The sequence below is a fragment of the Pseudophryne corroboree genome, chromosome 10, assembly GCF_028390025.1.
Source record: "Pseudophryne corroboree isolate aPseCor3 chromosome 10, aPseCor3.hap2, whole genome shotgun sequence".
NCBI classification, from domain to species: Eukaryota; Metazoa; Chordata; class Amphibia; order Anura; family Myobatrachidae; genus Pseudophryne; species Pseudophryne corroboree.
The window spans coordinates 20,041,747-20,113,835 of NC_086453.1; positions in this window are offsets into that span (position 1 = coordinate 20,041,747).

Sequence of the window (72,089 nt, forward strand, 5' to 3'; positions counted from 1 at the left end):
AGGCACACCTGGGAGATATGTTGCAGGATTTAATGCACTGCATCTCCTTATGGTGATGTTTACGGGGGCCATTAGTGCCAATTCCCATCTTGTAAACCACGCTGATGAGACGTGCCTGGTTTGGGCAGAATTTAACAAGGCTGACACTGCATGTGGTGTATGAATTGTGAGGTTGTGACCTAGCACGACGTCTTCGCTTTTCGTTACTAGCAATGCTATCGCAGCAACGCTTCGCAAGCATGTGGGGAGGGATCGCGCTACCGTGTCTAGCTGAGCGCTGTAATATGCTACTGGCCTGCTGGCATCACCGTGCTTTTGGGTTAGTACGCCTGCCGCGCAACCAGCACTTTCTGTTCCGTATAGTTCAAAGGGTTTCCCATAGTCCGGCATACCTAATGCTGGTGCCTGCATTAGGCACTGTTTAAGTCTCTCAAATGCTGCCTCAGACTCGTCTGTATGCGAAATCCGATCAGGTTTGTTTGAGGAGACCATCTCCTGCAAAGGTAACGCTAAAATGGAAAACCCTGGGATCCAATTACGGCAATACCCACACATTCCTAAAAATGTTCTGATCTGTTGCTGGGTTTGTGGCAGAGTCATGTCTCTAATTGCTTGAATTCTAGCAGCGGTCAGGTGTCTCAGTCCTTGTGTTAAACAGTGTCCCAAATATTTTACCTTAGTTTGGCATAATTGCAACTTGTCTTTGGAAACCTTGTGTCCTGTGTCTGAAAGATGAAACAGGAGCTGTTTCGTATCCTTCAGGGATGCCTCCAATGAATCAGAACACAGTAGTAGATCGTCCACGTACTGTATTAATACTGATCCACTCACTGGTTGGAAAGACTGTAAACAATCATGCAAAGCCTGAGAAAATATACTTGGGCTATCTATGAATCCTTGTGGTAATCGAGTCCATGTGTATTGGACTCCTCTGTATGTAAATGCAAACAAATATTGACTGTCAGGGTGCAGAGGTACCGAAAAGAAAGCGGAGCAGAGGTCAATAACAGTGAAAAATTTCGCAGTGGGAGGGATTTGCATTAGGATGACAGCTGGATTTGGCACTATGGGGAACTGACTCTCAACTATTTTGTTAATCCCCCTTAGATCCTGCACTAGCCTGTAACCCCTCCCCCCACTCTTTTTCACAGGGAAGATGGGACTATTAGCAGTGCTGGACGTTCTTACCAGAATGCCCTGTTGTAGCAAGCGCTCTATTACGGGATAAACTCCTAACTCCACCTCTGGCTTCAGAGGGTACTGTGGGATTTTTGGAGCTATCCTACCATCTTTTACTTGTACAACAACCGGAGCTACGTTTGCCATTAATCCAGTGTCCTGTCCATCTTTAGTCCAAAGTGACTCTGGTATCTGAGATGTCATTTCTTCTACTTGGGAGGGAGTCCTATTTGTCATAATGGTATGTCTAACATGTCTCGCACTTCCTGAGCGTGATTCTCAGGTATGTCCAAGAATACACCTTCAGGAGTACAATAAATGACGCACCCCATTTTACACAGTAAGTCTCTACCCAGGAGATTGGTCGGTGCCGATGCAGCCAGCAAAAAGGAATGCTTGGTATGTAACGGCCCTACTGTAATCTCGGCTGGTTTGCTAACAGGGTAGTGCTGGACTACTCCCGTTACCCCTATGGCTGGAATTGTCTTACCAGTGGTTCTCATGCCCACTGTCGAATTTATCACTGATTTGGCCGCCCCTGTGTCTACAAGAAAGTTTAATGATTTACCAGCTACATTGATTGCAATTTCTGGTTCACTTCCAAGGCTTGCAATCAATTTTACTGGCTGCAGATTACAGGTATGGCCACACCCCTATTGGGTATGGTGACCTACCTGAATTCCGCTGGCGGCAACTACCTGTGAAGGGGTTAAATGGGAACTCCCAGAGGCCTGCCAATCTCTGTTTGGGGGGTATCTTTTTGTTTCCCCTGCATGTGGCTCATAACTCCGTTTCTGCGGACCCTGCTCCCAATGTCGTGTGTCGTGTCGTTGTCTAGGGGGTTGATAAGATTTTTGTACATTTCTCGATCTACAGTCTCGTGCAAAGTGTCCCTGTTTGTGACAAAAATAACATGTTACCACATTTGACTTACCCACAGGGTTTGGTGATGTTAACACAGGCTGTTTTGTGGTCAGGGCCTGTATACTTACTGCCATTAACTTATCACTTTGTTGTTCCCTGTGTCTGGTGATGTTCCTATCGTGATCAATAGCAGCCTCTCTCAAAGTAGCCACAGACAGACCTCGCCAACATGGTTGTGTAGTCTGTACCCTAGTCTTTAATGATTCTTTTAAACCATCCATCAGTACCGATACTGCTACTTCTCGATGGTTTATGTTTGTTTTAATGTCCTCTATGCCTGTGTATTTTGCCATTTCTGATAATGCTCTGTGAAAATACTCTGCAGCTGTCTCTGACTCCTTCTGTTTAATGGAGAATATCTTGTTCCATCTGACTACCGCTGGGAAATACTCTTTTAACTGTAAGCTTATTCTTTTTACATTATCTTTGTTGTACACATCTGTAAGAGGTACATCCTGATCTAATCCGCAATCAGCTAAAAATTGAGTTGCGTCAACATTGGAGGGTAAACATGCTCCCAGCAATATCTGCCAGTCTTTATTGTTGGGCTCTACAGTGTTACCTAAGTCTCTGATGTATTTTTGACTGGCAACTAAGTCTTTTCTAGGGTCAGGGAATTCAGACACTATGGTCCTTAATTCCATTCTGGAAAATGGGCTATACATGGCAATGTTCCTCACAGGGGTGACTCCTGATGTGTCAGTTTTCCCATTTGGAACAGCTATTACCCTAACAGGATTAACTCTAACAACATCACTCTGTGTGGGTTCTACAGCCTGTGGTGAAATGGCTTCAGCATAGTGTATGGTGCCGTACTTACCTGTAGATACGACCTCACCTATCCCTCCGCTAGGGGCCCTTGTTACTAATCTCGTGGGCGGAGCTGTGCCTACTGTGGTCTCTGCTATGGTGGCTGCTAGAGAGAGCGCTGAAATTGTTGCCGATTCGTCTTCTTGATCACACTCCTGAGGAAAGTTCAAAACAGGGTACAACTTGCACGGGTTAATGCTTGCATTGGTTAATTGGTTAACATTATCTTTAACATTTACACAGTTGCTAAGTGTTTGTGTGTTACACCTTAGTGCGTCATTCTCCGCAACCAATTTCTCTCCTGATATGTATGGTGGCAGTGGGGCCGTGGCTATCAGTTTTCTGATTGAGCCAGATCCCACCGCCTGAGCCAATCCTCTCTGTATGTCACCCTCCTGTTGCCACAACTGCAAATAATCATAATGCTTGATTCGTCTCTTTGCTGATTTAATGAGACATATCCTTCTCCTTAAATTCGTTAACACTTCTGTGCTGAAGCTACCTACTCTTGGGAATTTCTCCCCGTCATGTACTGTCATTCTCTCCCATTCATCACATAAAGCTTCTGTGTGACTTCCGTATTTCTCACACATTACATACCTTGCCGACCCAATTGGTCGGTTCACTGAATCAACCCGAACCGAGGTTGATCGCCCCCTACCTGAACAAGTGGCCCCCATAGTTCGAAAGTGTTGCTTTATCCAGCCAACCCTTACGCAAACCAAATGTCCAAAATAGGCTGACGGTGGCGGTTTACCGAGTACCCCACTCACTCGCCCACGCCGACCAATACGACCTGATCACACCGATATGGTGCTGGCGTACTCGACCTAGGGCCCCTGCGACCTGAACCTCTATTTACTGGAACCTGTGAGGGTGATCCGAAGAACACTTACTCTTTCCAGTAACTATTGGTTGCTGGATAGTTCCTGAGTGAGCAGCGAACTTCCCTTAAAATAAAAAAAATTACACAAATCACGTTAGAATGTACAAATAGCGTTTATGACCTTCGTACACAAATAGTACCGGTCAGGTTTACTAATGTACACAATTACGTGCGGTACAATCGTTCAGCACATAAGCAACTAATCTTATGTACGGAGCGACCAGTGGAATCGAAAATTGCGGCTGCGAATTCCTTCAGCCAGAGCTTGTATGGCCTATATGGGTGTTGCACAAACCCTTTTAGGTGTTGTGCCTGTGGACTGTATAGCGGACTTCCTTGTCTGCTGTACCTGAACCTGTTGGTCTGCTATGACCTCCTGGTCTGTTACAGTATGACCTCCTGGTCTGCTACACTCTAATGCTCAAATTGTATGTTTTAACCAGGGATGCCTCCCTAGCCACCATGTACGTCACTTACACGCATGTACCTCACGAGAACTCAACTTTTCTTGTGGTTCAACCTGTAAAATTGTATACACCACACTCACTCACCACATGTACACTTTTGTTTCTATTTCTATTTCTGCGCAGAAATTTCTCTTTAGACCAGATGTGTTACAAATTAGGAGAAGGATCTATTAATTTAAATTTCGAATTTAAAAAAAAAATAGATTTGCGCGATTTATCGCCTGGCGTTATTTACCGCGTGGCGCTACTTATCGCGTTGAGAGGAGAGAAAAAAAAAACTTGTGATTTGAGTTACGTGGGCGTACCCGTACGCTCCGTTGCGTAATATACGCTGCGTGCGTCGGCCCTTGGATTGCGTACGCAAGTCTCAGTCTTTTGTTAGAGACACGTGTACGCAAAGCAAAGATCCACCGTAACACAATTTATACGTTTATCAACTATAGAACTGGCAAACAGGAGAGTGACATACGAAAATACACCAATGAAAAGGAAATGCAGATATATATGTGTGCGTGCGTGTGTACGCAAGACAGAAAAATAAACAGTTTTAAAAAGACACTATTGTTTTGTTCTTACCTCCGGTTCCCGGATTCCTTCAGCACCCTTTACTAAGAGAAGCAGACGCTTATCCAAACAGCACTACGAGGAATATGATCTCCCGCCCTTTGCTGCTGGATAATGTCTGCTGAAATTACCTAGTGCAGATATGTGAAGGACAGGACGAGCCCGCAATTGATAAAGCTAAATATTTATCGTATATAATACCCTTTATGAGGTCTAAGAACACTGTACGCTAACTACGTATGAAGTACCGCAAGGGTACGCACGTTGCGTAACGATCGCTTAGCCGTGGTCGAGACGCTCAAGCGTTACGTTCGCTCACGGCCAAGAGATCACTGGCAGGCACGCTATTGGCTGCCGACTACCGTAATGATTCGCTATAACGATGCGACCGCTCGAGACCACGAGGAGATCACCAGCGGCGCATACGCTCACAATGTAAAACCTTTATATCTAAACCATAAACAGTGTATTATGCAGTAAACCCTTTGTGTAGTGATATGGTGTAAATGCAACACAGTATAACCTTACTAGCTTAAAAGCAGTTTGAGCGTCACCGACGCTCTGAGAATACTTAACTCTATAAGAAATACACAGATACCTAGGCTTAGGGTCCAACGCCTAATATATATATATTTTGAATGATATACTTGCAAAAGAATTAATACAAATACAAATCATACACTACAATATAACATAGACTAACTAACCAGGTAACTATACAGTAAATACAATACAATTAAGTTTAAGAGAAAATGAGAGAAAGAGAAGAGAGAGAAAGATATGGCCCATAATAACAAGAGAGAAACAGTATGATTACGGAGAAAAACTTACGCACAAAGGAAACGATCGCATGCGCCTCTGGACATCCAGCTCCCGATTTTCAGCAATGATAACCGTTGAAGAGTGAGAGCTGGATGTGATCGGCCTTTCTATTTATGCCCCACACACAATGCAATTCAATGGTCCCTACAATCTCATTGTTCATTGGACACAGGAATTCGGCTTCGCATTATAACAAAAGGTCATAGGTTGATTCATACAGGTGGGCTGTGACTATTTCCAACAGCTCAGGTGGGAGGGAAACTGGGTTTCCCGCCGCATGGGTAATAAAGTGCAAATAAAGTAAATGTTCATAAACTTCTTATGTCCATAACTATTCGCACGAGCGATTGATCTGCTTCAAACCAACACCGGAATATTTCTAATTAAATATTCTTCCGATGGATACTAAACACCACTGTATTACTCCTGTCTGACCCTTCGTATCAAACAAAGAGGGATTTCTCTGTTCATGAACATTCTATATTAACCAAACTTTCAGAATCTATCAAAGGGACCATGATCTAAAAAATACATTATATAGTGAAAATATGGAATGATTGAGTCGCACGCTACGATCACATAAACTCTACCGTAAATACGCATACCGTGCGCCTGTGGGTGCCCGCGACTGTGAGTATGCGCACGTACGGGAGAGCGTACGCATGCGCAGCACGGACCTGTGTGAGGTGCAAATATGGTAGTGTGCATAGAGATATTTTTCTGACTTTGACATATCAGATGAGGCCACGCCCACTGTAATGAGACCACGCCCATTTTAATCAGGCCACACAGCCTTGTCGGGAGCGCGCGCGCCTTAGGCGCGCGCTTGCTTTTTTTCTGGCTATATGGGGGGGGGCACGGAATTTTTTTTTATAGCAATGGGGGGGGGGGGGGGGGGGGGCGCATTTTGAAATCTCGCACTGGGAGCCAAATTGTCTAGAAACGGCCCTGACGATCGCCCAAGATACATTGTATGCAAAAGGGCAGCAGCCGATGTATCTTGGGCGATCCTGCCCCCTGGGAGGCTGCCGGGGTAATCGCCTGCGACATGTCAGACGGACATGTCGCAAAAGTGTATGGGGCCCTTAAGGAGGCACTGGCTAGTACCATAGCCATATTTACACACAATATATAAGCCAAAGGGTACATGTGGGAATTATATACAGGTGCAGCAGTATATACATGTGGGCATTATACACAGATGCAGCAGTATATACATGTGGGCATTATACACAGGTGCAGCAGTATATACATGTGGGCATTATACACAGGTGCAGCAGTATATCATGTGGGAATTATACACAGTTGCAGCGGCATATACATGTGGGAATTATACACAGGTGCAGCAGTATATACATGTGGGCATTATACACAGGTGCAGCAGTATATCATGTGGGAATTATACACAGTTGCAGCGGTATATACATGTGGGAATTATACACAGGTGCAGCAGTATATACATGTGGGCATTATACACAGGTGCAGCAGTATATACATGTGGGCATTATACACAAGTGCAGCCAGAGCCGGCCTTAGGCATAGGCAAACTAGGCAACTGCCTAGGGCATTTGGTATGCTTAGGGGCACCAGCAGCTTCTGCTGATTAAAATGATATGCGGCATGCCTATATTCTGTGTGTATTCCTGGAAATCACTGTAATGTAGCATTTCGTATGCAGATACAGCCGCAGTCGCACACAGAATATAGGCATGCTGTATATCATTTTAATCAGCAGAAGCTGCTTGTGTATCCTAGCCACATAGCAATGCAAATAAGATGCATTTTCATAAACAAAAGGCACCCGACGTTAGCAGAGCTGCCAGCTGACTCATGCCAGGCATCTCCTGCAGAACTAGCGGCGGTGCTAGGGGGCACCAGCCAAAATCTTGCCTAGGGCATCATATTAGTTAGGGCCGGCTCTGAGTGCAGCAGTATATACATGTGGGCATTATACACAGATGCAGCAGTATACATGTGTGCATTACACACAAGTGCAGCAGTATATACATGAGGGCATTACACACAGGTGCAGCAATATATACATATGGGCATTATACACAGGTTCAGCAGTATATACATGTACGCATTATACACAGCTGCAGCAATATATACATGTGGGCATTATACACAGGTGCAGCAGTATATACATGTGGACATTATACATAGGTGCAGCAGTATACACATGTGGGCATTATACACAGGTGCAGCAGTATATACATGTGGGCATTATACACAGGTGCAGCAGTATATACATGTACACATTATACACAGGTGCGGCAATATATACATGTGGGCAATATACACAGGTGTCGCAGTATACACTACAGATGAGCGGGTTCAGTTCCCTGAGAACCGAACTCCCCGAACTTCAGTACCCGAGCCCGGATCCGAGTGAGTCTCGGGTTTTCCTGCCTGACTCGGAAACCTGTACGAGGCAAAACATCATCCCGATGTCGGATTCTCTCGGGGTTTGGATTCCATATAATGAGCCGCGTGTCGCCGCTATTTTCATCTCCGGCATTGGAGAGTGTAGAAAGAGGATGTGTCTAAGTCCTCAGTGTCCTGCATCAATTCAGTGGTGGGGTGTTGTGCTGCATCAGTCCAGTCACAGTGGTGGTGTCCTCTGCTGCCATATGTCCAGTGCTGCTGTATAGGGTGCTCTGTTGTGCTGCATCAGTCCAGTCTCAGTGGTGGTGTCCTCTGCTGCCATATGTCCAGTGCTGCTGTATAAGTCCAGTCCATTGCAGTGGTGCTTTGTTATCCTGCATCAGTCCAGTGGTGATGTCCCTGTGCTGCTGTATATGTCCAATGGTACTGCCGTATATGTCCAGTGATACTGCCAAATATGACCAGTGATACTGCCGTATATGTACTACCGTATAATTCCAGTGGTACTGGCGTATAATTCCAACGGTACTGGTGTATAAATCCAGTCCAGTGACACTGCCGTATATGTCCAGTGGTACTGCCGTATAATTCCAGTGATACTGCCGTATATGTCTAGTGGTCATGCCGTATAAATCCAGTGGTACTGGCGTATAAATACTGTCCAGTGATACTGCCATATATGCCCAGTGGTACTGCCATATAATTCCAGTGGTACTACCGTATAATTCCAGTGATACTGCCATATAATTCCAATGTTTCTGGCGTATCAGTCCAGTGATACTGCCGTATAAATCCAGTCCAGTGATACTGCCATACAAGTCCAGAGGTACTGCCGTATAATTCCCGTGATACTGCCGTATAATCCCATTGATCCTGCCATATAATTCCATTGGTACTGGCGTATAAGTCCAGTGATACTGCCATATAAATCCAGTCCAGTGGTACTGCCATATAAATCCAGTGGTACTGCCATATAAATCCAGTGGTACCACTGTATAAGTCCAGTGGTTCTGACATATAAATCCAGTCCAGTGATTCTGCCGTATAAGTCCAGTGGTACTGCCGTGTAATTTCAGTGATTCTGCCATATAATTCCTGTGATTCTGCCATATAAATCCAGTGGTACTGCCGTATAAGTCCAGTCTAGTGGTGCTGCCATATAAGTTCAGTAGTGCTGTCCTGTGCTGTATATTATTTACTCCAAATAAAGGGGTTATTAATATTTAATCCAAATAATTTTCACAGGGTTTGCCCTGTGTGGTGTAGAGGTACGCTCTCCTGTACCGCATATTGGCCCTCATTCCGAGTTGATCGGTCGGTATTTTTCATCGCATCGCAATGAAAATCCGCTTAGTACGCATGCGCAATATTCGCACTGCGACTGCGCCAAGTAATTTAACAATGAAGATAGTATTTTTACTCACGGCTTTTTCATCGCTCCGGCGATCGTAATGTGATTGACAGGAAATGGGTGTTACTGGGCGGAAACACGGCGTTTTATGGGCGTGTGGATGAAAACGCTACAGTTTCCGGAAAAAACGCAGGAGTGGCTGGAGAAACGGAGGAGTGTCTGGGCGAACGCTGGGTGTGTTTGTGACGTCAAACCAGGAACGACAAGCACTGAACTGATCGCACAGGCAGAGTAAGGTTGAAGTTACTCAGAAACTGCAAAGTAGTTTGTAATCGCAATATTGCGAATACACCGGTCGCAATTTTAAGAAGCTAAGATACACTCCCAGTAGGCGTAGGCTTAGCGTGTGTAACTCTGCTAAATTCGCCTTGCGACCGATCAACTCGGAATGAGGGCCATTGTTATATAACTCCAGAAAAATAATGGAGAACAAAAATTTGGAGGATAAAATAGGTAAAGATAAAGAACCACTTCCTCCTAGTGCTGAAGCTGCTGCCACTAGTCATGACATAGACCAGGGGTGGGGAATCTCCGGCCCGCGGGCCGTATAAGGCCCGCGAAGACGTTTGGTCCGGCCCACCAGCTTGTGTCAGTGAGACACGCTGCCACTCAGTCCGGCGGCAGCGTGTCTCAGCTGTCAGAACAGGGAGGAGAGCGCGGCTGTCGGGTGGGAGCGGCGGCGTGTATGACTTGAAACCAGCCGCCGGTTCGTGAGCCAATCAGAGCTCGTGGACCGGTAGCCAATCAGAAGCCACGGCTGCCGGTCCGCGAGCTCTGATTGGCTCTCGAACCGGCGGCTGGTTTCAAGTCCTACATGCCGCCGCCGCCCAACATAGCCTCGCTCTCCTCCGTGTCCCGCCGAAAGCAGCACGGTAAGCAGCACAGAGGGGAGGGGGGACAGGGCAGGGCATCTGTATATGTGAGGGGCATTTGTATACCAGGCACTGTGGGGGCATCTGTATACCTGGCACTGTGAGGGGCATTTGTATACCTGGCACTGTGGGGACATCTGTATACCTGGCACTGTGAGGGGCATTTGTATACCTGGCACTGTGGGGGCATCTGTATACCTGGCACTGTGAGGGGCATTTGTATACCTGGCACTGTGGGGACATCTGTATACCTGGCACTGTGGGGACATCTGTATACCTGGCACTGTGAGGGGCATTTGTATACCTGGCACTGTGGGGGCATCTGTTTACCTGGCACTGTGGGGGCAATTGTGGATCTGGCACCGCACTATTGGGGGCATATGTGTATCACGTCCCATTTTAACTGGCCACACCCATTTTTTGGTGTGCACGCCTCCGGCGCGCACACACAATACCTCTAAGGGGCAGACCTACTGGGGGGCAGGGTAATTTTTTAAGTTGAGAATTTTTGTATGGCCCCCGAAGGATTTTATAAATATTTAAATGGCCCTCGGTAGAAAAAAGGTTCCCCACCCCTGACATAGACGATGAAATGCCATCAATGTCGTCTGCCAAGGTTGATGCCCAGTGTGATAGTAGAGGGCATGTAAGATCCAAAAAGCCAAAGTTCAGTAAAAAAACAAAAACAAAAATTTAAATGGTCTGAGGAGAAACGTAAACTTGCCAATATGCCATTTACGATACGGAGTGGCAAGGAATGGCTAAAGCTCTGGCCTATGTTCATGACTAGTGGTTCAGCTTCACATGACGATGGAAGCCCTCATCCTCCCGCTAGAAAATTGATAAGAGTTTAGCTGGCAAAAGCACAGCAAAGAACTGTTCATTCTAAGATGGTATCACAAATCCCCAAGGAGAGTCCTGGCAAGACTGAGGAGTCCTCTCCTAACCGGGATTCCTCCAGAGGATCCTTGAGTGGTACGCCTACTGCTGCTGTTGCTGCCGCTGCTGTTGTTGCTGTTGAGAGTCGATCGTCATCCCAGAGGGGAAGTCGGAAGACCACTTGTACTACTTCAACTAAGCAATTGATTGTCCAAAAGTCCTTTGTGAGGAAGATGAAATATCACAGCAGTCATCCTGTTGCAAAGCGGAAAACTGAGGCCTTGACAGCTATGCTGGTGTTAGACGTGTGTCCGGTATCCACCATTAGTGCAGTGGGACTTAGAGAATTGTTTGAGGTAGTGTGTCCTCAGTACCAATTTCCATCTAGGTTCCACTTCACTAGGCAGGTGATACAGAGAATGTACAGAGACGTCAGAAAAAGTGTCCTCAGTATCCTAAAAAATGCAGTTGTACCCAAAGTCCACTTAACCACGGACATGTGGACAAGTGGAACAGGGCAGACTAAGGACTATATGACTGTGACAGCCCACTGGAAAGATGTATTGCCTCCTGCAGCAACAACAACAGTTGCAGCATCTCGCAAACGCCAACTCGTTTTTAGGCAGGCTACGCTATGTATCATCGCTTTCCATATGAGGCACACCACTGACAACATCTTCCGGAAACTGAGGGACATCATCGCACAATGGCTTACCCCAAATAGACCCTCCTGGGGATTTGTGATATCGGACAACGTCACCAATATTGTGTGTGCATTACATCGGGGCAAATTCCAGCACGTCCCATGTTTTGCACATGCAATTAATTTGGTGGTGCAGAATTTATTGAAAAATTACAGGGGCATGTAGGAGATGCTGTCGGTGGGCGGAAAAATTGCGGGCCACTTTCGACATTCAGCCACCGCGTACCAAAGACTGGAGCACCATCAAACACACCTGAACCTGCCCTGCCATCACCTGAAGCAAGAGGTGGTACCGAGGTGGAATTCAACACTATATGATTCAGAGGATGGAGGAGCAGCAAAAGGCCATTCAAGCCTATATATCCACCTACGATATAGGCAAAGGAGGGGTAATGCACCTGAGTCAAGCGCAGTGGAGAATGATTTCCATCTTGTGCAAGGTTCTCCAACCCTTCGAACTTGCCACACGTGAAGTCAGTTCAGACACTGCCAGCTTGAGTCAGGTCATTCCCCTCATCAGGCTTTTGCAGAAGCGGCTGGAGAAATTGAAGGAGGAGCTAAGACGGAGCGATTCCGCAAAGTATGTGGGACTTGTGGATGGAGCCCTTCATTTGGTTTGCCAGGATTCAAGGGTGGTCAATCTGTTGAAATCATAGCACTACATTTTGGCCACTGTTCTCGATCCTAGGTTTAAAGCCTACGTTGTTTCTCTCTTTCCGGCAGACACAAGTCTGCAGAGGTTCAAAGACCTGCTGGTGAGAAAATTGTCAACTCAAGTGGAACGTGACCCGTCAACAGCTCCTCCTTCAATTTCTCCCGCAACTGGGGATGCGAGGAAAAGGATAAGATTTCCTAGCCCACCCGCTGGCGTTGAGTCAGGAGCGAGTAATGACATCTGGTCCAGACTGAAGGACCTGCAAACAATTACTGACATGTCTACTGTCACTGCATATGATTTAGTAACCATTGAAAGAATGGTGGAGGATTATATAAGTGACAGCATCCAAGTAGGCACGTCAGACAGTCCGTACGTATACTGGCAGGAAAAAGAGGCAATTTGGAGGCCCTTGCACTAACTGGCTTTATTTTACCTAAGTTGGCCCTGCTCCAGTGTGTACTCCGAAAGAGTGTTTAGTGCAGCCGCTCACCTTGTCAGCAATCGGTGTACAAGGTTACTTCCACAAAATGTGGAGAAGATGATGTTCATCAAAATGAATTATAAATTACTCCGTGAAGACCTTTACCAGAAATTGCCTTCAGAAAGTACACAGGGACCTGAGATGGTGGATTCCAGTGGGGACGAATTAATACTCTGTGAGGAGGAGGATGTACACACTGAAAGGGGTGAGAAATTAGAGGATGAGGAGGAGGTGGACATCTTGCCTCTGTAGAGCCAGTTTGTGCAAGGAGAGATTGATTGCTTCTTTTTTTGGTGGGGGCCCAAACAAACCAGTCATTTCAGTCACAGTCGTGTGGCAGACCCTGTCGTTGAAATGATTGGTTTGTTAAAGTGTGCATGTCCTGTTTATACAATATAATGGTGGGTGGAAGGGCCCAAGGACAATTCCATCTTGCACCTCTTTTTCTTCTTTGCATCATGTGCTGTTTGGGGACTAGTTTTTTAAAGTGCCATCCTGTCTGACACTGCCGTACAACTCCAGGGGTACTGCCGTATAAGTCCAGGGGTACTGCCGTATAAGTCCAGGGGTACTGCCGTATAAGTCCAGGGGTACTGCCGTATAAGTCCAGTCCAGTAGTGCTGTCTTGTGCTTCATCCGTCCAGTGGTGGTGTCCTGTGCTGCATCAGTCTAGTAACAGTGGTGATGTCCTGTGCTGCCATAAGTCCAGTGGTGCTGTATAAGCCAGTGGTAGTGTCCTGTGCTGTATATTATTTACTCCAAATAAGAGCGTTATATACATTACTTATATTATTTTCCAAATAATTTTTACAGGGTTTGCCCTGTGTGGTGTAGGGGTAAACTTGCCTGTGCTGCAATTATAATAGCTCCAAATAAAAGGGTTATTATTATCCAAATTAATTTTACGGGCTCTGCCTTGTGTGTGTATGGTTTAGGGGTATGCTTTCCTGTGCCACTAATATTGTGCGTGTTTTACATCTGGGCAAATTCCAACATGTCCCATGTTGTTTGTGCCGCATACTGGTGTCACTTAGCTTAGTCATACAGCCAAGGCCGGCTCTACCTTTAGGCAGATTTAGGCATCTCCCTAGGGGCGCCGGCTCCTGGGGGGCGCCACTAAATTCATCTAGCAAAAAACTGAAGGATGACTCTGTGTGCGGCCTCCCCCTTACTCTGCGCTGGCTGCTGCTGCGGGTCTAATTAGGTGCAGCCATCACCATGAGGCTGTACCACAGAGTGCCTAAGCGCTTCCTCCGTGCTAACAAGTGTAACATCATGTCATATGAAGGCATATAGGAGGTGGATGTAACTATGGCTCCCCATGGTGTGCCCCCACGGCCGCTCCTCATAGTCCTGATGCAGGCCCCTGGATCCCAACTCTTCAGCAGCAAGCGGCACCTGACTACATGTCTGCACCTGCAGCGTCGCTGTAATGCTGCTGCCGCCTGTAAGATGAGCCGTACCAATTATGAGGGAAAACAACGAAACAACTATTAGGTAAGTAACCCATGGGGGTTTCTGCAGGACCACAGACAGTACACACCTTACATCCTGGTGGGTGGTTTGCTCTTGTAAACAGCATAATAGGGAAACACAGGCACTGTGGTATTATACAGTACATATGGAGGAGTGGGGGTCAGTAATGAACTTACAGATGGGGGGATGGAACACAATAAGGAGCATAAAAATATATGTATATATGTATATAATGCTGTATGTATGTATACACATACAATTAAATATCCCACCAGACCCCATATACAGATGCAATGTATACAAGATAGATAGATAGATAGATAGATTATTCCAGCACTCAGCAAAAAAAAAAAAAATTAAGTTGGCCTCAGTGTCCTATACAATTGTCAACATGCCAGCTAGCATGTATACATAGGCAGAAAGAACGGTCATCACTCAAGGATTTGAAAGTAAAAGTACTGTATACTTTTTCACTTTAAGGGGTATATGCAATTGCGGGCGAATCGCGGCAAATGATCGCCGTTTTTTTAATTCGACACAATTCGACAGGTGAATTCCGGCAGGTGGCTGCCGGAATGCACCATATTCAATAAAAAACGGATTCGACATTCCCGCGGGCGAAAAACGGCCGATTTGCCGGATTTTGCCGCAAATTTAAAAAAAACGGGAAAAAACGGGAAAAAAACCGGAAAAAAATGGCATGGGGTCCCCCCTCCAAAGCATAACCAGCTTCGGGTTCTTCAAGCTGGTCCTGGTTCTAAAAATGCGGGGGGAAAATTGACAGGGGATCCCCCGTATTTTTAAAACCAGCACCGGGCTCTGCGCCTGGTGCTGGTGCAAAAAATACGGGGGACAAAAAGAGTAGGGGACAGATAATGCCACAGCCGGGGGTCACTTTTATACAGTGCCCTGCGGCCGTGGCAGTAAATATCCAACTAGTCACCCCTGGCCGGGGTACCCTGGGGGAGTGGGGACCCCTTCAATCAAGGGGTCCCCCCCCCAGCCACCCAAGGGCCAGGGGTGAAGCCCGAGGCTGTCCCCCCCATCCAAGGGCTGCGGATGGGAGGCTGATAGCCTTGAGAAAAATGTCAGAATATTGTTTTTTCCAGTAGTACTACAAGTCCCAGCAAGCCTCCCCCGCAAGCTGGTACTTGCAGAACCACAAGTACCAGCATGCGGGAGAAAAACGGGCCCGCTGGTACCTGTAGTACTACTGGAAAAAAAATACCCAAATAAAAACAGGACACACACACCGTGACAAGTACAACTTTATTACATACTGCCGACACACACATACTTACCTATGTTTAAACGTCGACTGCCACAGTCTCCGACGATCCGAGGGTACCTGTGAAAAAATTATACTCACCTTCCAGCGTCCAGAGATAAATCCACGTCCAGAGTATAATCCAGGTACTTGGCAAAATAAAAAACCGCAAAAACCCGTGCCAGCGGACTGAAAGGGGTCCCACATTGACACATGAGACCCCTTTCCCTGAATGTGCCGGGACCCCACGTGACTCCTGTCACTGAGGTCCCTTCAGCCAATCAGCGAGTGCAACGTCCTTGCACTCTGCTGATTGGCTCTGCGCGTCTGAGCTCAGACAGCGCATCGCAAAGCCTCTCCATTATATTCAATGGTGGGAACTTTGCGGTTAGCGGTGGGGTCACCCGCCGGTCAGCGGCTGACCGCGGGTAACCCCCCCGCTGACGGCAAAGTTCCCACCATTGAATATAATGGCGAGAGCTGTGCGATGCGCTGTCACAGCACAGACAATCAGGTGAGCGCCACGTAGTAGCGCTTCCTGATTGGCTGAAGGGACCTCAGTGACAGGAGTCACATGGGGTCCCGGCACATTCGGGGAAAGGGGTCTCATGTGTCAATGTGGGACCCCTTTCAGTCCGCTGGCACAGGTTTTTGCGTTTTTTTATTTTGCCAAGTACCTGGATTATACTCTGGACGTGGATTTATCTCTGGACGCTGGAAGGTGAGTATAATTTTTTCACAGGTACCCTCGGATCGTCGGAGACTGTGGCAGTCGGCGTGTCAACATAGGTAAGTATGTGTGTGTCGGCAGTATGTAATAAAGTTGTACTTGTCACGGTGTGTGTGTCCTGTTTTTAATTGGGTATTTTTCCCCAGTAGTACTACAGGTACCAGCGGGCCCGTTTTTCTCCCGCATGCTGGTACTTGTGGTTCTCCAAGTACCAGCTTGCGGGGGAGGCTTGCTGGGACTTGTAGTACTACTGGAAAAAACAATATTCTGACATTTTTCTCAAGCTATCAGCCTCCCATCCGCAGCCCTTGGATGGGGGGGACAGCCTCGGGCTTCACCCCTGGCCCTTGGGTGGCTGGGGGGGACCCCTTTATTGAAGGGGTCCCCACTCCCCTAGGGTACCCCGGCCAGGGGTGACTAGTTGGATATTTACTGCCACGGCCGCAGGGCACTGTATAAAAGTGACCCCCGGCTGTGGCATTATCTGTCCAGCTAGTGGAGCCCGATGCTGGTGTAAAAAAATGGGGGACCCCTACTCTTTTTGTCCCCGTATTTTTTGCACCAGCACCAGGCGCAGAGCCCGGTGCTGGTTTTAAAAATACGGGGGATCCCCTGTCAAATGTTTCCCCGCATTTTTAGAACCAGGACCAGCTCGAAGAGCCTGAGGCTGGTTATGCTTTGGAGGGGGGACCCCACGCCATTTTTTTCCTTGATTTTACCGTTGCAGCTATAAAAAAAAAAAATATGTTTAAAAATATATAAATAATACTTGTGCCTCCAAAAAAGACAAACCAAGTACCTAATCCCTTGTAATATAAATAGATATGCTATTACCAAAAAAAAAAAAACACCAAAAAAAACATGTTTTAATTTTTTTTTATTGGTTTCACCTAGTGATGAGCACCGGAAATTTTTCGGGTTTTGTGTTTTGGTTTTGGGTTCGGTTCCGCGGCCGTGTTTTGGGTTCGAACGCGTTTTGGCAAAACCTCACCGAATTTTTTTTGTCGGATTCGGGTGTGTTTTGGATTCGGGTGTTTTTTTTCAAAAAACCCTAAAAAACAGCTTAAATCATAGAATTTGGGGGTCATTTTGATCCCAAAGTATTATTAACCTCAATAACCATAATTTCCACTCATTTTCAGTCTATTCTGAACACCTCACACCTCACAATATTATTTTTAGTCCTAAAATTTGCACCGAGGTCGCTGGATGGCTAAGCTAAGCGACCCAAGTGGCCGACACAAACACCTGGCCCATCTAGGAGTGGCACTGCAGTGTCACGCAGGATGGCCCTTCCAAGAAACACTCCCCAAACAGCACATGACGCAAAGAAAAAAAGAGGCGCAATGAGGTAGCTGTGTGAGTAAGCTAAGCGACCCTAGTGGCCGACACAAACACATGGCCCATCTAGGAGTGGCACTGCAGTGTCACGCAGGATGGCCCTTCCAAAAAACACTCCTTAAACAGCACATGACGCAAAGAAAAAAAGAGGCGCAATGAGGTAGCTGTGTGAGTAAGCTAAGCGACCCTAGTGGCCGACACAAACACCTGGCCCATCTAGGAGTGGCACTGCAGTGTCACGCAGGATGGCCCTTCCAAAAAACACTCCCCAAACAGCAGCACATGACGCAAAGAAGAAAAAAAAGAGGCGCAATGAGGTAGCTGTGTGAGTAAGCTAAGCGTCCCTAGTGGCCGACACAAACACCTGGCACATCTAGGAGTGGCACTGCAGTGTCACGCAGGATGGCCCTTCCAAAAAACACTCCCCAAACAGCACATGACGCAAAGAAAAAAAGAGGCGCAATGAGGTAGCTGTGTGAGTAAGCTAAGCGACCCTAGTGGCCGACACAAACACCTGGCCCATCTAGGAGTGGCACTGCAGTGTCACGCAGGATGGCCCTTCCAAAAAACACCCCCCAAACAGCACATGACGCAAAGAAAAATGAAAGAAAAAAGAGGTGCAAGATGGAATTGTCCTTGGGCCCTCCCACCCACCCTTATGTTGTATAAACAGGACATGCACACTTTAACCAACCCATCATTTCAGTGACAGGGTCTGCCACACAACTGTGACTGAAATGACGGGTTGGTTTGGACCCCCACCAAAAAAGAAGCAATTAATCTCTCCTTGCACAAACTGGCTCTACAGAGGCAAGATGTCCACCTCATCATCATCCTCCGATATATCACCGTGTACATCCCCCTCCTCACAGATTATCAATTCGTCCCCACTGGAATCCACCATCTCAGCTCCCTGTGTACTTTGTGGAGGCAATTGCTGCTGGTCAATGTCTCCACGGAGGAATTGATTATAATTCATTTTAATGAACATCATCTTCTCCACATTTTCTGGATGTAACCTCGTACGCCGATTGCTGACAAGGTGAGCGGCGGCACTAAACACTCTTTCGGAGTACACACTTGTGGGAGGGCAACTTAGGTAGAATAAAGCCAGTTTGTGCAAGGGCCTCCAAATTGCCTCTTTTTCCTGCCAGTATAAGTACGGACTGTCTGACGTGCCTACTTGGATGCGGTCACTCATATAATCCTCCACCATTCTTTCAATGGGGAGAGAATCATATGCAGTGACAGTAGACGACATGTCCGTAATCGTTGTCAGGTCCTTCAGTCCGGACCAGATGTCAGCATCAGCAGTCGCTCCAGACTGCCCTGCATCACCGCCAGCGGGTGGGCTCGGAATTCTGAGCCTTTTCCTCGCACCCCCAGTTGCGGGAGAATGTGAAGGAGGAGATGTTGACAGGTCACGTTCCGCTTGACTTGACAATTTTGTCACCAGCAGTTCTTTGAACCCCAGCAGACTTGTGTCTGCCGGAAAGAGAGATCCAAGGTAGGTTTTAAATCTAGGATCGAGCACGGTGGCCAAAATGTAGTGCTCTGATTTCAACAGATTGACCACCCGTGAATCCTTGTTAAGCGAATTAAGGGCTCCATCCACAAGTCCCACATGCCTAGCGGAATCGCTCTGTGTTAGCTCCTCCTTCAATGTCTCCAGCCGCTTCTGCAAAAGCCTGATGAGGGGAATGACCTGACTCAGGCTGGCAGTGTCTGAACTGACTTCACGTGTGGCAAGTTCAAAAGGTTGCAGAACCTTGCACAACGTTGAAATCATTCTCCACTGCGCTTGAGACAGGTGCATTCCACCTCCTATATCGTGCTCAGTTGTATAGGCTTGAATGGCCTTTTGCTGCTCCTCCAACCTCTGAAGCATATAGAGGGTTGAATTCCACCTCGTTACCACTTCTTGCTTCAGATGATGGCAGGGCAGGTTCAGGCGTTTTTGGTGGTGCTCCAGTCTTCTGTACGTGGTGCCTGTACGCCGAAAGTGTCCCGCAATTCTTCTGGCCACCGACAGCATCTCTTGCACGCCCCTCTCGTTTTTTAAATAATTCTGCACCACCAAATTCAAGGTATGTGCAAAACATGGGACGTGCTGGAATTTGCCCATATTTAAGGCACACACAATATTGCTGGCGTTGTCCGATGCCACAAATCCACAGTAGAGTCCAATTGGGGTAAGCCATTCTGCGATGATCTTCCTCAGTTGCCGTAAGAGGTTTTTAGCTGTGTGCGTATTCTGGAAAGCGGTGATACAAAGCGTAGCCTGCCTAGGAAAGAGTTGTCGTTTGCGAGATGCTGCTACTGGTGCCGCCGCTGCTGTTCTTGCGGCGGGAGTCCATACATCTACCCAGTGGGCTGTCACAGTCATATAGTCCTGAGCCTGCCCTGCTCCACTTGTCCACATGTCCGTGGTTAAGTGGACATTGGGTACAACTGCATTTTTTAGGACACTGGTGAGTCTTTTTCTGAGGTCTGTGTACATTTTCGGTATCGCCTGCCTAGAGAAATGGAACCTAGATGGTATTTGGTACCGGGGACACAGTACCTCCAACAAGTCTCTAGTTGCCTCTGCAGTAATGATGGATACCGGAACCACGTTTCTCACCGCCCAGGATGCCAAGGCCTCAGTTATCCGCTTTGCAGCAGGATGACTGCTGTGATATTTCATCTTCCTCGCAAAGGACTGTTGGACAGTCAATTGCTTGGTGGAAATAGTAAAAGTGGTCTTACGAGTACGACTTCCCCTCTGGGATGACCATCGACTCCCAGCAGCAACAACAGCAGCGCCAGCAGCAGTAGGCGTTACACGCAAGGATGCATCGGAGGAATCCCAGGCAGGAGAGGACTCGTCAGAATTGCCAGTGACATGGCCTGCAGGACTATTGGCATTCCTGGGGAAGGAGGAAATTGACACTGAGGGAGTTGGTGGGGTGGTTTGCGTGAGCTTGGTTACAAGAGGAAGGGATTTACTGGTCAGTGGACTGCTTCCGCTGTCGCCCAAAGTTTTTGAACTTGTCACTGTCTTATGATGAATGCGCTGCAGGTGACGTATAAGGGAGGATGTTCCGAGGTGGTTAACGTCCTTACCCCTACTTATTACAGCTTGACAAAGGCAACACACGGCTTGACAAATGTTGTCCGCATTTCTGTTGAAATACTCCCACACCGAAGAGCTGATTTTTTTGGTATTTTCACCAGGCATGTCAATGGCCCTATTCCTCCCACGGACAACAGGTGTCTCCCCGGGTGCCTGACTTAAACAAACCACCTCACCATCAGAATCCTCCTGGTCAATTTCCTCCCCAGCGCCAGCAACACCCATATCCTCCTCATCCTGGTGTACTTCAACACTGACATCTTCAATCTGACTATCAGGAACTGGACTGCGGGTGCTCCTTCCAGCACTTGCAGGGGGCGTGCAAATGGTGGAAGGCGCATGCTCTTCACGTCCAGTGTTGGGAAGGTCAGGCATCGCAAACGACACAATTGGACTCTCCTTGTGGATTTGTGATTTCGAAGAACGCACAGTTCTTTGCTGTGCTTTTGCCAGCTTGAGTCTTTTCATTTTTCTAGCGAGAGGCTGAGTGCTTCCATCCTCATGTGAAGCTGAACCACTAGCCATGAACATAGGCCAGGGCCTCAGCCGTTCCTTGTCCCTCCGTGTGGTAAATGGCATATTGGCAAGTTTACGCTTCTCCTCCGACAATTTTATTTTAGGTTTTGGAGTCCTTTTTTTACTGATATTTGGTGTTTTGGATTTTACATGCTCTGTACTATGACATTGGGCATCGGCCTTGGCAGACGACGTTGCTGGCATTTCATCGTCTCGGCCATGACTAGTGGCAGCAGCTTCAGCACGAGGTGGAAGTCGATCTTGATCTTTCCCTATTTTTGGAACCTCAACATTTTTGTTCTCCATATTTTAATAGGCACAACTAAAAGGCACCTCAGGTAAACAATGGAGATGGATGGATACTAGTATACTTATATATCACTACTGCAGCCGGACAGGTATATATTATAATGACGGACCTGCTGGACACTGTCAGCACTGCAGACTCCTAAAGTAAGCTACTAGTATCAAGAAGATAGAAAAAAAAAAACACCACAGGTAGGTGGTATACAATTATGGATGGACGAGCGACTGCCGACACAGAGGTAGCTACAGTCGTGGACTACCGTACTGCGTCTGCTGCTAATATAGACTGGATGATAATGATATAAAAAATATATATATATCACTACTGCAGCCGGACAGGTATATATTATATAATGACGGACCTGCTGGACACTGTCAGCAGCACTGCAGACTCCTAAAGTAAGCTACTAGTATCAAGAAGATAGAAAAAAAAAAAACACCACAGGTAGGTGTATACAATTATGGATGGACGAGCGACTGCCGACACAGAGGTAGCTACAGCCGTGGACTACCGTGCTGCGTCTGCTGCTAATATAGACTGGATGATAATGATTTAAAAAATATATATATATCACTACTGCAGCCGGACAGGTATATATTATATAATGACGGACCTGCTGGACACTGTCAGCAGAATGCGTTTATAGAATAAAAACACCACACGACGAGTGTTTAACTTTTTTAGGCAGACAATCACAATATACTGGTGGTCAGACAGTGGTCACTGGTCAGTCACACTGGCAGTGGCACTCTGGCAGCAAAAGTGTGCACTGTTAAATATGTACTCCTGCTATAACTGCTCCCCAGTCTCCCCCACAATTAAGCTGTGTGAGCACTGAGCACTCAGCACAGTCAGATATACATAGATGATGCAGCACACTGAGGCTGAGCACAGATATGGTATACTGTTACTGTGTCACTGTGTATCGTTTTTTTTCAGGCAGAGAACGGATTATATTAAATAATAATATAATAAAAAAACTGCACTGGTGGTCACTGGTCAGTCACTACTAGTAAACTCTGCACTCTCTGAGTACTCCTAAGCTCCAGTAAATCAAGTGTCTCACTCTCTCTCTTCTAATCTAAATGGAGAGGACGCCAGCCACGTCCTCTCCCTATGAATCTCAATGCATGTGTGAAAATGGCGGCGACGCACGGCTCCTTATATAGAATCCGAGTCTCGCGATAGAATCCGAGCCTCGCGAGAATCCGACAGCGGGATGATGACGTTCGGGCGCGCTCGGGTTAGCCGAGCAAGGCGGGAAGATCCGAGTCTGCCTCGGATCCGTGTAAAAAGGCTGAAGTTCGGGGGGGTTCGGATTCCGAGGAACCGAACCCGCTCATCACTAGTTTCACCCTCCAAAGTGTGGCGGATTGAAAATGACGAATTTACTGTCTAAAAGCACTGTTGTCGAATTTCCAAACTTTAATTGAATACACTTTGGTCGAATTGCAGCACTTGTATCATTGCAGAAAAGTCGAATTTGACAAAAGCCGAATTTCAAAAAGTCGAATTTTGAAAGTCCGTTTTTTTGACGGAAAGCACTGAATTGCATTGACGATTTTTTTTTTTGGCGAAAAATTCCCGAAATTCGACAATTTCGGGAATTCGACCGCAATTGCATATACCCCTAAAAGTCCATGAGTGTTGTTTCTTTTGTCTGCATATCTCCTATATATTTGGCTACATCTGTGACTCTGTGCCTGGCCGTAACGCTGGATGGAGTCACAGCGGTGGGCGGAGTCAGCAAGTCTCTGCTCCTGCTGCCTGTCCATTTCTCTCTCTCCCCTCCCCCCACCCATCAGCAGCTCTGACTCCCCGGCCGCGGCGCCGGGCCAACAACAACGGCTGATGCCGCCCCCGGCATACACATCAGGAGGGACGGGTGGCGCAGGAGAAGGCTTTCATAGCCCTCCCTGCCCCGCGTACACAGACCCGCCGCCTCCTCCGCACACATCCAGCTGTCCGCTCTCCTGCTGTGACAGGAGGCGAGTGCTGCAGTGACGTCATCTCCTGTCACAGAGAAGAGCTGGCACACACACTCCAGTCTCCGGGGGCTGCCAGCATCTACAGGCAAGCTGGCAACACCACCGGAGCGAGAGAAAACATACCTGCGAGGCCACGCCCCTTTCACGGCAGGCCACGCCCCTTTTCGGACGCGGAGGTGAGAGATGTGTGTAACAGTAATACTGACCCGGTGACGCCTCTGGACACTACTGTTTACCAGCCTGCAGCAGCCGCCCACAGCCTCAACGGTGAGTCCCTCCGGCCATCCTACCCACTGATTCTATGTCTGGTCCCCACTTTACATATGGCTCCTCTTCTGGTGCCCTCCCCCTCCACTACTTTCCCCCCTCTCTTCATCAGCTTCCTCACTGGGGACCCTCCCTGCCGCCCCGCGTCTCTCTATCCCCTCCCTACCGCCCCGCGTCTTTCTATCCCCTCCCTACCGCCCCGCGTCTCTATATCCCCTCCCTACCGCTCCGCATCTCTCTATCCCCTCCCAGCCGCCCCGCGTCTCTCTATCCCCTCCCTACCGCCCCGCGTCTCTCTATCCCCTCCCAGCCGCCCCGCCTCTCTGTATCCCCTCCCTACCGCCCCGCCTCTCTCTATCCCCTCCCAGCCGCCCCGCCTCTCTGTATCCCCTCCCTACCGCCCCGCCTCTCTCTATCCCCTCCCAGCCGCCCCGCCTCTCTGTATCTACCTGCTGCCCCGCGTCTCTGTGTCCCCTCCCTAACACCCTGCATCTCTGTATCCCCTCCCTACCGCCCCACGTCTCTCTATCCCCTCCCTACCGCCCCACGTCTCTGTATCCCCTCCCTACCGCCCCGCGTCTCTGTATCTCCTCCCTACCGCCCGCGTCTGTCTGTATCCCCTCCTCCCTACGCCTCTGTATCCCCACCCTACCACCCCGCGTCTCTCTAACCTCTCCCTACCGCCCGCGTCTCTCTATCCCCTCCCTACCGCCCACGTCTCTCTATCCCCTCCCTGCCACCCTGCATCTCTCTATCCCCTCCCTACCGCCCCGCGTCTCTCTATCCCCTCCCTATCGCCCTGCGTCTCTCTATCCCCTCCCTACCGCCCTGCGTCTCTCTATCCCCTCCCTACCGCCCGCATCTCTCTATCCCCTCCCAGCTGCCCCGCCTCTCTGTATCTACCTGCTGCCCCACGTCTCTGTATCCCCTCCCTAACACCCTGCATCTCTGTATCCCCTCCCTACCGCCCCACGTCTCTCTATCCCCTCCCTACCGCCCCACGTCTCTGTATCCCCTCCCTACCGCCCCGCGTCTCTGTATCTCCTCCCTACCGCCCGCGTCTGTCTGTATCCCCTCCTCCCTACGCCTCTGTATCCCCACCCTACCACCCCGCGTCTCTCTAACCTCTCCCTACCGCCCGCGTCTCTCTATCCCCTCCCTACCGCCCACGTCTCTCTATCCCGTCCCTGCCACCCTGGATCTCTCTATCCCCTCCCTACCGCCCCGCGTCTCTCTATCCCCTCCCTACCGCCCCGCGTCTCTCTATCCCCTCCCTACCGCCCTGCGTCTCTCTATCCCCTCCCTACCGCCCGCATCTCTCTATCCCCTCCCAGCCGCCCCGCCTCTCTGTATCTACCTGCTGCCCCGCATCTCTGTATCCCCTCCCTAACACCCTGCATCTCTGTATCCCCTCCCTACCGCCCCACGTCTCTCTATCCCCTCCCTACCGCCCCACATCTCTGAATCCCCTCCCTACCGCCCCGCGTCTCTGTATCTCCTCCCTACCGCCCGCGTCTGTCTGTATCCCCTCCTCCCTATGCCTCTGTATCCCCACCCTACCACCCCGCGTCTCTCTAACCTCTCCCTACCGCCCGCGTCTCTCTATCCCCTCCCTACCGCCCACGTCTCTCTATCCCCTCCCTGCCACCCTGCATCTCTCTATCCCCTCCCTACCGCCCCGCGCCTCTCTATCCCCTTCCTACCGACTGCGTCTCTCTATCCCCTCCCTACCGCCCTGCGTCTCTCTATCCCCTCCCTACCGCCCGCATCTCTCTATCCCCTCCCAGCCGCCCCGCCTCTCTGTATCTACCTGCTGCCCCGCGTCTCTGTATCCCCTCCCTAACACCCTGCATCTCTGTATCCCCTCCCTACCGCCCCACGTCTCTCTATCCCCTCCCTACCGCCCCACGTCTCTGTATCCCCTCCCTACCGCCCCGCGTCTCTGTATCTCCTCCCTACCGCCCGCGTCTGTCTGTATCCCCTCCTCCCTACGCCTCTGTATCCCCACCCTACCACCCCGCGTCTCTCTAACCTCTCCCTACCGCCCGCGTCTCTCTATCCCCTCCCTACCGCCCACGTCTCTCTATCCCCTCCCTGCCACCCTGCATCTCTCTATCCCCTCCCTACCGCCCCGCGCCTCTCTATCCCCTCCCTACCGCCCTGCGTCTCTCTATCCCCTCCCTACCGCCCTGCGTCTCTCTATCCCCTCCCTACCGCCCGCATCTCTCTATCCCCTCCCAGCCGCCCCGCCTCTCTGTATCTACCTGCTGCCCCGCGTCTCTGTATCCCCTCCCTAACACCCTGCATCTCTGTATCCCCTCCCTACCGCCCCACGTCTCTCTATCCCCTCCCTACCGCCCCGCATATCTGTATCTCCTCCCTACCGCCCGCGTCTGTCTGTATCCCCTCCTCCCTACGCCTCTGTATCCCCTCCCTAACACCCTGCATCTCTGTATCCCCTCCCTACCACCCCGCGTCTCTCTAACCCCTCCCTACCGCCCGCGTCTCTCTATCTCCTCCCTACTGCCCACGTCTCTCTATCCCCTCCCTGCCACCCTGCATCTCTCTATCCCCTCCTTACCGCCCCGCGTCTCTCTATCCCCTCCCTACCGCCCTGCGTCTCTCTATCCCCTCCCTACCGCCCTGCGTCTCTCTATCCCCTCCCTACCGCCCGCATCTCTCTATCCCCTCCATACCGCCCACGTCTCTCTATCCCCTCCCTGCCACCCTGCGTCTCTATCCCCTCCCTACCGCCCTGCGTCTCTCTATCCCCTCCCTACCGCCCTGCGTCTCTTTATCCCTTCCCTACCGCCCGCGTCTCTATATCCCCTCCCAGCCTCCCCGCCTCTCTGTGTCCTCTACCTGCTGCCCCGCGTCTCTGTATCCCCTCCCCAACACCCTAATACCCTGCATCTCTGTATTCCCTCCCTACCGCCCCGCGTCTCTCTATCCCCTCCCTACCGCCCTGCGTCTCTCTATCCCCTCCCTACCATCCCACGTCTCTGTATCCCCTCCTCCCTACGCCTCTGTATCCCCACCCTACCACCCCGCTTCTCTCTATCTCCTCCCTACCTCCCTGCATCTCTCTATCCCCTTCCTACCGCCCTGCGTCTCTCTATCCCCTCCCTACCGTCCCACATCTCTGTATCCCCTCCTCCCTACGCCTCTGTATCCCCACCCTACCACCCCGCTTCTCTCTATCCCCTCCCTACTGCCCTGCGTCTCTCTATCCCCTCCCTACCACCCTGCGTCTCTCTATCCCCTCCCTGCCGCCCTGTGTCTCTCTATCCCCTCCCTGCCGCCCTGCGTCTCTCTATCCCCTCCCTACCGCCCTGCGTCTGTGTGCCCTCCCTACTGCCCTGTATCTCTGTATCCCCTCCCTACCGCTCTGCGTCTCTGTATCCCCTCCCTACCGCCCTGCGTCTCTGTATCCCCTCCCTACCGCTCTGCGTCTCTGTATCCCCTCCCTACCGCCCTGTGTCTCTGTATCCCCTTTCTACCGCTCTGCGTCTCTCTTTCCCCTCCCTACCGCCCCGTGTCTCTGTATCCCCTCCCTACCGCTCTGCGTCTCTGTATCCCCTCCCTACCACTCTGCGTCTCTGTATCACCTCCCTACCGCTCTGCGTTTCTGTATTCCCTCCCTACGGCCCTGCGTTTCTGTATCCCCTCCCTACCGCCCCACGTCTCTGTATCCCCTCCCTACCGCCCTGTATCCCATACACGGTCCATACCACTGGCTCCTTGATACCTCCCTGACAAACCCTCACCAGGAGTACAGGAGCCATAACCCCCTGCGGTGCCCCCCATAGTTACCGGTATATCGGTGATGCTCCGCTCTGCCGCCTCCTCCCTATCCCTCACACAGCAAGCGCAGGGCGCAAGCCCAGCACGGGCACATGACCGCGCTGTCCATGACATTGGCCCTGGTACCAGCTCCAGCCATCGCCCCCTCCTCCTACTGCACCTGAGGGGGGCGCGCACATAGCGCATGCAGAGGGGACTGGTGCACCTGCGGCCGCGTGGAGACCTTGCGTGCGCAACATGTCCGTGTTGCTACACCTGAAGGATGGTACGGTGTAGAGAGAGGACACAGCTGCCCCTGCTCCGCATTGTACCAGCACTTCCCTCTGTGTCTAATGACACCATTTACCTCTTCATTCGGGTATGTCTATATCACATACATCCTTATCCGTGTCCTATATATTGTTACAAATAAAATGACATAGGTATAGGTCCCGCACCCCCTCCCCCCACACCTGCATCCACCTCCCCATCCACTCGCAGCATCTACATACTCCCTGCCTCATCCGCGGCCCCCCCCGCACCCGCTACATTCTGTACTTCGTGCTCTGCAGGCACTGTTCACGCCGTCGCAAGGGGCTACGCTCCCTTCACCATTGGAAGCACTTTCGTCGTGCAATATTTAACCACTAACAAACCTAGGAATGCAGGTAATACTCATACATATATTGAACCGCAGCAAGGCGTGCAGGGGTTAAGGGGGCATAGCCCCTTTCGACGGTGTGAAGAGCGCCCGTAGGGCGCGATGAAGCACCTAGTGTATAATAATTCAATATACCCTAGTCCACCTAGTGGCCACCTGCATCTTCCCTGGGGGGAGGGGGGGAGGGGGGTTACAGGATAGGGGGCACTAGGCTGGAAATTTGCCTAGGGTGCATAGAGACCTTGCACCGGCCCTGCATACAGCTACCTCATTGCACCTCTTTTTCTTCTTTGCATGATGTGCTGTTTGGGGCCTAGCTTTTTTAAGTGCCATCCTTTCTGCAACTGAAGTGCCACTCCTAGATGGGCCAGGTGTTTGTGCCGCACACTTGTGTCGCTTAGCTTAGTCATACAGCCACCTCGGTGCAACCTTTTGGCCTAAAAACAATATTGTGAGGTATGAGGTGTTCAGATTAGACTGGAAATGAGTGGAAATTAATGTTATTGAGGTTAATAATACCGTAGGATCAAAATTACCCCCAAATTCTGTGATTTTAGCTGTTTTATGTTTTTTCAAACATCATCCAGATCCAAAACCAAAACACAAAAAGTGCCCGCCGAAAATCTCTAGTATACACATGTGGGCATTATACACAGGTGCAGCAGTATACACATGTGGACATTATACACAGGTGCAGCAGTATATACATGTTCGCATTATACACAGGTGCGGCAATATATACATGTGGACATTATACACAGTTGTAGCAGTATACACATGTGGGTATTATACACAGGTGCAGTGGTATATATATATCTGTGGGCATGTACTTCTGAAAATTTGGTGAGTGTTGTTGTTCAGAGGAGTGTGGACAAGGTAGGCAGGGGGCGGGGCACTGCCTCACCTGCCATAGCCTTTTTACTCCAGAGTATTGACTATAAAAATGATTAAAATAATACAAAGGAGATATTTCTAATATGGTCTTTGTATTTTTCATATACTTTATATAGTCAATACTCTGGTGTATACATTAGTATCACAGGAAAGGCTCTGCCTTCCTCACCGCACGTCACTGAATATGTATACACGCACAATGTTAGTTAATTCATTTCACAACAGTTTTATTCAGTAATGTTTCAAACCCTCAGGTCCTTTCTCAAACCATGGTATTAAAATATTGCTGAATATTGCTAATAGCCAGTCGTGTTTAAGCAAATAATATGTATGGCATGCCTGCCTCTTTTTCTACATTAACTCTTAATATTTTAGGCCTTTTTCAGGTTTGTTAGCAAACCAAAAAAAACACACTAATGGGCAAAATCATGTGCACTGCAGGTTGGGCAGATGTAACATGTGCAGAGAGATTTAGATTTGGGTGGAGTGTATTCAAACTGAAATCTAAATTGCAGTGTAAAAATAAAGCAGCCAGTATTTACTCTGCACAGAAACAATATAACCCACCCACATCTAATTCTCTGTGCACATGTTATATCTGCCCCACCTGCAGTGCAACAAGGTTTTGCCCAATTGCTAACTTTTTTGGTTTGCTAACAACTCTGAATAACCCCCTTAGGCCGCCATACATCTACCACTGGTTCCCTGACACAACCAGAATCACAATCGGTTGCTCAGATCAGTTGATATCAGTGTTTGGTGATCCATTGGGAAATAACGTAGTGATGAGCGGATTCGGTTTTACTCGGTTTTACTCGGTTCTCAAAACGGCATCTTATTGGCTCACGGATGTCACGTGTTTTGGATAGCCAATAAGATGCCGTTTTGAGAACCGAGTAAAACCGAGTAAAACCGAGTAAAACCGAGTAAAACCGAACCTCGCTCATCACTAGAAATAAGGGAAATTCTTTATGTAAAAAATTTGCCAATCTCAACTGTTTTCAGTCGGGGAATCAAGATTTTTAAACTTTTTGAAGATTTCCTGACCCTGGAATCTGGGGAGCGGGAAATTGCACCAATTCTAGCAGATGTTTGGGGCCTTTAGACTCTTTAATATTTGCCACACTATGATACTAATTTTAGACTTTAGAGCCCCCTTGTCTTAAATGCCCTGGGCCCTCCAAAGCCTTAATCCAGCTCTGTTGAAGAGGAGGAGGAAGAAGAGGAGGCTCCTGCACCTTCACCTTTCCACGCCTGATGGGTGCCCAAGCGCACAAGACCCCTTCATCCTGGAAGAAGGCCATGCTGAGGTCAATCCAGGATGCAGTGAACGTGGTTAGCTCCTGTCGGTGGGACCTCTCTAATGTGAAGAATAGGTTTGGAGACATTAAGAGGGTCCTGAAAGGTAAGATGGCGGAGGAGTGCTGTATGGGTCACAGGTCATGGGCAGGATGTCCAGCACCGGGCCACTACACAGCGTTTGTGGAGGAAATGCAGCAAATTATCCCTCTGGAGGTGCTTCCCGTTGTACATGAACACGAACCATCCAGCGTCTCCACCTCATCCTGGTAAACACAATAAAGTCCCCCTGTAACTGTAACAACCTAAATGAGTGTTACATGTTAATTTTGTAACCTCGTTATGGACAAAATTATATGTTACACATAATTTATTATTCATTTTAAAACATAATTTATAATTTATTAAACTATCCCCATAGTTTTTGAAAAATAAAAGTGGACCTTGTTGTTTAAATATTTTTTTTGAAAGTTTAGTAAAAATGCATTTAAAAGTACATATAGTATAAATGTTTCTTTTCTAAAATATGTGGCACTCTCCCAGAAGAGGTGAAACGTTTGTGTATGTAAATCCTGTAAATGTATGTTTAGTAACGTATGACTGTGTGAGATACTGAGTATTATGGGTCATATGGTAATATGTGCGGACTACAACCCAACAATCAGTATTTGTGTTACCAAGGCCATTATCACATTATGGGCAGTATCCAATTAGCCGTAAAATTGCAGCAATTGTTTTTTTTAGAGATGTGCGGCTGGCACTTTTCGTGTTTTGGTTTTGGTTCTAATTCCACTTTCGTGTTTTGGTTTTGGCTTGGTTTTGCCAAAACCACCCTTTCGTGTTTTGGTTTTGGATCTGGATGATTTTTAAATAAAACATAAAAACAGCTAAAATCACAGAATTTGGGGGTAATTTTGCTCCTACTGTATTATTAACCTCAATAACATTCATTTTCACTCATTTCCAGTCTATTCTGAACACCTCATACCTCACAATATTGTTTTTAGGCCTAAAAGTTGCACCGAGGTGGCTGTATGACTAAGCTAAGCGACATAAGTGTGCGGCACAAAACACCTGGCCCATCTAGGAGTGGCACTTCAGTTGCAGACAAGATGGCACTATTCAAAAACTAGTCCCCAAACAGCACATGATGCAAAGAAGAAAAAGAGGTGCAATGAGGTAGCTGGATGGCCAAGCTAAGCGACACAAGTGTGCGGCACAAACACCTGCCCTGGCCCATCTAGGAGTGGCACTGCAGTTACAGACAGTATGGCACTTAAAAAAACTAGTCCCCAAAGAGCACATGATGCAAAGAAGAAAAAGAGGTGCAAGATGGAATTGTCCTTGGGCCCTCCCACCCACCCTTATGTTGTATAAACAGGACATGCACACTTTAACAAACCAATCATTTCAGCCACAGGGTCTGCCACATGACTGTGGCTGAAATGACTGGTTTGTTTGGGCCCCCACCAAGAAAGAAGCAATCAATCTCTCCTTGCACAAACTGGCTCTACAGAGGCAAGATGTCGACATCATCCTCATCCTCCGATTCCTCACCCCTTTCACTGTGTGCATCCTCCTCCTCACAGAGTACTAATTCGTCCCCGCTGGAATCCACCATCACAGGTTCCTGTGTACTTTCTGGAGGCATTTGCTGGTAAAGGTCTTCCCGGAGGTATTTATAATTCATTTTGATGAACATCATCTTCTCCACATTTAGTGGAAGTAACCTCCTATGCCGATTGCTGACAAGGTCACCATCTGCACTAAACACTCTTTCAGAGTACACACTAGAGGGGGTGCAACTTAGGTAAAATAAAGCCAGTTAGTGCAATGGCCTCCAAATTGCCTCTTTTTCCTGCCAGTATACACACGAACTGTCTGACATGCCTACTTGGATGCTGTCACTCATATAATCCTCCACCATTCTTTCAATGGTGACAGAATCATATGCAGTGACAGTAGACATGTCAGTAATCGTTGGCAGGTCCTTCAGTCCGGACCAGATGTCAGCTTTTGCTACTGACTGCCCTGCATCACCGCCAGTGGGTGGGCTAGGAAATCTTATCCTTTTCCTTGCAGCCCCAGTGGCGGGAGAAATTGAAGGAGGAGCTGTTGACGGGTCATGTTCCGCTTGAGTTAACAATTTACTAACCAGCAGGTCTTTGTACCTCTGCACACTTGTGTCTGCTGGAAAGAGAAATACAACATAGGCTTTAAACCTAGGATCGAGTACGGTTGCCAAAATGTAGTGCTCTGATTTCAAGAGATTGACCACCCTTGAATCTTGGCAAAGCGAATGAAGGGCTCCATCCACAAGTCAAACATACTTTGCGGAATTGCTCCATCTTAGCTCCTCCTTCAATTTCTCCAGCTGCTTCTGCAAAAGCCTGATGAGGGGAATGACCTGACTCAAGCTGGCAGTGTCTGAACTGGAAAAAGAAATAAGTACTGGCGCCGGCTGAAATTCAAAGATATATGAGACAACTGAATCAATAAGTAAAATATGAATGATTATTTTTAATAAACTTTCATGAAGGAGATATCCTACTCCTCAAGAGTAAAAACAATTGCTAAAGCACAATAAGAATTTAAAATGCCACAAGTACCCCTCCAAACACAATGTCCACAGTCCCTGGCTAGGACAAAAAATCCACAGTTGCCCACAAGTTCATTAGGTTGGAAGTGTAATTTACCAGCCGTATTTCCGGATAGTATCCCCTAGGTCTCCTGTGCAGATGGAGACCCAATGGCAGATGGGGGCAAGTCCGAGTCTGTGAAGAACTTGTGTAGGAATTTGATCCAGTGGAGGCTGTCAGGTCCAGATATCACCAGGGTGTGGATGAGGGTTCTGGTACTTGTGGTTCTGCAGGAAAATACCAACGCGTTTCGCTGGTCTAATGGGTGCCAGCTTCCTAGTCGTCTTGAGGAAGTCTCCGTTGCTAGGAGACGAAATGCGTTGACGCCCCTTTCTACGAGTTTAGTTCAGTGGACATCTGCTACTCCACAGACAGGCTCCCTACCATCTCGGTCTCGGCACTCCGTCCTTTGTCCACACTGCAGCCAATTGATCTTCAGGAATCATACCTCTGTTGTGAGGTAAAGGTACTTCAGCTATTTACGGCACCTTTACATCTAGATACCGCCGCGGCTAGCCGGACACGAACGGATCTCCGCCGTGAGACCACTACAGCACCAGCCATCAGCAGCTTTGCCGTTCCATACTGCTACCGCCAGCTAAATAGATCACGTTCTTTGCTGGGAAGTTCCTAATATGTTACCATCTTATGGTCAATTGACGGCTGCTCCGACGGAGGTTCTAACACTTCAGCAAGTCTGCTTTTCAACTATTACTGAGGCATCAACCAAAATCTCTATATCCACCTCGTGCAATTGCATACAGGACCCTGTAGTAAATTCCAGGAACCAGCACGGGGGTAATTATTATTGTTTGTTTTGCCTCTAATAATTTTATATCAGTTATTGTGGAGCCTTCTGTGGACATTTCATATGATATCACACTGGGACGCCAGTGTTAGAATCAATTGACACTCCCTGTAGAGAGCTTCTCTCTCAAGATATCTACTTTGCACCTTAGATACATTGTACGCTGTTTTAAACAGCACGTTTACAAATATAGATACAGTGTTTCTGTTTATATATGCAAGAGGTAGAAACCTCTGACTTTTTAAACTGTTACATATATTTATTGTCTGTCTCATGTGTCCTTGTGTTATTAAGTGTCTGATAAAATATTTTCTTTTCAAAAAGTCAGGCTTCATTGAGTCAATTATTTTCCTTGCTAGACTGCATTAAATTGATCAATTAATTAATTTTAAGTGATTTCTGGAGCGCAGAGCATTTTTCTTTATTTGTTCCTCAGGAGCATATGTTCAGTGTCCAGCTAGTATACTATTTATACCCTTGTAATCAAATAACAATGGGGAACATCTGTTGATCCCACTATCACTGATTGATAAGCATTTCATAAATCAGAGAACAGATAACAGTAGAAGGCAATCTATTATGGGATACATATTAAATTCATTTTTGATTGTAAAAACGAGTCTTACATAAAGATAAAAATTATATAAACACAATCAAAACCTTGTGTCACGTGGTCGTCTCCGACCACATGATCCCGGTGCACCAATGAAAGCAGTGTATCACATCCTCCCGCCCGGTGATCACGTGCCCGGCCCCGACCCCGTGACCCCTAAGTTTTATACAGTTAATTGAGTACAAATCGCATCTGTGCGCCCAACTAGGCAAGTAATTTTTGATTCCTCTCCCTGTTCCCCCCTTTTTTTCATACTTAGTTAGAGTTGCAATCGGGCTGCACCCCCACACAGTTAGATCTAATATCAGATCCAGAATTTCTTCAATGGGGTTCAAATGTTGGATAAGATCCAATTAGTTTATTGATCACTAAGTGTGCAGATACATCTTCTTTCTCTGTACAGTGACACAGAACTGCAAGATACAGCAATGGCCTACTGTACACAACTATATACTGTTGGGTCACCAAAATGCTGCACTGTAATACTATATATATACTGCTCACAAAAATGCCGCACAGATATGAAATGGATACTTGCAGTGACACAGAGCGGCAAGATACAGCAATGGCCTACTGTACTGTACTACTATAATTATTATATAGATGACAGATATAAAGTTACATTGTGGGGGAATCCAGTATACGTTCCGTCACCAGGTACCAGTGAATGACCACATTATTTATATAGGTGACAGATATAAAGTTACATTGTGGGGGAATCCAGTATACGTTCTGTCACCAGGTACCAGTGAATGACCACATCATGTATATAGGTGACAGATATAAAGTTACATTGTGAGGGAATCCAGTATACGTTCTGTCACCAGGTACCAGTGAATGGCCACATCATGTATATAGGTGACAGACATAAAGTTACATTGTGGGGGAATCCAGTATATGTTCTGTCACCAGGTACCAGTGAATGACCACATCATAGAAACATAGAAACATAGAATTTGACGGCAGATAAGAACCACTTGGCCCATCTAGTCTGCCCCTTTTTTATTTTATCCTTTAGGCAATCTCAACCCTTTTTTAACCTTAATTCTTTGTAAGGATATTCATATGCCTATCCCAAGCATGTTTAATTTCTCTACAGTCTTAGCCTCTACCACCTCTGATGGGAGGCTATTCCACTTATCCACTACCCTTTCTGTGAAGTAATTTTTCCTTAAATTTCCCCTGAACCTCCCCCCCTCCAGTCTCAATGTATGCCCTCGAGTTCTAATACTTCTTTTCCTTTGAAGAATGTGTTATGATACCAGTACGTCTGACCAGAGGTGATCTTATGACGGAGGTCAGAGTACTGGAATGGAATGCTGGTTACGGGAGCAGGAAAGCCTAGTAACCCCTGGCGCCCTAACTCCGTTGTCTCGCCCGTGTTATCAGAAATCCCCTGCGAGACTATGGTTGCTTGAGCCCATGGCAGCCGCGTTTGAAGGGCGGATTATGTCTGCCCAACTCCGATGCCCCCTCAGGTCTTAATGGGAGACAAAGGGAAATCCGAGACAGGGTGATAACAAGGGGCCCTCTGACTAAGCAACCAGGCCAGGGGCTACAAGCTAACTAACTTAAACCAGAAGTATGTGCGGACAAACCGCCAGGGAAAAGGACAACCAAAAATCCACGAATCCGTTACTCCTATCCAGCACCGCTGGATACCAGAGTGGATTTGTGGGAGCAGAATCCTCCGCAAAAGCTCCGAAACACAATATAACCAAATAATAAATAGTAAGCGGTCAAGCCGCAACACACGGCTACGCCGCGACTCACGAACACCACAGGATGTTAAAGGTGCTCGGTCAGGACTCCAGGAAAAGATGACAACTTCCGAGTATTGGACCACTGAGGACAGGAACGACCGGATAGACAGGACTGGAAAACTCTCTGCAACAGACACAGCAAACAGGAAGCTATTACCGGCGTCTGTGAGAAGTCCAGAGAGTGCTTTTAACTGGGAGCTCTCCAATCAGGAGCCAGACAGGGTAATTAACAATCATGCCGTGCAGCTGCATGCTGCACGGCCAGGATACCAATGAGGTGATTAATCTAGACCCAGCAACGGGGAACGCGGTCCGACAGTGGCGTCCCCGTTGCTAGGGTCTGAGCGGCTCCGTGCGCCCGGCGTCTAGCGTTGCTAGGGAGCCGGCGGCTGTCCGCATGCGGCGTCCCTAGTTGCTAGGCGCCGGGCCGCACTGACGGGCGGACCCTCGGCGCCTAACAGTACCCCCCCCTTGAGGAGGGGTCAAGGAACCCCTAAGGCCAGGTTTCTGAGGAAATTCTCGAAAAAATGCCTTTTTGAGCCTCGGGGCATGGAGATCCTCATCCAGGACCCAAGACCTTTCTTCTGGACCATAACCTCTCCAATGTACCAAAAAATAAAGCCGACCCCGGGACAACTTGGAATCGAGAACCTTCTCCACCAAGAACTCCTGCTGACCCTGTACATCTATTGGTGATTTCCCCTGAGAGATCTTCCGAGGAAATCTACTGGAAGAAACGTATGGTTTCAACAGGGAGCAATGGAAAGTATTTCCGATCCGGAGAGTTCTTGGTAAACGTAACCGGAAAGCAACTGGATTGATTTTTTTTATAATATGAAATGGTCCAATAAATTTAGGGCCCAATCTGGCTGAGGTTTGTCGAAGTCTAATGTTGCGAGTCGACAACCACACCCTATCTCCAACTTTAAAAGTGCACGGCCGCCGGAGCCTGTCAGAAATTTTTTTCTCCCGAAATGCCGCTTTTCTGAGAGCAAGGTGCACTTTTCTCCAAATGAGTCTGAGATGAGCGGTCAAGGTCAGTGAGGAGACAGAGGAATGTTGAAAAAAGGAATTAGCTCTGGGGTGAAAACCAAAAACTGTAAAAAATGGAGACACATTGGTGGAGGAATGACAGGCATTGTTGTAAGCAAACTCCGCCAACGGAAGAAACTCGGACCAGTCATTTTGGAGTTTGGCCGAGTACAAACGCAAATATTGTTTTAATGATTGATTAACTCGCTCAGTCTGCCCGTTGGATTGGGGATGGTAGCCAGACGTTAAAGACAATTTCATCTTTAAAGAGGCACAAAAAGACTTCCAAAATTGTGCAATGAATTGTGGACCCCGATCAGAAACAATATCAGTGGGTAACCCATGGAGTCTGAAAACATGGCGGAGGAACAAAACTGCCAATCCCTGGGCAGATGGCAATCGGGGAAGAGCAATGAAATGGGCCATCTTGCTAAAACGGTCAACTACCACCCATATGACTCGGCATCCGGCTGACAGAGGGAGGTCCACCACAAAATCCATGGAAATATGAGACCATGGCCTGAGAGGAACATTCAAGGGCATAAGTTGACCGATAGGCAAGGAACGGGGAACTTTATGCTGTGCACAGACCTGACACGAAAAAACAAACTCCTTAATGTCTTTGGAAAGACCAGGCCACCATACTGAGCGGGAGACTAATTCCAAAGTCTTAGCGATCCCCGGATGCCCGGCAACTTTGCTATCATGAAACTCCGTCAAAACAGTTGCTCTCAAAAACTCAGGGACATAAAGACGACCAGCAGGAGTATTTCCAGGAGCTTGATGTTGAAGCTGCTTTAACTGGGTAAATAAATCTTGTGTGAGGCCTGCCCGAATGACTGAAGACGGAAGTATGGGAGTAACAGGACTGTTATCATGAACTGGAAGAAAACTGCGTGACAGGGCATCCGCCTTGGCATTCTTGGAACCTGGCCTGAAGGTGATAATAAACTTGAAACGAGTAAAAAATAAAGCCCAACGAGCTTGCCGGGCATTCAGCCGTTTAGCTGATTCAATGTACTGAAGGTTTTTGTGATCAGTCAAAACTGAAATGGTATGTGTTGCTCCCTCAAGCCAATGCCTCCACTCCTCGAAAGCCCATTTAATAGCCAGTAATTCCCGGTTACCAACATCGTAGTTGGATTCAGCAGATGAGAATTTCCTGGACATAAAGGCACAAGGATGTAATTCTAGAGAATCCGGATCCTTCTGAGATAGGATAGCCCCTACTCCAACCTCCGAGGCATCAACCTCAACAATGAAAGGCAATTCTGGGTTGGGATGTCTGAGGACCGGGGCTGAGACAAAGGCTTGTTTCAAGGCCTGAAAAGATAACTCAGCTTCACGTGACCAGTTGGTTGGATCCGCTCCCTTCTTAGTCAGTGCCACAATGGGAGCAACTAGGTCGGAGAAAGAGTGAATAAATCTTCTATAATAATTCGCAAACCCTAAAAAGCGCTGAATTGCTTTTAAGTTGGTGGGTTGCGCCCAACTAAGGATGGCTTGGAGCTTCTTCGGTTCCATACAGAATCCCCGAGGGGAAATAATGTACCCTAAAAAGGATACCTCCGTGACATGAAATTCACACTTCTCCAGCTTGGCATATAGGTGATTTTCACGTAATTTTTTTAGAACCTGACGCACCTGGGTAACGTGTTGTTCAATAGAGTCAGAATATATTAAGATATCGTCTAAATAGACTACTACGAATCTTCCAAGAAAATCACGGAGCACATCGTTAATGAGATCCTGGAAAACTGCCGGAGCGTTAGACAGGCCGAATGGCATAACCAGATACTCATAGTGACCCGACTGAGTACTGAATGCCGTTTTCCACTCATCCCCTGACTTGATTCGGATGAGGTTATATGCTCCTCTCAGGTCAATCTTAGAAAAAATCACAGCCGAACGTAGCTGATCAAAGAGGACAGAAATCAGCGGCAAAGGGTAAGTATTTTTTACTGAGATTTTATTCAAGGCTCTAAAGTCAATGCAAGGTCTGAGTGATCCATCCTTCTTCTCCACAAAGAAGAAGCCTGCACTTAAAGGGGATTTAGACGGCCTGATAAATCCTTTCCCTAGGCTTTCTTTAACATATTCATTCATGGCCACAGTTTCTGGTCCGGACAATGCATATAACCTTCCCTTAGGCAAAGTGGCACCAGGAATTAGCTCAATAGCACAATCATAAGGCCGATGGGGAGGCAGAATGTCCGCATTGCCCTTGGAAAATACATCAACAAAATCCTGGTATTCCACAGGAATGGGTGCGGGAATGACAGCAGCTATTCTGATGGGAAGCGTAATACATTCCTTATTACAGATGGTACCCCACTGTGAGATCTCCCCCGACTGCCAATCAATGATGGGATTATGAAAGGCCAGCCAAGGGTGACCCAGAACCACTGGAACTGCTGGGCAATGGGTAAGGAAAAATTCTATTTTTTCGGAATGAAGAGCTCCTACCGAAAATAGTACAGGAGGTGTACAGAGAGAAATAACCCCATTGGACAAGGGACTCCCATCTAAACCATGCATGGTGATACACCTACCCAAGGCTAACTGAGGAATACCTAAGGCCTTGGCCCACGTTAAGTCCATAAAGTTCCCTGCAGCTCCACTGTCAACAAAAGCCGACACCGAGGAACAGAGGCTGCCAAAGGAAACTTTAGCTGGGACTAACAGTGAATTATTTGAGGAGATAAGCTGCAGACCAAAGTGAACCCCCTCACAATTCACTTGGTCGAGGCGTTTCCCGACTTGTTCGGACAATTACGGGCAAAATGTCCCTTACTCCCACAGTACAAACAAAGACCAGAATTTTGCCTTCTGGTTCTTTCTTCAGGAGACAGCTTGGAGAGACCTATCTGCATGGGCTCCTCTATGTCCACAGGAATGGAAAAAACACCAGGAGTAGACCCGACAGATGCTCCTTTTTCAGCCCTCCGCTCTCTGAGACGACGATCAATCTTAATAGAAAGCTCCATGAGTTTATCAAGAGTCTCAGGAGCGGGATACTGAAGGAGACTGTCTTTTATAGACTCAGATAAGCCGAGGCGAAACTGACTGCGCAGGGCTGGGTCATTCCATCCACAGTCGTTCGACCAACGGCGAAACTCCGTACAATAAATCTCTGCGGGATTCTTACCCTGTCTGAGAGCACGCAAATGACTCTCGGCGGATGCCTCTCTATCAGGGTCATCATACAATAGCCCTAAAGACCCCAGAAAGGCGTCTACAGACAACAATGCCGGATCGTCAGTTCTTAAACCAAAAGCCCAGGTCTGAGGATCCCCCTGAAGTAAAGAAATAATAATTCCGACCCGCTGAGATTCCGTACCTGAGGAGACTGGTCTTAAACGAAAATAAAGTTTACAAGACTCTTTAAAATTAAAAAACTGCTTTCTATCCCCAGAAAAACGGTCAGGCAAATGCATTTTTGGTTCAGGAACGACCCTCGGGGAAGTCCGTAACAGATCTTCCTGTGACCTCACCCGAAGGGATAGATCCTGAACCATCTGAGTAAGTTCTTGAATCTGACTAACTAGAAGCTGGCCAGGATTTGGCCCTACACCAGTGGGATTCATGAGGCCGACAAATCTTCCAAACTGAAATAAGGGAAAAAATCAAACCCTGTTTAATTTTAAATTTTAGTCTGGCCGGTAATAATGTTATGATACCAGTACGTCTGACCAGAGGTGATCTTATGACGGAGGTCAGAGTACTGGAATGGAATGCTGGTTACGGGAGCAGGAAAGCCTAGTAACCCCTGGCGCCCTAACTCCGTTGTCTCGCCCGTGTTATCAGAAATCCCCTGCGAGACTATGGTTGCTTGAGCCCATGGCAGCCGCGTTTGAAGGGCGGATTATGTCTGCCCAACTCCGATGCCCCCTCAGGTCTTAATGGGAGACAAAGGGAAATCCGAGACAGGGTGATAACAAGGGGCCCTCTGACTAAGCAACCAGGCCAGGGGCTACAAGCTAACTAACTTAAACCAGAAGTATGTGCGGACAAACCGCCAGGGAAAAGGACAACCAAAAATCCACGAATCCGTTACTCCTATCCAGCACCGCTGGATACCAGAGTGGATTTGTGGGAGCGGAATCCTCTGCAAAAGCTCCGAAACACAATATAACCAAATAATAAATAGTAAGCGGTCAAGCCGCAACACACGGCTACGCCGCGACTCACGAACACCACAGGATGTTAAAGGTGCTCGGTCAGGACTCCAGGAAAAAATGACAACTTCCGAGTATTGGACCACTGAGGACAGGAACGACCGGATAGACAGGACTGGAAAACTCTCTGCAACAGACACAGCAAACAGGAAGCTATTACCGGCGTCTGTGAGAAGTCCAGAGAGTGCTTTTAACTGGGAGCTCTCCAATCAGGAGCCAGACAGGGTAATTAACAATCATGCCGTGCAGCTGCATGCTGCACGGCCAGGATACCAATGAGGTGATTAATCTAGACCCAGCAACGGGGAACGCGGTCCGACAGTGGCGTCCCCGTTGCTAGGGTCTGAGCGGCTCCGTGCGCCCGGCGTCTAGCGTTGCTAGGGAGCCGGCGGCTGTCCGCATGCGGCGTCCCTAGTTGCTAGGCGCCGGGCCGCACTGACGGGCGGACCCTCGGCGCCTAACAGAATGTTTCCCTCCTGAACTTTGTTAAGACCCTTGATATATTTGAAAGTTTCTATCATGTCCCCCCTTTCCCTTCTCTCCTCCAAACTATACATGTTAAGATCTTTTAGTCTTTCCGGGTAAGTTTTGTGATGTAGGCCATGCACCATTTTAGTTGCCCTTCTTTGTACACTCTCTAATGTATTTATATCCTTCTGGAGATAGGGTCTCCAGAACTGGACACAGTATTCCAGATGGGGCCGTACCAATGACCTATACAGTGGCATTATCACTTCTTTTTTCCTGCAACTGATTCCTCTCCCTATGCAACCAAGCATCTGACTAGCCTTTCTCATTGCTTTGTTGCATTGCTTTCCTACCTTCAAGTCACTTGAAATAGTGACTCCTAAATCTCTTTCCTCCTCAGTAGTTTCCATTATAGTACCCTTGATACTATACTTAGCCTTTGGGTTTTTGAGACCCAAGTGCATGATTTTGCATTTTTTAGCATTAAACTGTAGTTGCCACGTTCTTGACCATTTCTCAAGCCTACCTAGGTCATTAATCATTTGTTTGACCCCTCCCGGTGTGTCTACCCTGTTGCATATCTTTGTATCATCTGCAAAAAGGCATATCTTCCCTTCAATACCATCTGCAATGTCACCAACAAAGATATTAAAGAGAACTGGACCAAGTACAGATCCCTGGGGTACTCCACTGGTAACATTTCCCTCCATAGATTGCACTCCATTAACTACGACTGTCTGTTTCCTATCCTGCAACCAGGTTCTTATCCATTTAACTGATTTATAATCCACCCCCAGGCTTTCAAGTTTATTTAGCAGTCTGCGATGTGGGACAGTGTCAAATGCCTTACTAAAGTATAGATATGCTACATATACAGCTCCCCCTTGATCTATTATTTTCATCACAGAGTCAAAAAAGTCAATAAGATTTGTTTGGCATGATCTCCCACCAGTAAATCCATGCTGTTTTGGATCCTGTAAGTTGTTTGATTTAAGTATATAGGTGACAGATATAAAGTTACATTGTGGGGGAATCCAGTATACGTTCTGTCACCAGGTACCAGTGAATGACCACATCATGTATATATGTGACAGATATAAAGTTACATTGTGGAGGAATCCAGTATACGTTCTGTCACCAGGTACCAGTGAATGACCACATCATGTATATAGGTGACAGATATAAAGTTACATTGTGGGGGAATCCAGTATACGTTCTGTCACCAGGTACCAGTGAATGACCACATCATGTATATAGGTGACAGATATAAAGTTACATTGTGGGGGAATCCAGTATACGTTCTGTCACCAGGTACCAGTGAATGACCACATCATGTATATAGATGACTAGAGATGAGCGGGTTCGGTTTCTCTGAATCCGAACCCGCCCGAACTTCATGGTTTTTTTCACGGGTCCGAGCAGACTCGGATCCTCCCGCCTTGCTCGGTTAACCCGAGCGCGCCCGAACGTCATCATGACGCTGTCGGATTCTCGCGAGACTCGGATTCTATATAAGGAGCCGCGCGTCGCCGCCATTTTCACACGTGCATTGAGATTGATAGTGAGAGGACGTGGCTGGCGTCCTCTCCATTTAGATTATAAGAGAGAGAGATTTACTGGAGCTTAGGACTAGGAGGAGTACTGTAGAAGTGTAGAGAGTGCAGAGAGTTTACTAGTGAGTGACCACCAGACAGTGCAGTTTATTTAATATATCCGTTCTCTGCCTGAAAAAAGCGATACACACAGTGACTCAGTCACATACCATATCTGTGTGCACTGCTCAGGCTCAGCCCAGTGTGCTGCATCATCTATATATATTATATATCTGTCTGACTGCTCAGCTCACACAGCTTATAATTGTGGGGGAGACTGGGGAGCACTGCAGTGCCAGTTATAGGTTATAGCAGGAGCCAGGAGTACATAATATTATATAGTGAGTGACCACCAGACAGTGCAGTTTATTTAATATATCCGTTCTCTGCCTGAAAAAAGCGATACACACAGTGACTCAGTCACATACCATATCTGTGTGCACTGCTCAGGCTCAGCCCAGTGTGCTGCATCATCTATATATATTATATATCTGTCTGACTGCTCAGCTCACACAGCTTATAATTGTGGGGGAGACTGGGGAGCACTGCAGTGCCAGTTATAGGTTATAGCAGGAGCCAGGAGTACATAATATTATATTAAAATTAAACAGTGCACACTTTTGCTGCAGGAGTGCCACTGCCAGTGTGACTGACCAGTGACCTGACCACACTGACCACCAGTATAGTTAGTAGTATACTTATATTGTGATTGCCTGAAAAAGTTAAACACTCGTCGTGTGACTTCACTTGTGTGTTGTTGTTTTTTTAATTCTATAAAAATAAAACTCATTCTGCTGACAGACAGTGTCCAGCAGGTCCGTCATTATATAATATATAATATATACCTGTCCGGCTGCAGTAGTGATATATATATATTTTTTATATCATTTATCATCCAGTCGCAGCAGACACAGTACGGTAGTTCACGGCTGTGGCTACCTCTGTGTCTGCACTCGGCAGGCAGTCCGTCCATAATTGTATACCACCTAACCGTGGTTTTTTTTTCTTCTTTATACATACATACTACTACGACATCTCTTTATCAACCAGTCTATATTAGCAGCAGACACAGTACAGTACGGTAGTTCACGGCTGTGGCTACCTCTGTGTCTGCACTCGGCAGGCAGTCCGTCCATAATTGTATACCACCTAACCTTTTTCTTTGCATCATGTGCTGATTGGGGAGGGTTTTTTGGAAGGGACATCCTGCGTGACACTGCAGTGCCACTCCTAAATGGGCCCGGTGTTTGTGTCGGCCACTAGGGTCGCTAATCTTACTCACACAGTCAGCTACCTCATTGCGCCTCTTTTTTTCTTTGCGTCATGTGCTGTTTGGGGAGGGTTTTTTGGAAGGGACATCCTGCGTGACACTGCAGTGCCACTCCTAGATGGGCCCGGTGTTTGTGTCGGCCACTAGGGTCGCTAATCTTACTCACACAGCTACCTCATTGCGCCTCTTTTTTTCTTTGCGTCATGTGCTGTTTGGGGAGGGTTTTTTGGAAGGGACATCCTGCGTGACACTGCAGTGCCACTCCTAGATGGGCCCGGTGTTTGTGTCGGCCACTAGGGTCGCTAATCTTACTCACACAGTCAGCTACCTCATTGCGCCTCTTTTTTTCTTTGCGTCATGTGCTGTTTGGGGAGGGTTTTTTGGAAGGGACATCCTGCGTGACACTGCAGTGCCACTCCTAGATGGGCCCGGTGTTTGTGTCGGCCACTAGGGTCGCTAATCTTACTCACACAGCTACCTCATTGCGCCTCTTTTTTTCTTTGCGTCATGTGCTGTTTGGGGAGGGTTTTTTGGAAGGGACATCCTGCGTGACACTGCAGTGCCACTCCTAGATGGGCCCGGTGTTTGTGTCGGCCACTAGGGTCGCTAATCTTACTCACACAGCTACCTCATTGCGCCTCTTTTTTTCTTTGCGTCATGTGCTGTTTGGGGAGGGTTTTTTGGAAGGGCCATCCTGCGTGACACTGCAGTGCCACTCCTAGATGGGCCCGGTGTTTGTGTCGGCCACTAGGGTCGCTAATCTTACTCACACAGCTACCTCATTGCGCCTCTTTTTTTCTTTGCGTCATGTGCTGTTTGGGGAGGGTTTTTTGGAAGGGACATCCTGCGTGACACTGCAGTGCCACTCCTAGATGGGCCCGGTGTTTGTGTCGGCCACTAGGGTCGCTTATCTTACTCACACAGCGACCTCGGTGCAAATTTTAGGACTAAAAATAATATTGTGAGGTGTGAGGTATTCAGAATAGACTGAAAATGAGTGTAAATTATGGTTTTTGAGGTTAATAATACTTTGGGATCAAAATGACCCCCAAATTCTATGATTTAAGCTGTTTTTTAGTGTTTTTTGAAAAAAACACCCGAATCCAAAACACACCCGAATCCGACAAAAAAAATTCGGTGAGGTTTTGCCAAAACGCGTTCGAACCCAAAACACGGCCGCGGAACCGAACCCAAAACCAAAACACAAAACCCGAAAAATTTCAGGCGCTCATCTCTATAGATGACAGATATAAAGTTACATTGTGGAGGTATCCAGTATACGTTCTGTCACCAGGTACCAGTGAATGACCACATCATGTATATAGGTGACAGATATAAAGTTACATTGTGGGGGAATCCAGTATACGTTCTGTCACCAGGTACCAGTGAATGACCACATCATGTATATAGGTGACAGATATAAAGTTACATTGTCGTGGAATCCAGTATACGTTCTGTCACCAGGTACAAGTGAATGACCACATCATGTATATAGATGACAGATATAACGTTACATTGTGGGGGAATCCAGTATACGTTCTGTCACCAGGTACCAGTGAATGGCCACATCATCTCTAATGTATACATACATTTTGTTCGCCTGCACCACCCGGTTCCGGTCCTCAGTCAATCTGGCTAGATGACCTTTAGAGAATGTGTCTGACCGGTCAACGAGGCTTGGCTTTTACAATAGTCCAAAGTGTGAAACAAAGGAAACTGTAATCTCTTCACCTATAGGTCAAAGGACTGGTCATTTACAGTACATGAGGGGTCATAGGTGGGTTTGAATAGGTGGGCGATGCCTGGCCGAATATCAAGAGTACAGTAAATACAGTGTGATATTAATATTCTGTCCCTGCGCATATCTATGCGCAGGAGTGTGCTACATTCTGCAAACTGCCATCGGAATATTGCCCTTGAAATACTGTACAGCTGGATACCAAACACCACCTCCTAACCTAATTCTGTCCCCTCATATCCTGTAAAGTTGAATCCCTCTGTTGTTAAACCTCTGAAGCAAATGTAACTTGCTGGTGTGGTGCGTGGCTATGTGTAAATTATGCACTATGTGGATTAAATATCAGATATGACTTTATGGCTTTTCCATGCGAATGTGTATGCTACCGTATTACTCATACCACACGCTAATACGCAGGACTTCATGAGCCAATATACGTAAAGTGCGAGCATGCGCACGTACGGCAGGACAAGCACGTGCACGGAGGCCACTCTGTGTGGTGTTTGCACGTGATGCGTGTGGGTCTAATATTTTCGACTTCGACAACAGGATAGCACCCCTTTATTATTACACCACACAGAACAGTGCCCCTTTATTTTCACAGCACCCCTGTATTTTTACAGCATACAAGACAGGACCAGTGTTCCTTTATCTCGGAGATCTCGGAGATCTTAACCTGCTCATCTCTATACAGAATGCACCTGTCAGCTATCATGCTTTTATTTACACGTGCATTGTAGGTGGCCCAAATTAGTGGTGAACAGTTGCAGCTCAAGTGGTGAGGCTTTTGGTCAGTTCAAATTTCAAATAGGGAGCCACACCGACTGCCACCAACTGCCATTTCAAACTGACTCACTGGCAGTTGGTGTGCCTCCACTAATTGAATTTTGAACTGAACTGCAGCCCCGCCTTTGAAGCCGCCCGTGGTAGGGAAAGTATTGTTCATTACAAGTATATTTATTTTTCCTTTTTGCAGGTCCATCTCATATGCTGTCAGGCTCCCCTCATCACCAGCACATCAGGTCCTGACAATTTTATTGCCGGTGACATATTTATCAGGGAATAAGGAGGGTACCACATACCGTGTATGTAGACTCTTTGTAGGAGTAAACAAAAATTGTAATTTCTTTTTTAAAGTTACAAATATATTTTTTAAATGTTCATTTATTGTACATGTGCTTTACATATGTAGTTTTACTTGTTTTCCCACATTGACACATACAATATACACCTTTATTAATTGTATTCTATATATGTACTTTTTTTGTCTGGACGTGCGAAGTCCTTCTCATGTTTTTATCCTATAATATTAAAAGCTACATTTTATCTTAGTTATTGGGTGGATTACTGTCCCAACTAAGAGTGTACCTTTCCCTATTCTCTGAACTTTTAAAAAATATATAGCATTCCATAATTTACTGTATATCAATCCATCAAGTTAATTAATTTGACATTATCAGATTATTTATAATAGTCAGTCTTACTCATTACCCTTTGTGTCAGCCTATTTGGCTTATATAATATTACATATTATAACAGATCCAAAAGGAAAGTCAGCTGATAGTACTTGTTTACGCATACACCAATATTTGAGGAGTTGTGTCATCTGCAATTTCCAACATGAGATCAAATATTCCTTACTTAAGCTCAAAGAGTTTTGCATTTAAGTAAAGAATAGTTGATCTCATGTTGGGAATTGTAGGTAATAAAACTTTGTACCCGTCCTCGGTATACCATTCAGCTTCCACAGTTTCACCATTGGAAGCGTATGGAACTGTGGAGTCTCAGGGTTGAGCCTGACTGCCAAATGGTCAGGCGCTAGGGCCTCGTTTAACCCCATAAAGGCTAGAATGCTCCACGGTCCGACGTTCTGCTAATATAACCAGAATCCTCCAGAGCATGTTCAGGCAGACTTTTTCGTGACGGTTTTCAAAAATTTGTCGCACTGATTGAAAGAAACAATTTAGCTTACTGTGTTTTTTTGTTTAGATCTGTGACGGACTTCTCTTTTCCGAATAATTTCTGCTGAACTGTTTTACTTCACGGTGAGCAAGTCTTTATCCCACAGAAATATCATTAACTAAAAAAAAATAAAAAAAAAATTCTAACATGATTAACTGTAGAGACAGTTTAGCCAAATATGGGTTTGCCGTTAGAGATGAGAAAAACATTTGGAGAGGTGGTTACGCATCTATAATGAGTTCAGGGTGTGTGGTGTCGTGAGTATACTTACCTTGATCCGTGCGGCGGGTCATTCTTCCTTCACAGGCCCTCTTCCCAGTGCCATCTTCAGTAAGATGGCGCCGCCCAGTAAACAACGTCCCCCTGTGGAGATATATTTATTTTTTGTAGGTAATGTGACCACACTCCCTGATTAGGTCATGGCCCCTACAGTGCCAGGTCCCATGGCTGCTCTCTACAGCCCTGAAAGTGTGCCTGCAACACCTATGTTGCCTCAAGAACAAGGACCAAATGACCAACTTTGTTCCACAGTTCCATCGTTCCTCCGATGGATTATGGTTTATGCGCCTGCACAATGAGGCACTGTGAACCCCTCAGCCAGGGGAAGATCCAGGGGGGAGTGCTCTGTATGTTTGATAGCTTCCCCACTATGCAGGCAGAGCAGCCTCCCTGGCAGGGCTGTTTCTAGGCAATTTGGCTCCCAGTGTGAGCAGTAAAAAAAGTGCCTCCCCCATAGACAATCAAAAATTCACCCCCCACATAGACATAAAAAAAAACCAATGAGGGGGGCGTGGCCTTGCGAAAATGGGTGTTACCTCGCAGGAAAAGACTACCATACACCCCAGTTTTTGACCCTGCAACAACAGACATAAAAAAAGACATTCCACCAATATTAAGCCCCACACAGTAATGCCCCTTGCATCATATTATGCTACTTGCCCCATATTAAATCACACACCGCAATGCCCGTGATACATTATGCCCTTCAGTAAAGCTTCTAATTACTTTTAAATTACCTGCTCGTTGCCAGGGGTTTCATGCTCTGGGTGTCATGCTCGTTGCCAGGGGTTTCATGCTCTGGGTGTCATGCTCGTTGCCAGGGGTTTCATGCTCTGGGTGTCATGCTCGTTGCCACGGGTTTCATGCTCTGGGTGTCATGGTCATTGCCAAGGGTAATGCTTGTTGCCAGGGGTGTGTATTCGCTTCCGTCCATAGTACTCCTCAACCGCATCATTCCATGAAACTCCACCTCCCGAGCGGAGTACTATGGAATGGAGGAGGAGGAGCAGGATAGAAGAGCCAGTAGGTGCTGCAGCTGGCGCCATGTGCGGTCGCATGGCTCTCACCCGCCGCTAGAAACAGCACACTGCTCCCTGGATATCCATGGGCTGGGAAAAGAGGCAGCTACTGTATGGCTGGCTGTCAGGAGAGAAGAAGGGGGCATGGACCTAGGCCCTGTTGTTCCCTTCCAACATGCCCAGGTAAGGAGTGTAATATGGCTGATCGGCGGTCAGCATACCGACGCCGGGATCCCGGCGGGGAGGGTCGAGTGAAGCAAGCCCCTTGTGGGCTTGCTGTGCTCAACACGCTCAGGGCTCGGTGGTGACCTGCGGTCGCCACGGGTTCTATTCCCACTCTATGGGTGTCGTGGACACGCACAAGTGGATATAGTCCCTATTGGTCGGCATGCCAACCATTGGGATAATGAGGGGGGCGGTGCGGTGTGGACCCTGAATACCACCCTATGGACACAAATCTGATGGTTTTCATACAAATCCAACGGTTTGGGGACTGACCTCAAATTCTGCAACTATACATATACAGTACTGTACGGCACTTATGCTGTAGCAGGCTCTTAATCACTCTGTGCTGACTCCGCTTCCTAAGCACATGACGGTGGTCATTCCGAGTTGTTCGCTCATTGCCGTTTTTCGCAACGGAGCGATTAGGTGGAAAATGCACATGCGCGTGGTATGCAGCGCACATGTGTTCAGTAATTCAACACAAAACTTTGGAGATTTGCACAAGCTCGAGCGACGTTTTTTCTTTGCTCGAGTGATCGTAGTGTGATTGACAGGAAGTGGGTGTTTCTGAGCGGAAACTGGCCGTTTTCAGGGAGTGTGCTAAAAAACGCAGGCGTGCCTGGAGAAACGGGGGGAGTGGATGGCTGAACGCATGGCGTGTTTGTGACGTCAAACCAAGAACTAAACGGACTGAGCTGATCGCAATCTGCGAGCAGGTCTGGAGCTACTCAGAAACTGCAAAGAATTATTTATTAGCAGTTCTGCTAATCTTTCGTTCGCTATTCTGCTATGCTAAGACACACTCCCAGAGGGCGGCGGCCTAGCGTGTGCAATGCTGCTAAAAGCAGCTAGCGAGCGAACAACTCGGAATGACCACTGACGTCAGCTCCAGGGAAGTGGTGTAGAGAGCAGGAACTTTTTCAGAGGTGTGGCCTAACAGAGGGAGGTGCGATTTTACCCCCTTATACCAATGGCTGTAAAAAAGGATTTTCAGTACAGATTTGGAGGGGCATTATCTTGGCTTTTAGCCAGGGGCAAGTCCAGAGGGGGCACGATCAGTGTGATTGCTCCCTCTATACCCTCCCATATAAGCAGAATTTTTGAGTTCGGCCCACGGGCGCATGCGTAGCGCCCATCCTGCGCAAGCGCCCGCACTTTCTGCAGGCGCCCCGCAGAAAATGCGAGGTGGTCGCGCGCGCGGGGGGCATGATCGCAGCACATGCATGATGTCACACGCAGCCACCGCGTTCGAGAACATTTCGGCGGGTCTCCTGCGGGTGCAGCTAAGATGCGCCGGCAGGAGGCATCCTCAATTTCTGCTAACAAGCAGAAATTGTGATGCGCTTGCCATTTCTGCTTGCTGAAGGGGGGTGGGGGGTGGGGGGTGGGGGGGTGAGGGGTGGGGGGGTGGGTGGAGGCAGCCCCCAGCATGCGATCATAAGAATTGCAATTTCTGCAAATTAGCAGAATTTGCAATCCTTGCTGAATTCGGCCCTTAGTGCTTAGAGTGTGCGTCTGCATTTTCATTTTTTTCTGTTCCTTTGGCATTGTCTTTTACCATCTCCCGGCACTGGTTTGTGAAATCAGATGAGAAGCACAGAACCTTTACCTGCTGACTTAGGGCCTAATTCAGACCCGATCACTGTTGTGCAAAATCGCAAGGTGCCCGATTATCAAACAACTGCGCATGCAGACGGATAGTAATGCGCACGTGCGTGGCCAAACTGCAAAAAAAATCTTGTTTGATTACTAGGTGTACGCAGGTTGATTGACAGTAAGTGGGCGTTTGTGGGTGGTAACCGGCCATTTTCTGGGAGTGTCAGGAAAAACACAGGCGTTCCCAAGCATGGGAGGGTGTGTGGCGTCAGCTCCGGCCCCGATCAGCCTGTTTGTATCGCACTGTAGGAGTAAGTCCTGGGCTACGCACAGACTGGAAAAAATAATTAGATGGTGAGTGAGTTGCGAACGGATTCGCAGCTGACCGGCGTTTGAGAAGCTTTTCACTCTGTCTCGGTGGCGACTATCCGATCGTAAACCTCTGCAAATTCGCAGAGGAACGATCAGGTCTAAGGCCCTCATTCCGAGTTGATCGCTCGCTAGCTGCTTTTAGCAGCCGTGCAAACGCTAAGCTGTCGCCCTCTGGGAGTGTATCTTAGCTTAGCAGAAGTGCGAACGAAAGGATCGCAGAGCGGCTACAAAAAAAGATTGTGCAGTTTCTGAGTAGCTCGAAACTTACTCTTAGCTAGCGATGACTTCAGACTGTTCAGTTCCTGTTTTGACGTCACAAACACGCCCTGCATTCAGCCAGCCCCCGTTTCCCCAGCCACTCCTGCGTTTTTATCGGCCATGCCTGCGTTTTTACACACACTCCCTGAAAACGCTCAGTTTCCGCCCAGAAACACCCACTTCCTGTCAATCACTCACCGATCAGCAGTGCGATTAAAAAGCGTCGCTAGATCTTGTGTGAAACTGCATAGTTTTGTGTGAAAGTACAATGCACGTGCGCAGTGCGCACCATACGCATGCGCAGAAGTGACGCTTTTTCAACTAATCGCCGCGCTGTGAACGAAAGCAGCTGGCGAACAACTCAATGACCCCCTGAATTAGGCCGTTAATTCCCAGCTTATATGTGCACAAAACATAAGGCATCTCCAGCAAACCCTTTATATTGAGAAAGAGTCACCTTACAGCACACCAAACAGTTTAAGGAAATGGAATCATTGTGTCTCTCACTTGCAAAGTAAACACCCACAGTAGGAAAACACAGAGCCGCGACTCTAAGAGAAAACTACGGATCGTTTTATTGCCAGTTTCAGTTTCATAAGATAATGCCAGAGAGAGGAAGTTGCAGAGGTGAGGGGAGAAAGACATGAGTACAGTAGGCGTCAGCGAATAGATAATGTTTATGAGCTTGTATACGTCACGTGCAATATGTTTTTTTAACAATGATAATGTATTTTGCTATTATACCTTTTTAAACTGTCCAATATTTAAAATATAAATGAACTATTTTAACAAATGGATATAAAAAAAAAATCCTTTGCGGTGAATAAGTTACAGTAATGCAGTATTTAAATTAATATCTAATTGTATTCCCCAACAACAGAGCGGTATGAGGAAATGTCGGGGGAGAGAGTACTACTTACCTAGGGTGGTATTCATGTGACCGGCGGTCGGGAGACCGACGGTCACATGACCTCCACCAACATCCCGTCCCCTCACTATCCCGATGGTCAGCATGCCGACCAACAGGGACTATTTCCACTCGTGGGTGTCCACGACACTTGCTGTACTTGTCTGGCCTAAAATTGGCTGGAATTCAATCCCGGTGTTGGCGCTTCCAATCCTGGGGATTTCGGGATTGGCCACCACTTTAGTATTTTCTATACCGGGGAAGCGTTGAGTGTCCTCAGGAGGCTCAGGTGCTGCCCGGCTGCCCCTGCTCAGCTCCACCTCTCTCCGGCTGGGTGCAATGCGCATCCTCCGGACCTCACCGACGCCCTGCACTGCCTGCCGGACCTCACAGCAAGTGGCCCACCCTCCCTCCCATCCAGATTAGGGTGAGTTATACTGTCTGGTAATGACAGGGGGGGTGGGACACATTGAAAAGCAGCCAATAACGGGTATCCCGGGAATCCGGGAATCAGGGATTGAGCATTTTTCAATCCCAATTCCCGGCATTGAGAAAATGACCCGGGATTGGCCACCCTAGTTGGGACCCCGAGCCGGCATGCGCTTAAACTGAAGGGTACGTTGGGAGCGGCCATGTTGGGGGGAGAGGAGAGACCACGGGGAATTGGTGTGGTGTGCAGTTTACCAGGAGTCAGTGGGGATGAAAAACTGTGGGTGGAAGTGGACCTGAGCTGCAGTGGAAGCGAGCATTCTCCAGAGACAGCACTATATGACAGCTCACGGCGTCTGGCCACTGTGGTGAGGAGGTGATTGCGGTGCCGTTTCTAGCAGCCATTTGGAGGATTCAGTATCCCGCAGGGAGATGGACAGCCTGTGGGCGGAGAGGAGGTGGAGACCAGACACTGAGAAGGAGAGTAAAGGCTGCAACTACCCAAGGGGGCAGTGCTGCAATGTAAACATGCTGAACGGAATCACCCCAGCAGCCATACAGTGTAGCAGGTCAGTAGCCACAAAACATTAGCTGCCCGGTGTTACATACTGCACAGTTAAGGTGCCCACGCAAAGTAAGATTTTTTTAAACAATGTGTGTGTTTCTGATCGATCGGAACAACACATCATTTAAAAATGGTCAGTGTGTGGGCATGTACATTACACTATGCGCTGCACACACCCACGGGTCCTTCATCTCCTCAGATCTCTTGAACATGCAGAAAAATCTGAGGAGGTGGCGAAAGATGCCATGCGGCCAAATGCAGCATTGACCCGCTACCCCTTCCCCCGCGGTGTCACTCGTTGTTCACTGGGTTCCGTCGCTCGCGATGTGTGGTTGGAGAACACATTGCTTTATGTATGGGCTCCTTTAGTGAGGAGGCAGAAATATCCCTTGGATAGTGACAGAGACACCATATAATTGTGTATTAAATTATAATCCGCAAGGACAGTAATAGTGTAAGGAAGGCAGCCGGAGGTTCTGATTACAGTCTACTGTATGCTGCTTTAAAAAGTGTAAGCAGCATAGGCAGCAGTGTGAAATATTGTTCAGTTCTCCAGAGATCCATAGTCCACACGGGTGTAGTATGTTATGCTGGCGGACCGGCTCCCAGCGGGCAGCATACCGGCGCCGGAATCCCGACCGCCGGCATACCGACAGCTGGGCGAGCGCAAATGAGCCCCTTGCAGGCTCGCTTCGCTCACTGTAGCATGCCACGTGCACCACACTATTCTCCCTCCAGGGGGGTCGTGGACCCCCAAGAGGGAGAAAAGCTGTCGGTATGCCGGCGGTCGGGATTCCGGCGCCGGTATGCTGGTTTTCAGGAGCCCGGCCACTGGCAAAGTGAAGACCACCCGTCCACACTAGAAGGCCAATTCTGAGATCGGGATCTTGGGACTTAGGCCCAAAAACGGGAATCAGTCCCAGGATTGGAAGCTCCAATCCTGAGGATTGAGGGATCAGCATTGAGCGTCCGCAGGATGCTCAGACGCTGCTCGGCTCCCTCCTCCTGGCTCCAAAATGCTGCACGACGTGCAGTGACAGGTCACCCGCCGAGGGCGATGGATGTTTCCCACCTGTCCCCGTTGTATGGTGAGTATTGTGTGTGTGGGGCGAGGGGGCAGACACATAGGGAATAGCCAATCTCAGGTATCCCGGGAATCCCGGGATTTACCATTTTTCAATCCGGATACTCGGGATTGAAAAAATGGCCTGGGATTGGCCTCCCTAGTCCACACCTGTTACTGTTAAGGCCCCCATACATCAGCAATCGGCCAAAAATTATTTTCAGATACTGAGATTTTTTCCAACATTTAAAGATTCCCCAGTCCACCAATCTGCGTCCATACATTACAGATATGTCTCAGTGATTTACAGATCATTTTCAGCAAATGCAGATCTGCAATCAGTTTACTTGAAAAGGTCTGCAAGTCTGCTGATTGTTACCATACACTGGAAATCTACAGGCCCAACTGTTCTGTTAAATTCAACATGTTGGACAACCTGATTTAACAATCACAATCGATTTTCTTACATCATTTCAGGTCTAGAAATTGGGATACAAATAAATAAGTTTGAGAAGCTTTTCCCACATGGTAGCCAATATATTTATTCTTCTGCTTAAGTACATATAATTACATATTCATCAGCATCTCATTAAAACATCATTTAATACATGTTATTCCTTGAATTACTTGTTAAATTTGTATATGCCGTGGGCTATGCCGGGTAATATATGACACCTATCATGATGATCCCATATGTTATTTTCTTTCTTAAACCATTGTAAACCATGGTGTAGGACGAAACATACGGTAATCATCATCATTATCAGTCACATAGGACATGTTACCTTGCTTGCCACTTTACCAGGAACCTGATTCTGCTCCACAGTTCCCATCATTCAACCAAGTATATAATACCTTAGAATACCTGCCATACAATCTGCTATGGACGTTTTTCCCCCAAAATATTTTAAACGTTATAGGGACTTGTGATCTTTATCATATTTAATTCTGTTTTATCTGGTTCAGATCCTGCAGGACAGTCTCATCTTTCCCCCTTCATGCATACCATCTTATCAAACCAAGCCATATAACAGTACTGTCCTTTGAACAGTTTCTCCAAAGCTAGGATTGAGATCAGACCCCTAGTTGGTTCTTCTCACTTCTCCAGGTGGGCTTCTCTCAATGACCTGTCTGCAAATGGAGGTAGTCCATAGCCCTTGATGCGGTCTTTCCAAATGATCTATAATGGAACCTGCACATAGAGAATAATGGACCACTTATAAACTCACCAGGGTTCATATCATGCCAGCTGGTCCTAGCACTACTACTTCCCTATGAGGAGACCATGCTCTGGTGCAGTGGTTCGCAAACTTTTTTGAATCACGGCACCCTAGATTATCAGAATTTTTTTCACGGCACCCCTAAGTCAAAAGTTTCTTATTGATAAAGTTAGAAAGAAATATTAAATTAAGTAAATTGTGTTTATAAGTCATCCTTAGGCTCAGTTGTGTGGCGAGGAACAAGCTTTGCATCTGTTTGTCCATATATTTTATGATTGGCAGCCACCAGCACTGATTTTGCCTATTATATTGACCATAAATAATTTTAATTGGTCCTGGACCACCAACCCAGGGCACCCCTGCAAGAGTTCCGTGGCACCCTGCTCAAAGTTTGAGAACCACTGTTATGGTGTATCATCCGGAACTATTTATTCAATGCAAGAATATACAGTACCTTTTGGTGCTGTTATTCAATACAGAATGATCTTCTTTTGGACCTACTACTAAATTTGTGCATTTGCCAATCAAAATGTAATAGGAGATCAGGTTCAGTGGAGCATTAGGCATCAACCGGTGCTTATGCAAGACTACGCTCTATGAGCCATTCTCCCAACTCCATCCTGTGTTCCTTCTGACTTTTGACAACTTATTAAATTATAATGGGATTTCTCTGAGGTCTGTTGAAAAACTTGTTCTATAGAATGTGTGCCCTGGTCAGATTCTATTATGTGTGGCATATCATATCTGGGCACAAATTCCGGTACAATCTTTTCATGTAAAACTGGCGGTACATACTACTAAGCATATCATTCACAACAGCCTAAAATATACTTAAATATACTTAAACATACAGTACTATAGTTTCTATAGGGTTGAATCTATATTGCCTGGGAAAGGTTCTTGTAGAGCGGGATAGTCTTTCTTTGTACAGGTAACGCATGACCGCATTCTTTTACCTTCATAGAGAAGAAAACTGGATAGTTCCCAGTCACTATACCTCCCTTGCAAATGGGAGTAAGGCTATGGGCTGTCTCCGTAAGGCCAGGTATTGGTGATCTTGGTACAGTGGTTCCTTCCTCCAGTCTCTCCAGATGAAATCATTATCTGGTATACATACCTTTGCCTTCCACAAGGAGATTTCCTGCTGTGAACAAGACATGTACACTTACATTTTATCTCTCATAGATTTAACATTTTCAGTGATACAATAATTCCTGGTCAGGATATTTTCTGTTTTTCCATAGCAGTCTGTTGTGAAATGAGACTGGATCATTGTCTTTTAGGTAGCCATGCAGTGCACCTTTAGTATGGTTTCTGTGTGAGGTTTGCTTCCTTTACGGTTGATAATTCAATCAACTGTAAATCATAACCTCGGTGGCCAGGGGTCATCCTAAATTCTATACATAAAATCACGTTACTTAAAACCCCCTCATAAAAAACTCTAATTCATGTCTTCTTTATTTTCATATCTTGATTACTACAAAAGTCTCTTTCTTTTGTCTTTCTCAAAACAGACTTTCTTTTGTTCTTCAAACTTTCTTGTGACCTTCATATGGATTCTAAACTATCTTTTCCAATCACCTTCCCTCTGTATGGTCCATCTATAACCCTTGTACAGGTACCAATCGCACAGGTGAGTTTATATCACTCAAAGAACCCCCATTGATTCTGTCTCATGTATTATCACTTTTGGTATTTGGGGCAACATTATACAAAGCATATCTAAAGAAAAAAGGGGAAGAATGAAATTGCCCTAGTGTGGTGCTCTGTTAGTCAGTATCCTTAAAATATAGCTTTTATTAATTTATCTTATTAAAAACTTTAGCGAATTATTAGAAACAGAAATTGTGAAAAAAGTTAGAAATTGTGATTAAAAATAGAATGTGCTGCGCACTGAGTATCACTGTATTATTTCTTTATTAAATCAAATGTAATATTCCAAAGAGTTGTGTCCACGTTTTTTGGCCTTCGATGAAGCGATAGCGAAACGTGCGTCAGGCTAGCTGCGCACTGTAGTAAATTGCACTGGTTAATGTATACTGTATACTAATGGTTACTATTTATTCCAATCCCGAAGGGGAGAGATAGATGTTGTATGCATCCACGTGTTACCCATTATTCATATCATTGCACTGTGTCTGTATACTGAACCATACTCCCGGAGGGGATAGAGCTACGGGGCAGTGGTGAATGCATCCATAAAGTCTATAACCCTACGTACTCTTTCTTTCTTCACTATCATATATCCTTTCTAAAAATGCACCAGAATTTCCCCCACACCTTGTGACAATTTTGTCATATTTGGAAAAACAAAACCCTTTTTTTAAAAGTTATGCGGAATCCATGTTAGGAACCTCTGAAGTTTTGGCTGAAACACTACCAGACAAGGTAGCAATAAACTTTAAGTATTTATTTAATTAAAAACATGAACAAACAAGGAATTCCACTTGTCTGTGGCTGGATAACAGACAGTCGAGCAAAAATACAGAGTGACTGGATTATCGTGAACCAGTAGTGGCTCTTGCCACCGGCAAGCGCCGCTACTCCTGATCCCGACTCTCCCCGGCTGCAGTGGGAGCCATGGGCTGTGTGGGTGCCCGCTGCAGCCGGCTCCAGTGTCAGACAATTATGACCTCTAGTGTTTGTGCGGTGCTACTATGGGAGAGATGTCATGACGTCTCTCCCAGAGAGAGGAGCCGGCGGCCGGAGACGGAGAACAGTGCAGCAGTGGTCCAGATGCTGTTTGCAAGCAGCGCTACTACAGGGGTCACAACTACTGGGGGGCACTACTACAGGGAGCACTGCTCCTGGGGGTAAATCAACTGGGGGCACAGCTACTGGGGTCACAGCTACAGGGGGCACAACTACTGGGGGCACTGCTACAGATGGCAAAACTAACCGCATGCGCTCTGCGAACCTTGCGCATGCGCAGTAAGCGACTAATCGCAATATAGCGAAAATCGGCAACGAGCGAACAACTCGGAATGAGGGCCAGTATGCAATATCATTTAGGACTGAACAGTATCATTCAGATCGTGAACGATATTGCATAGTGTGCAGTGTCGGACTGGGGCATGTAGGGCCCACCGGGGAAATGCAGTGGTAGGGGCCTGTGTTAGAGGTGTGGCCAGTCTGCACAGGGGGTGTGGCCAGTCTGCACAGGGGGTGTGGCCTGCCACCTCATTGGTTTGACTAACCATTAGAGAGTGCAAAGTCTGGGCCCCTTCATAAATATATAGAGTAAATTCAGCTGCTGCATGCATGATAATGTACCAGATTAATAACAGATTAATAACAGCAATGCACTGTAGAAAATACTAGAGATGAGCGGGTTCGGTTTCTCTGAATCCGAACCCGCACGAACTTCATGTTTTTTTTCACGGGTCCGAGCGACTCGGATCTTCCCGCCTTGCTCGGTTAACCCGAGCGCGCCCGAACGTCATCATGACGCTGTCGGATTCTCGCGAGACTCGGATTCTATATAAGGAGCCGCGCGTCGCCGCCATTTTCACACGTGCATTGAGATTGATAGGGAGAGGACGTGGCTGGCGTCCTCTCCATTTAGATTAGAAGAGAGAGAGAGAGAGATTGACCTGATTTACTGGAGCTTAGGAGTACTGTAGAACTGTAGAGAGTGCAGAGTTTACTAGTGACTGACCACAGTGACCACCAGACAGTGCAGTTTTATTTAATATATCCGTTCTCTGCCTGAAAAAAACGATACACAGTGACTCAGTCACATACCATATCTGTGTGCACTGCTCAGCCCAGTGTGCTGCATCATCTATGTATATATCTGACTGTGCTCAGCTCACACATCTTATAATTGTGGGGGAGACTGGGGAGCACTGCAGTGCCAGTTATAGGTTATAGCAGGAGCCAGGAGTACATATTATTATTAAAATTAAACAGTGCACACTTTTGCTGCAGGAGTGCCACTGCCAGTGTGACTGACCAGTGACCTGACCACACTGACCACCAGTATAGTTAGTAGTATAGTATACTATATTGTGATTGCCTGAAAAAGTTAAACACTCGTATCTGACTGTGCTCAGCTCACACATCTTATAATTGTGGGGGAGACTGGGGAGCACTGCAGTGCCAGTTATAGGTTATAGCAGGAGCCAGGAGTACATATTATTATTAAAATTAAACAGGGCACACTTTTGCTGCAGGAGTGCCACTGCCAGTGTGACTGACCAGTGACCTGACCACACTGACCACCAGTATAGTTAGTAGTATAGTATACTATATTGTGATTGCCTGAAAAAGTTAAACACTCGTCGTGTGACTTCACTTGTGTGGTGTTTTTTTTTTTATTCTATAAAAAACTCATTCTGCTGACAGACAGTGTCCAGCAGGTCCGTCATTATATAATATATACCTGTCCGGCTGCAGTAGTGATATATATATATTTTTTATATCATTATTTATCATCCAGTCGCAGCAGACACAGTACGGTAGTTCACGGCTGTAGCTACCTCTGTGTCGGCACTCGGCAGTCCGTCCATAATTGTATACCACCTACCCGTGGTTTTTTTTTCTTTCTTCTTTATACATACATACTACTACTACATCTCTTTATCAACCAGTCTATATTAGCAGCAGACACAGTACAGTACGGTAGTCCACGGCTGTAGCTACCTCTGTGTCGGCACTGGGCAGTCCGTCCATAATTGTATACCACCTACCCGTGGTTTTTTTTTCTTTCTTCTTTATACATACATACTACTACTACATCTCTTTATCAACCAGTCTATATTAGCAGCAGACACAGTACAGTACGGTAGTCCACGGCTGTAGCTACCTCTGTGTCGGCACTGGGCAGTCCGTCCATAATTGTATACCACCTACCCGTGGTTTTTTTTTCTTTCTTCTTTATACATACATACTACTACTACATCTCTTTATCAACCAATCTATATTAGCAGCAGACACAGTACAGTACGGTAGTCCACGGCTGTAGCTACCTCTGTGTCGGCACTCGGCAGTCCGTCCATAATTGTATACCACCTACCCGTGGTTTTTTTTTCTTTCTTCTTTATACATACATACTACTACTACATCTCTTTATCAACCAGTCTATATTAGCAGCAGACACAGTACAGTACGGTAGTCCACGGCTGTAGCTACCTCTGTGTCGGCACTGGGCAGTCCGTCCATAATTGTATACCACCTACCCGTGGTTTTTTTTTCTTTCTTCTTTATACATAAATACTACTACTACATCTCTTTATCAACCAGTCTATATTAGCAGCAGACACAGTACAGTACGGTAGTCCACGGCTGTAGCTACCTCTGTGTCGGCACTCGGCAGTCCGTCCATAATTGTATACCACCTACCCGTGGTTTTTTTTTCTTTCTTCTTTATACATACATACTACTACTACATCTCTTTATCAACCAGTCTATATTAGCAGCAGACACAGTACAGTACGGTAGTCCACGGCTGTAGCTACCTCTGTGTCGGCACTCGGCAGTCCATCCATAATTGTATACTAGTATCCATCCATCTCCATTGTTTACCTGAGGTGCCTTTTAGTTGTGCCTATTAAAATATGGAGAACAAAAATGTTGAGGTTCCAAAATTAGGGAAAGATCAAGATCCACTTCCACCTCGTGCTGAAGCTGCTGCCACTAGTCATGGCCGAGACGATGAAATGCCAGCAACGTCGTCTGCCAAGGCCGATGCCCAATGTCATAGTACAGAGCATGTCAAATCCAAAACACCAAATATCAGTAAAAAAAGGACTCCAAAACCTAAAATAAAATTGTCGGAGGAGAAGCGTAAACTTGCCAATATGCCATTTACCACACGGAGTGGCAAGGAACGGCTGAGGCCCTGGCCTATGTTCATGGCTAGTGGTTCAGCTTCACATGAGGATGGAGGCACTCAGCCTCTCGCTAGAAAAATGAAAAGACTCAAGCTGGCAAAAGCAGTAGCACCGCAAAGAACTGTGCGTTCTTCGAAATCCCAAATCCACAAGGAGAGTCCAATTGTGTCGGTTGCGATGCCTGACCTTCCCAACACTGGACGTGAAGAGCATGCGCCTTCCACCATTTGCACGCCCCCTGCAAGTGCTGGAAGGAGCACCCGCAGTCCAGTTCCTGATTGTCAGATTGAAGATGTCAGTGTTGAAGTACACCAGGATGAGGAGGATATGGGTGTTGCTGGCGCTGGGGAGGAAATTGACCAGGAGGATTCTGATGGTGAGGTGGTTTGTTTAAGTCAGGCACCCGGGGAGACACCTGTTGTCCGTGGGAGGAATAGGGCCATTGACATGCCTGGTGAAAATACAAAAAAAATCAGCTCTTCGGTGTGGAAGTATTTCACCAGAAATGCGGACAACAGGTGTCAAGCCGTGTGTTCCCTTTGTCAAGCTGTAATAAGTAGGGGTAAGGACGTTAACCACCTCGGAACATCCTCCCTTATACGTCACCTGCAGCGCATTCATAATAAGTCAGTGACAAGTTCAAAAACTTGGGCCGACAGCGGAAGCAGTCCACTGACCAGTAAATCCCTTCCTCTTGTAACCAAGCTCACGCAAACCACCCCACCAACTCCCTCAGTGTCAATTTCCTCCTTCCCCAGGAATGCCAATAGTCCTGCAGGCCATGTCACTGGCAATTCTGACGAGTCCTCTCCTGCCTGGGATTCCTCCAATGCATCCTTGCGTGTAACGCCTACTGCTGCTGGCGCTGCTGTTGTTGCTGCTGGGAGTCGATGGTCATCCCAGAGGGGAAGTCGTAAGCCCACTTGTACTACTTCCAGTAAGCAATTGACTGTCCAACAGTCCTTTGCGAGGAAGATGAAATATCACAGCAGTCATCCTGTTGCAAAGCGGATAACTGAGTCCTTGACAACTATGTTGGTGTTAGACGTGCGTCCGGTATCCGCCGTTAGTTCACAGGGAACTAGACAATTTATTGAGGCAGTGTGCCCCCGTTACCAAATACCATCTAGGTTCCACTTCTGTAGGCAGGCGATACCGAGAATGTACACGGACGTCAGAAAAAGACTCACCAGTGTCCTAAAAAATGCAGTTGTACCCAATGTCCACTTAACCACGGACATGTGGACAAGTGGAGCAGGGCAGGGTCAGGACTATATGACTGTGACAGCCCACTGGGTAGATGTATGGACTCCCGCCGCAAGAACAGCAGCGGCGGCACCAGTAGCAGCATCTCGCAAACGCCAACTCTTTCCTAGGCAGGCTACGCTTTGTATCACCGCTTTCCAGAATACGCACACAGCTGAAAACCTCTTACGGCAACTGAGGAAGATCATCGCAGAATGGCTTACCCCAATTGGACTCTCCTGTGGATTTGTGGCATCGGACAACGCCAGCAATATTGTGTGTGCATTAAATATGGGCAAATTCCAGCACGTCCCATGTTTTGCACATACCTTGAATTTGGTGGTGCAGAATTTTTTAAAAAACGACAGGGGCGTGCAAGAGATGCTGTCGGTGGCCAGAAGAATTGCGGGACACTTTCGGCGTACAGGCACCACGTACAGAAGACTGGAGCACCACCAAAAACTACTGAACCTGCCCTGCCATCATCTGAAGCAAGAAGTGGTAACGAGGTGGAATTCAACCCTCTATATGCTTCAGAGGTTGGAGGAGCAGCAAAAGGCCATTCAAGCCTATACAATTGAGCACGATATAGGAGGTGGAATGCACCTGTCTCAAGTGCAGTGGAGAATGATTTCAACGTTGTGCAAGGTTCTGATGCCCTTTGAACTTGCCACACGTGAAGTCAGTTCAGACACTGCCAGCCTGAGTCAGGTCATTCCCCTCATCAGGCTTTTGCAGAAGAAGCTGGAGGCATTGAAGAAGGAGCTAAAAGGGAGCGATTCCGCTAGGCATGTGGGACTTGTGGATGCAGCCCTTAATTCGCTTAACAAGGATTCACGGGTGGTCAATCTGTTGAAATCAGAGCACTACATTTTGGCCACCGTGCTCGATCCTAGATTTAAAACCTACCTTGGATCTCTCTTTCCGGCAGACACAAGTCTGCTGGGGTGCAAAGACCTGCTGGTGACAAAATTGTCAAGTCAAGCGGAACGCGACCTGTCAACATCTCCTCCTTCACATTCTCCCGCAACTGGGGGTGCGAGGAAAAGGCTCAGAATTCCGAGCCCACCCGCTGGCGGTGATGCAGGGCAGTCTGGAGCGACTGCTGATGCTGACATCTGGTCCGGACTGAAGGACCTGACAACGATTACGGACATGTCGTCTACTGTCACTGCATATGATTCTCTCAACATTGAAAGAATGGTGGAGGATTATATGAGTGACCGCATCCAAGTAGGCACGTCACACAGTCCGTACTTATACTGGCAGGAAAAAGAGGCAATTTGGAGGCCCTTGCACAAACTGGCTTTATTCTACCTAAGTTGCCCTCCCACAAGTGTGTACTCCGAAAGAGTGTTTAGTGCCGCCGCTCACCTTGTCAGCAATCGGCGTACGAGGTTACATCCAGAAAATGTGGAGAAGATGATGTTCATTAAAATGAATTATAATCAATTCCTCCGCGGAGACATTGACCAGCAGCAATTGCCTCCACAAAGTACACAGGGAGCTGAGATGGTGGATTCCAGTGGGGACGAATTGATAATCTGTGAGGAGGGGGATGTACACGGTGATATATCGGAGGATGATGATGAGGTGGACATCTTGCCTCTGTAGAGCCAGTTTGTGCAAGGAGAGATTAATTGCTTCTTTTTTGGTGGGGGTCCAAACCAACCCGTCATATCAGTCACAGTCGTGTGGCAGACCCTGTCACTGAAATGATGGGTTGGTTAAAGTGTGCATGTCCTGTTTATACAACATAAGGGTGGGTGGGAGGGCCCAAGGACAATTTCATCTTGCACCTCTTTTTTCTTTTATTTTTCTTTGCGTCATGTGCTGTTTGGGGAGTGTTTTTTGGAAGGGACATCCTGCGTGACACTGCAGTGCCACTCCTAGATGGGCCCGGTGTTTGTGTCGGCCACTAGGGTCGCTAATCTTACTCACACAGCTACCTCATTGCGCCTCTTTTTTTCTTTGCGTCATGTGCTGTTTGGGGAGGGTTTTTTGGAAGGGACATCCTGCGTGACACTGCAGTGCCACTCCTAGATGGGCCAGGTGTTTGTGTCGGGCACTTGGGTCGCTGAGCTTAGTCACACAGCTACCTCATTGCACCTCTTTTTTTCTTTGCGTCATGTGCTGTTTGGGGAGTGTTTTTTGGAAGGGCCATCCTGCGTGACACTGCAGTGCCACTCCTAGATGGGCCAGGTGTTTGTGTCGGCCACTAGGGTCGCTTAGCTTAGTCATCCAGCGACCTCGGTGCAAATTTTAGGACTAAAAATAATATTGTGAGGTGTGAGGTATTCAGAATAGACTGAAAATGAGTGGAAATTATGGTTTTTGAGGTTAATAATAATATGGGATCAAAATGACCCCCAAATTCTATGATTTAAGCTGTTTTTTAGGGTTTTTTGAAAAAAACACCCGAATCCAAAACACACCCGAATCCGACAAAAAAAATTCGGTGAGGTTTTGCCAAAACGCGGTCGAACCCAAAACACGGCCACGGAACCGAACCCAAAACCAAAACACAAAACCCGAAAAATTTCAGGCGCTCATCTCTAGAAAATACACCATAGTCCAGTATAAGGTAACATGTGTATAATGTATAATTCAAGTGCACAGTCTGGAACCTGATCCTTAGAGAAGGAGGTGGGGCCCCCCAGGCAGTAGGGCCCACCGGTGGTTTCCCCTGTACCCCTGTGGACCAGTCCAAGCCTGATAGTGTGTATGGGCCATAAGAATGTGTCTGTTATAGATAACCGAACAGGGAGTATCCTAAATATAAAAAGTACAAAAAAAAAAATCTGCTTGTTCAAAAAAAAAAAAAAAACCCAGTGTTTAAATATGGGAAAAATTTCTCGTCATCATCCAAATCTATGGTGGTCATTCCGAGTTGTTCGCTCGTTGCCAATATTCGCTGTGCTGCGATTTGTTGCTAACTGCGCATGCGCATGGTACACAGCGCGCATGCGCTAAGTTATTTAACACAAAACTTAGTCGATTTGCTGGTGTTCGTACGACGCTTTTCAGTCGCACTGCTGTTCGGTAAATGATTGACAGGAAAGGGGCATTTCTTGGCGGCAACTCAGCGTTTTCACAGCGTTGGCTAAAAAACGCAGGAATGTCAGGTAAAAACGCGGGAGTATTTGGAAAAATGGGGGAATGGCTGGCCGTCAAACGTTTGTGACGTCAAACCAGGAACTAAACGGACTGAGCTGATCGCAATCTGTGAGTAGGTCCGGAGCTACTCAGAAACTGCAAATAATTATTTAGTAGCATCTTAGCTAATCTTTCGTTTGCAATTCTGCTAAGCTAAGATACACTCCCAGAGGGTGGCGGCCTAGCGTGTGCAATGCTGCTAAAAGCAGCTAGCGAGCGATCAACTCGGAATGAGGGCCAATGGCCCTCATTCCGAGTTGTTCGCTCGCAAGCTGCTTTTAGCAGCATTGCACACGCTAAGCCGCCGCCTACTGGGAGTGAATCTTAGCTTAGCAGAATTGCGAACGAAAGATTCTCAAAATTGCGAATAGAAATTTCTTTGCAGTTTCTGAGTAGCTCGAGACTTACTCTGCCACTGCGATCAGTTCAGTCAGTTTCGTTCCTGGTTTGACGTCACAAACACACCCAGCTTTCGCCCAGACACTCCTCCGTTTCTCCAGCCACTCCCGCGTTTTTCCCAGAAACGGTAGCGTTTTTTCACACACGCCCATAAAACGGCCAGTTTCCGCCCAGAAACACCCACTTCCTGTCAATCACATTACGATCACCAGAACGAAGAAAAAAACTCGTAATGCCGTGAGTAAAATACCAAACTTCTTAGCAAATTTACTTGGCGCAGTCGCAGTGCGAACATTGCGCATGCGCAATTAGCGGAAAATCGGTGCAATGCGAAGAAAATTACAGAGCAAACAACTCGGAATGACCACCAATATTCGCTTAAAAAACTGTGGAAGTAAATCAGCAATGTTTATATCATGTTTAACATTTATAACAGAAAACAGAAAATTCAATACTAATCGTGATCACAAAAAAAAAAAGAAAAAAAAAGAGAGCTTATATATACAACATTAATCCATGGAATCTATTGGAAAAAAAATTTGAAACACTTCTAATGCAAAGCTACAGTATGTGCTGACAAAACATTTAACAAGTACCTAAAGTTTGCTTTCAGAGAGACAAATTCCTCCCAGTGAATGTCTGGAGGAAATATGGCAGTTAAATTAGTAGGAATGTGTTAATTTATTATTTGTTGTTCCTCTGGAGATATTGGGAGTCATTCCGAGTTGATCGCTCGCTAGCAGTTTTTAGCAGCCATGCAAATGCTATGCCGCCGCCCACTGGGAAGTGTATTTTCGCTTTGCAGAAGTGTGATCGCCTGTGCAGCAGAGCGCCTGCAAAATCATTTTGTGCAAAACAAGACCAGCCCTGTAGTTACTCTTCCTGTGCGTTGATTCTAACGACGGAGGGACGACTTTTGACGTCACACACCCACCCAGCGTTCGCCCAGCCACGTCTGCATTTTTCCAGACACGCCTGCGTTTTTCTAAGCACTCCCTGAAAACGGTCAGTTGACACCCAGAAACGCCCACTTCATGACAATCTTCCTGCGTTCGGCCGTGCGACTGGAATCTTCGTTAGACTTTGTGCAAACCCACGATGCTCATTGTACCCGTACGACGTGTCTGCGCATTGCGGTGCATACGCATGCGCAGAAATGCCAATTTTTAGCCTGATCGCTGCGCTGCAAACAACGGCAGCTAGCGGTCAACTCGGAATGACCCCCATTATACTCCCAAGACTCGTTCCATTATCAATCAGACCTGAAATCAGATCTGAAGAGATGTCACGATATAATACATTAGCTTCAGCAATAACATCAATTTAAATGCCCTAGTCGGCGCAACCAAGAGACCTCGTAACTCATCCAAGAAGTGGCTAGAGATGTTAAATGAGACAATAAAGGGACATAAATAGTTAACAGCAGGACTGGAGACCCCAAGTACCGTATGACAATGAAGAATCCTTCCAAATGAATGTGAAACTTTTCTGCAAAGATTGGTGAACCATAGGGGATATATTTATAAGGAGGGCCTCAGATTTGGTGGTGTTCAATTTGTAATATTAAGCTGCACTATGGGGGGTGACTCAGACCTGAGCGTAGATGTGCTAAATTTAGCATATCTACGATCAGCTTTCCTGACATGCAGGGGACGCCCAGCACAGGGCTAGTCCACCCCGCATGTCAGTCGCTGCTCCGTCGCACAAGTACAAAAGCATCGCACAGTGGTGATGCTTTAGTACTGGAAGAGTAGCTCCCAGCCAGCGCATCTCCTGCGCGCTGGCAGGGAGCTACTCGTCGCTGCTCGGATCGCAGCGGCTGTGTGTGATGTAATGCAGCTGCTGCAGCCCACCCCCACAACAGTCCGGGCATGCCTGCATTTCCCGGACCGAGCCCCCTAAATGGCGGCAAAATGGCGGCCAAACACGGTCGGCCACCCTTCTCCCGCCCAGCGACCGCCTCTGCCTGTCAATTAGGCAGAGGCGATCGCAGGGTAAAGACAGCCGTCGGCTGTCTGGCATGCGCCGGCGCACTTCGGCGCCACCGCATGCGCACTTCAGACCTGATCGCACAGCACCGATCAGGTCTGAATCAGCTCCCTATGACTATCCAGCATAGGAAAGATATTAACCAGGTCTCCTGATGGTTACAAATAAAAGACATCGTCTGCAAACAGACACAATTTATGAGAGGTATTACAGACTGAGAGCCCAGGAAACACTGAGGATAAGCAGATCATTTGAGCAAGCAGTGAAAATGCCTGACACAAATATCAATGGTGAAAGGGGGCATCCTTCTCTAGTGGCGTTAGAGATTTGGAAGGGAGAGGAGAGAAAAACATTGCAAAAATTTTTAGCTGATAGGCCAGTATATAGGGCAAAAACTAGAGCGAAGAATATCACCCAGAGTCCGAACCAGCATAACACATGAAGGCGATCAGATGCTTTCTCAGCGTCAAGAGAGAGAAGAAGAAATTGTGACTTAGGACCTAATTCACTATGGATCACTATTGAGGATGAAATGACGATTTTCACAAAACTGCTACTGCTGAGAAGAACCGCCCAGAAAGGATAAAAGACGTCCACCGGTGAGATCGCAAATCTGCGTTTGCATTAGCAGAATCGTATTGCATACGTAAAAAAATTTGCAAAATTGACATTTGCAGCTGGCCCCAGCATACTCAAAAAATGAAAATGCAGTCGCACTTCATTGCAGCGTTCGCAGAAGACGTCAGATACGCACCCTGAAAATGGCTATGTCACTCCTGCGTTTTCCCAGCCACTCCCCAAAAACACCATGTTACCAACCACGAGCGGTCAATTCTTGTCAATCAAAATGCAATCGCTTTGCAGTTAGGCTGAAAACACAGGGCAATTGCATGTTGGCCTTTGTGCACGCACAATGCATTCGCGGCGCAGTCTGACGATAATTACTCAGTGTCTCCTCTCCCGCTGGCCGGCGTTCCCCAGCGGCTCCTGGTCTCGGCTGCCTCTCTCTCCCTCCGCTAGGCTTCCGGCCGTGGCTCCAACAGCGGGTCTCCGTCAGCAGCAGCTCTGCCTCCGGCTCAGGTAGCGGCTGTCACTCTCCACCAGCAGGCCCCCGGCAGCGTGTCTCCGCCTGCAGCAGCAGCGGCTCCCTGCCCGTCTCAGTCCGCTGCACTACAATAAGTGCAGATAGAACTATTGTACAGTATCTTCAGGAGAGTTAGTCTGCAACTCTGCATATATGTTGTGAGAGAATCAGTAAGAACTGTTAGACAGGGCCATGTTAACAGTAGTATAGGCCCCTACCTATCCTCAAGCTGTAGCGGTGGGGAGTGTTATCGGAGGTGGCTGTGATGTCCTGCAGGCAGTAGGGAGTGTTCTATCTTCCACTCGGCATGCAGGACCTGGAGCAATAATTTCGGCTAATTACTCCTTTACTGCACAGATGGGGGGGGGGGGTTTAGTGAGATGGGGTGGGAGGCAGAACACTAAACTGTAGAAGGGAGGAATTGGGCTAATTGAAGGGCTCCCAGTACATGACTTCCAGAGGGTAGTAGGGGGTGTTTAATACGTGGGGAGGGGTGGATAATGCAGTGGGCTTAATATTCCTCATTTTCTGGTGGGAGGGCAGCGTGCTTAACCAAGGATATCTCCGGTTCCAGGGATTCCTTAGCTCTTAATGAGATAAAACACTAGGGAGTCCCACCTTTCAGGAGGTACTGGGGTCTTGGGGATTGGACTAAAACTGCAATCAAGGTGTGTGGAGCTGGTGCAGGGACTGGCTTCTGGAAGGCTGATTTCTCTTGTTCTGGGGATGGTAGAGACAAGCTGCTAGTGTACACCGAAAGGGGAGAGTCCCAGCTTTTAGTCGGACAGAACCGGAGATATCTGGCTGGGAAGAGCAATTAACAGGCTCGGATGGGGACCACGGCTGTGAAGTCAGATATCTCCGGTTCCCCAGGGCAGATTTTCAAAAATCTGGTACCCTATGGAAAAAGGGGCCTTTAGACTCCTGGGGCCCTTGGGCAACTGGCCATTAAGCCCAATGGAAAAGACAGCTCTGCTGTTATAGTTTCAGCATCAGTCAATTGGTATTCAGGAAAGCACCAGTGGTGTGCAGGGGGTACAAGGTGACCTGTATCCCAGGTCCATAAAACAGGGGTGTGATCAGACCATGTTACGGGAGAATTTTAATTCTCTGAGTACATTGCAGGACTGTCTTATCTAGGAGAATAAGATCTATTCTCAAGTAACTGTTATGGACTGTGTAGAAAAAAGTATAATCTCTCTCAGTAGGTAAATAGGTGCGCCAGGCATCATACAAGTCAAAATCCACAAGCAACTTCTTAAAAGCAAGGGAACGGCCCACATCACGAGAAGAAGGGTTACCTTGCGGAGAAGAACAGTCTAATTTAGGGTCAAGTACCAATTTAAAATCATCCATTAATATAAGTGCTCCCTGGTGGACTTTACATATTAAGAGAACCGTACGGGAGTTAGAGGCAAACAAGGAGACTAATGTAACCAACCATTTTTATCCTTAAGTTTACTGTGTAAAGTAAAAAGGATATTGCTATGAAACAGGATTGCAACACAGCCATGCTTGGTGGGGCCATAAGCAGTATAGCATAGGGAATATCCACGGCCTTTAAAAATAGGAGGTGCTGAGGAGAAGAAATGTGTCTCTTGAAGGTCCACAATGTTAGACTTATGCTGGTGGAATGTAGAAAGAGCCAACCACCTATTATGCGGGGAGTGGAGCCATTAAACATTAAGAGAAAGCACC